The 71,048-nt window shown below is 46.3% G+C and overlaps 4 protein-coding genes and 2 pseudogenes across 5 annotated transcripts; 4 read left to right on the top strand and 2 right to left on the bottom strand.

Moving 5' to 3' along the window:
• Window positions 1-11,675: 11,675 nt before the first annotated feature.
• LOC136479689 (uncharacterized) lies at window positions 11,676-12,608 on the bottom strand. Its single transcript, XM_066477465.1, has 2 exons — window positions 12,132-12,608; window positions 11,676-11,696 (listed from the first exon to the last, which is right to left on the bottom strand). Exons 1-2 carry the CDS (start codon window positions 12,606-12,608, stop codon window positions 11,676-11,678), a joined length of 498 nt encoding a protein of 165 aa, XP_066333562.1.
• Window positions 12,609-14,566: 1,958 nt separating this feature from the next.
• LOC136483667 (alpha-L-arabinofuranosidase 1-like) lies at window positions 14,567-26,323 on the top strand (annotated as a pseudogene).
• Window positions 26,324-27,055: 732 nt separating this feature from the next.
• LOC136483663 (probable serine/threonine-protein kinase At1g54610) lies at window positions 27,056-33,034 on the top strand (annotated as a pseudogene).
• Window positions 33,035-33,496: 462 nt separating this feature from the next.
• On the bottom strand, window positions 33,497-34,892 carry LOC136481782 (glucuronoxylan 4-O-methyltransferase 2-like). Its single transcript, XM_066479077.1, has one exon. It carries the CDS (start codon window positions 34,798-34,800, stop codon window positions 33,805-33,807), a length of 996 nt encoding a protein of 331 aa, XP_066335174.1. The 5' UTR covers window positions 34,801-34,892; the 3' UTR covers window positions 33,497-33,804.
• Window positions 34,893-37,152: 2,260 nt separating this feature from the next.
• LOC136483662 (glycine-rich protein 5-like) lies at window positions 37,153-52,503 on the top strand. 2 transcript variants are annotated; one of them, XM_066480789.1, is made up of 3 exons: window positions 37,153-37,395; window positions 49,511-49,676; window positions 52,096-52,503. In XM_066480789.1, the coding sequence occupies exons 1-3, from the start codon at window positions 37,239-37,241 to the stop codon at window positions 52,184-52,186; spliced, it is 414 nt and encodes a 137-aa protein (XP_066336886.1). In that variant the 5' UTR covers window positions 37,153-37,238; the 3' UTR covers window positions 52,187-52,503. The 2 variants fall into 2 exon arrangements, with proteins under 2 accessions (XP_066336886.1, XP_066336885.1); XM_066480788.1 differs by having other exon boundaries at window positions 37,156-37,395; window positions 49,505-49,676.
• A 430-nt stretch (window positions 52,504-52,933) lies between these two features.
• LOC136483661 (chlorophyll a-b binding protein CP26, chloroplastic-like) lies at window positions 52,934-55,061 on the top strand. The gene is made up of 5 exons (XM_066480787.1): window positions 52,934-53,183; window positions 53,412-53,496; window positions 53,898-53,948; window positions 54,099-54,219; window positions 54,501-55,061. Exons 1-5 carry the CDS (start codon window positions 52,985-52,987, stop codon window positions 54,894-54,896), a joined length of 852 nt encoding a protein of 283 aa, XP_066336884.1. The 5' UTR covers window positions 52,934-52,984; the 3' UTR covers window positions 54,897-55,061.
• Window positions 55,062-71,048: the final 15,987 nt, after the last annotated feature.

Below are 71,048 nucleotides of genomic sequence, written 5' to 3'. Positions count from 1 at the left end.
CCCAATCGGACGAAGTGATATTGTTGTAATTAAATAAATAATAAAAGCAATAAGTAATATCAGTAACTTAATGAATCTATCCGAATGACGTCACCCTTAGATAGAGCCGATAACTTGACCTTAATCTAGTTTGAGCAGTGGAGGTCGACCGGATCAATGCAGCCGTACTTGAACTAAACAAGAGTCGATAACTAGCTTATACCAGAGCCGCAGTGGAGGTCGACCGGATAGATGCAGCCGTACGAACAGAACTATAAGCCATGACGGTACTTAGAGACAAGCCGGAGGTCGGCCGGACCGATGCAGCCCTGCTCGCTGAAGAATTCACCGAGATCTACTCTACTCCTACTCCTAAGGGGTGGCCGGAGCCAAAAAAAAAGTAAGTAACTTGTATTTGATTGATTGTGTGTCCTTTATAAGGAGCAGGGCATACATATTTATACCCTGCAGTAATGATCCTGGTGAGCTACGTACATAACTTACCTAACAATAATATCTAAATGAAAGGAAATATTAAAATACATAGACTCTAATTTCGCAGAGTCCTCGCTGATGAAGCTTCTATTCGTGTCCTTATCCCGTTCGGCTCAACCGGCACAGATTCAGTACGTAGACATGCCACCTTGCCGGTCGTATATGGACACAACATCTAATTGGCCATGTATATACACGTATATGATACAAGTCCTTGCTTCTTGCACTGTCGATGTGCATCTGGACGCCATATCCTGAATAGAATAATATTCCCTTTCCTTTGTTGCACATACGTGATGCATCTAGACCTTTCCAAACACATCATCCTGCCAATGATATTTCTTTTGTTGCTTTACGTGATATCTCTATCAGGCCGACTTCAAGATGCTGTACGTCGTCACCGATTTTCTCAAATATTCCATATATTAGCAAATCTTTTAAACTTGGCTGAATATAATAATCAGCCGTGCGTGAGAATATCTCTAATAATTCTCTCAAGTCATGACACGTGCACTTTCCTTGATCCATTTGACTTTTTCCTTATTTCACATGAGGAGATCTTGGACGTCGGGCTTCTCCAAAATTGAATAATATTTTCTGGCCGGCTCCCAAATATCCACTAATTAAGAGATTTTCTTGTTTTTGACATCATCGGCCGATCTCTTCCTTTCCAGGATAAGCTTACCAAATTTTGGTGTAAACACCTACCGAGGTGAGTTCGCCTCGCCGTCCTCTTTCTCCCCATGCCCTCGCTTTGCTCTGTGGTGGTCCGTAGGCCCCAATCTAGCTCCGCTGGCGAGCTTCTCGCCGTTGTTCATGGCCGCCGCCGCCGTCGGCTTCCTTTCCCAGCGACAGCACTCTCTCTCTCCCCTCCGATTTAATCTCAGCCGTCCAATCCGAGATCAACGATCCAGATTAGAACATACCCCTTGGCACCTTAACCGGTCCACCGCAACAGTAGTAGACTAGGTTCACAAGCACAGTTTCCTCTCGGTCTATAGCCGGTTCACAGCCTCCACCCAACCGGTTTCTGCCACGTCGCCGCTGACCTGGTCGCCCCGACCCACGGCCGCACTTTTGCGCTTAGCCCCCTGCAGTTTCGTGTAATCAACCCACCGTCCAGCGTAGTTCAAAATAATTCAATCAATGCCCCTAGTTTTTATGTGTTGACCCCTGTATTTTTCCAAAAACGACGCCAAGTCCACAGAGAAGTTTTAATTCATTTTCTTTTATTTTAAAACTAAAAATGAGTTCAAAATAATTACAAGATTGCCACTGATTTTGTTTTGCTCATATCTTCTCTGTTTTAACTCTGATTTGACCCGTTCAACTTGCGTTAGGTTCGTAATTCCATAATCTACAAGTTCATACTACTGTTAGATATGTTTTAAACTTTTAAAAATCGAGGTTAGATTTAATCTATTATTTTATTAAATGAAATCTTGTTTAATTCATATCTTCTACGTTTTAGCTCTGATTTGACCTATTCAAGCTGCGCTAGATTCATTACAACAAGATCTATGCATTAGTAAAAATATTTATCATATCACTAGCTCTGGAATTTCATAGTTTAAACTCTAACTTGAATAATAATTACGTAACTGGATTTTATAAATAAAATATGATTTGTTTTACTTTAGTTTTATAATTCAAATCTAAATTTGACTTCATTCAATTTATATTATTTATAAAATATCTTTTATATATATGATTTTATATAGTTAAAATAAATGAAGCCTATAGTTTTCTTCTTATATAAAAGTAAATCTTTCGGTAGTTGTATCTTTTGCACCGTAGCTCTGATTTGTGTGCTTTTCACGTCTGTGTGTTCGTAGTAACATGTAGAACATCTTTAAAACATTTTTACTTATTGTTTATTATGTTTGGTGTACTGTTCTAATTTAGTTCTATTGTTTGCTTCGTGTATGATTACATGGATGCTTGTGTGGTGCTTTATGGTTCTGTCCAGTCGGTGAGCTTTGCGTTCGTGATATAAAAGAAGTTGGTGATCCAGAAGAAGTCCTTTGGAGGTTACAATTCAATAGAAGAAGGATCTAAGTTTAAGGCAAGTATAGCATGAGATCTTACTTGTTGTCCTATACACCTTTAATCATTTAATTCATGCTACATGTGTCTACCTTGATTACCACTAAGGATTTCCTAGTACTTTGTACCTTGTGCCTTGATACCTATGGGGTGTTGCATTGGGTAGTATGATGCTAGTGCTCAACTAAAGCTATGATCTTATAACTTGACTAATGGTATATGCAATAAACATTAAAAGATGCTTTTTAGCAATATGGAACAAGGGGGCTAGAGCATTGGGTTGTTTTTATGGTGCTCTAGATTCCTCTCTCTAAGGACTTATCTATAAGTGATCATCCAGGACTTACAGTACAGCTGTGATTGCTATATGACTCAGGCTTTAGCTCAGTATGAGGGCATTTTCTAGCTTGTTAGAGGTTATCTTTATTAGCTTAAAAATGGCTTGCCGAATCAGGTATAGGACAGCCTCTGTCCCTTTGTGTATAGGCTGTGTGTCATTGTGCCATCAGGAATGGGGGGGTTCTATATCTATTTATCGAGTGAATCTAATAGGCCTAGCTTGTTAGACGAGCCTTTGAAAGGCTTCACAGTGAACCCTGCCGACCTTCCTTAGAAGTGGGTCAAGAGATTAGCTACCTCGGCGAAAGGGTAAATCATGACTCACAGTGAAAGTGTACAACCTCTGTAGAGTGTAAAACTGGTATATCAGCCATGCTCACGGTCACGAGTGGCCTTGGAACCCTTACGGAATAGATGATGAATACTGATGATACTGATGATAAAGATGTTCATTAATGGTTAACTATTTATGCTATTCATTATTCATGTTTACCTGATCATGTGTTTACATGGACTTGTGATAAACTTGTTGCTACTCAATTGGTAAAATCATGACTCATTAAAAGCTAATCGCAGTTAAACCAGTGTCAGTCTTTTGAGCCTCATGAACCCCATGTTATATTTGTTGAGTACGACATGTACTTACGCTTGTTTTATTTTTCAAATATTTGAATAAAAATCCCGGATGGGTACTAGATTGCTAGAGTTTAAAGGAATTAGGCTTGTGATCAACCAGTTAGTTGTCCTTGTGGAATTAGAGTCTTCACCTGAAGATCGGAGTTGTTTTTCCATTGTTTGCTGTCTAAGGTTATATCCTTTATACTAAGTACGTTATATATTGAGCATTGTCTTTCGATATTACCCTTATTTGTAGCTATACGTGAGATTTGACTTCCTAGGCTCACATATGGTGTGTATCTGGTTTTGTTCTTAAAACCGGATGTTACATCCACGCACTACTAGAAGAAAGATTTTAGGAGATAGGCTCTATGATTAAAGAGGTGGACATATCTAGGGATCACGTATGTAAATAGTTAGGCTGTCTCCAAAGAAACACATGTCTCTATTAATCATTTACAGAGGCGGTCATCCTTAGACAAGCACCTCTATTAATCATTAATTTATAAAGGTGGCCTTTGTAAATCGATTAACAAATGTGGGAACCTTAATATGCCCACTTTTGAAAATCACTATTAATAGAGGCGGACATTCTAAGAGAGAATCTTTACAAATCAGTTAACATAGCCGGCCTCTAGAAATAGTTGCATAAAAAAATATTTTATAATGTTTCTATATTAGGTTGGATGAAGACAAACTTTATATTCGAATTGTAGCTCTCGATGTGATCTACAACTTTGTAGTTGAGAAGTTTTTATTTGAAGCTGTCTAGAGTCCCAAATTGTAGCTCTTGATGTTTCGATGTTGACATGGTCTATATCAAAGGCGTCATTTTTAATAAAATGTACAACTTTATAGTTGAAAACTTTTTGATTTCAAGTTACTTAGAGTCCCAAACATGTGTTTTATGTTATTATATTTTAAAATTAAAAATTTAGAATTTCTGGACGACCTCGAGTGTTTACATGGTTAAAACCAAAGTTAGTGTGTCAACTAGCAAGTCACTGATACCATGGGATAAAACTCTTTATGTCCCCTTTGTATGGTATCTCTCTTGATCGACTATTGAACTCTTGGATATTTACATATCAATCATGAATACAAATGTTGAGAAGTTGTACATGCCACTATATCACGCTTGTTTGGACTGACCAAAAGGCCACCTGGGCCAAAGTTCAGGTTGTCTTGGCCTAGTCAGTCCAGCTCCCCTCACAACTAAGCTACATAAGTCGAAAGTGTTCGGATTCAGCGACAAAAGTTTAGTCCCTGTCACATCGGACATTCGAATGCTGGAGAACTAAACCTGAGCTAATTATAAAACTAATTGCACAGATAGAGACTAATTTACGAGATGAATCTTTTAAGCCTAATTAATCCATCATTAGCATATGTTTACTGTAGCACCATATTATCAAATCATAGACTAATTAGGCTTAATAGATTCGTCTCGCAAATTAGTTTCAATCTATGCAATTAGTTTTGTAATTAGTCTATGTTTAATTCTAAAAATCAGTGTTCGCCTAAACGGATTAAACGACCGTTTAAACGGCCAGTAAACGGTAAACGGTGGTAAACTGTTTTGTTTAGGGGTAAACAGAAATTAAACGGTTGACCGTTTAAACGGCCAAAAAACGAGAAAAACGGCCTAAACGGAACGGAGATAAACAACATTAAACGGCTAAACAGCTGTTTAAACGGCCGTTTAGGCGAACACGAGGTAAATCTAGTTCAGTTTTGTATTGATAAATTTGTATACTTAAGTTTATTATATTTATAAATGTGTACACTTGATATGTTACATGCATAAATATCTATATTTGGTTCTTTTAACATGCATAAATATATATACATACCAAAATAATTGATTTTTACTCAGAAAAATATGTATAAATGCTATAATACTTGATTTTTTACATGCACATATATAATTATATGTATTTTTTTTAAAGTACAAAACCGTTTAGACCGTTTAACTTCGTTTAAACACCGTGTAAACCGCCTAAACGCTAAACGAAGAGCGACCGTGTAAAGACCGTTTACCGTTTAGGAAAACATTGGTGTCAAACATCAAATGTGACAGAACTAATTGCACAGATGAAGACTAATTTGCGAGACAAATCTATTAAGCCTAATTAGTCCATGATTTGATAATATGGTGCTACAGTAAACATGCGCTAATCATGAATTGATTAGGTTTAATAGATTCGTCTAGCTAATTAGTCTACTCCTATGTAATTAGTTTTATAATCAGCTCATGTTTAGTCCTTCTAGTTAGCATCCGAACATCCGACGATATGACACGGACTAAACTTTAGTCTTATATCCAAACACCCATTGGTGCAATATTTAAGTGGGTTGTGCACAAAGTACTTTATCTTGAAGTCATAGAACTTCTCAATATTTGTATTCATGATAGGTAAATATCCAAAGTGTTGTTGAAAGTACCTAGCTGATTTAGCACTTAGTTTGCATTTAGTTTCATAATCGCTCCACTTTTTGTGACTTTTCGAGAGCTTGGGCTGGAACGTTGTAATAATGGATGGTTAAGTACTAAATCAGTGGCGGATCTGGGATCGTAGCATAGGGTATGTTTCACGAAAATTTTTGTGTGCAATTCGGTAAAACCATATTTTAATTCTGTAAACCAAATACATTAAATAGCATAGGGTAAGCCTTAAATTCAAAGATTAAGCTTGAAATGACGAGAAATCTCACATGCTGCTTGCTGCCTTCTTTGATGGATTCATGCTAATTAGTGGTCTGTTGAAGTTGAACGAACGAACACAAACTGAAATACAAACAAATCACTCATAAATAAATAGATAAAAATATGAGTACACAAGTTTTTTACAAATAAGAAGATCAATATACCTGCAAGTAAGGCCGTCGGAGTCTCCTCGGCCGTCGGGGTCGGGCACTCGACGACGGACCGCGGAGCACGGATGACGACCCGGCGAGTTGCCGACCGGCATTGTGCGTCCTGGCCCGCACCGCCCCGCGCCGACACCCGACGCGCAGATCGCGTGAGCGCGTCTCGCCTAGTCGCCGTCCCGCGCCGAACTGCCGAAGCTCTGCCGTGGACACCGCCGTGCCGTGGCTGGGGACAAACTGACGAAGACGACGACTCAACTTCTCCTTGCTTCCTCGCTTTTTTTTACAAATAAAATTTATATTATGTATACATGACTACTGAACCCCAGGTATGTCATGGCCCACCCGGCATACCCTGTGGGTCCGCCCCTGTGCTAAACTCTCGTAGAGACCGAAATAAAAGAGTTCCATTATTAAAAAAATATGTCTTCATGAATTCAATAATAAACAGTAGCATTGTTTTATACTTTTTTATTTATTCAAAAATAAGCAAAAGAATTTGTATATATGTCGACCATTCGCTTGATCGCTGGGCTGGCTGGCCAGCCCCCTCACATGGCTACTATTTACGCGAACCAGCCAGCAGTACTTCTCTCTCACGTAAACGAACCAGCAACGATACGAACCAGCCAACCGAACAAGCTGCATGTGCGCAGGCATTGTGCTAGTTGACTATAAATTTGAACTTTTACAGAACCACACATGTACAGACCTTTTGCAATGACCGAAGCATGCAAGCATATCCAAATGTGCTTTTAATTTATTATGTTTCCAAATTTTGAATGCGCGCACACAATAAATCCGGGAGTTCTGCATTTTCTTGAGTATTTTTAAGAATATATCTCTTCTTCCCTCAAAATTGAGAAGTGATTTCCTAACCTACACAATCGTGTTGGGCCAAATCTACTACATTCTTTTCTGCTGAGAGCCCATTAGGCCATTACATCAGAGTCCTTTTCTTTTCTTGGGCTGAAACCCATTGCTTCTTCGCCAACCCAGACTTTTCCCTTTTCATTACTCCCAATCATCAACCAAATCGACCAACCCCCAACGTCGTTTTCAATACATCTCTTCTCTCTTGACCTCCATAACAATGGGCCTGTTTGGATTCTCTAACTTGGTTAGAGTTAGAGTTAGTTTCTAACTCTAACTCTAGCCCTCAACTAACTCTAACCCATGTGGTGTTTGGATGTCAAGGTTAGAGAGGTGAGAAAACTGCTTTCCAGTATGGACCCCATGCGGCGGCGCTCCATCCGTCGTCGCGCGAGGCGCGAGGAAGGGGATAAATCGGGCGATGGGATCCGGTGCGGGCTAGAGAGGTGAGAAAACTGCTTTCCAGTATGGACCCCACCAGAAATAACCCCAATTAGCATCTCCTTGGGGAGCTAGTTTTTTTGGATGGGTTAAATGCTTTTAACCCTACTCTAACCCACCTGTTTGGATATTTCAGGGTTATTTGGGCTCCAAATAACTCAAACTAACTCTAACCATGAGATCCAAACAGGGCCAATATCTCTTGCTCTCTTTCAGCCGAGCCAGTGCATCATAAGATCAAGTGGTGGTGGGGCCTGGTGGGTGACGGTGAGTGCACATGGGCCGAAAACAAGCACGCTGACATATGGCACATCATTGTACATGTCATCTATGGATAATGGACCGTGCGTGACCATCCTGGTTGACGTAAATATGCTGTTCGTTCAGTTTTGGCAGTTAGCAAATCATGCATATATTGCTCCCAACGACTATATGGACAATAATCCTTAAACCCTCTAAACTACCTAGTACCATACATAGTTGTTAACTTAAAGATTGATGAAAATGAAATATTATATATAGCCCAATGGTTGGAACTTAATGATTGAAATAGTTATGGTGTTCAGCCCCCCATATGTGCTATAGAGGTCTTTTTTTTAACTTATTACTAAAAAATTGATAGGGACGCCGGTCTTAGTGGAATTTAATTAGAGTTTCATGAGCATTAAATAAGTTAACATGGCATACGTCACTACAGGATTCTGGTTCTTTGCCGAGTGCAGGCCGCACTCGGCAAAGGCTTTGCCGAGTGCCGCACTCGGCAAAGAGCACTCGGCAAAGAATTCTTTGCCGAGTGCCACCTGTCGGGCACTCGGCAAAGCCTTTGCCGAGTGCCATGTCAGCACTCGACAAAGTTAACGTCCACCGTCATCTGCCGGTTTTTTTGCCGAGTGCTGACGTGGCAGGCACTCGGCAAAGAGTTTTTAATTTTTTTTAAAAAAAATAATAATATTTGCCGAGTGCCGCTCTGATAGGCACTCGGCAAAGTAATTTTTTTTGGAAACAATCTTTGTCGAGTGCTGACACTCAGCAAACTTATGGTCACTTTGCCGAGTGCCGTGTCAGCACTCGGCAAAGCTGTTGTGCTGGGAAAAACTTCCCCAGCTTTGCCGAGTGTTTGCACTCGGCAAATCTGGGTATTTTTTTTTTAGTTTTTTTCACATTTCATCCATGCAATATCACATATATTCAACACAAATTCATACAATATCACATATATCACATTCCATCCATACAATTCAACACAAATCCATCCACAAGTTCATCCGTAACAAATCCATCCATCCATCACAAGTACATCCATACAAATCCATCACTAGTCCAACATAAGTCCAACATAACCCTCACAGAAGCCAATCCATCACTAGTCCAACATAACCATCACAAGTCCAAAAGCGAAATGAGAGGTACCTACTGCGTCCCTTGGTCCCCATGGCCCCCAGAGTGTGAAGAGCTCCCAGATGGCCACGAAGGCCACCCTTGCTGCGGAGGGCCACCCTGGAACGTCCACCCGGGCAGCGGAAGATGGCCGCCTATCCACCCGGAGTACCCGTGCTGCGTAGATGGAGGAATGCCACCTGGCCACGTGTACTGTGGAGTCGGGCCAACCGTGCCAACCGGCCACCCATGCTGTGGAGAAGGGCCACCTGGAGTCGTCGGGTTCGAACCCGCCGACTGTGCCTGCACAAAGGAGAAGCGATCTCATTAGTACCTGCAGGATGGCCGCACAAGCTAAAGCAATAAAGGAGACGATGTCTATATTGTGGCTCAACAGGCCAGGCAAGTTTATTATCTCCCATGGGCGTGCTCAACAGTACCATGATCAACATGTCTAGCCTTAACGTTGTCCTTTGACTTTTCCTTTATGTCCATGAGTGTTGCCCAGAGTGCCTCGGCGACATTCTTTTCTGTGTGCATTACATCGATGTTGTGTGGAAGAAGGTCCTTGAAGTAGGGGAGCCTAGTCAAGCCCGATATATGAGTCCACATGTGTTCGGTACCATATCCAATAAAACCACCCTTGACTTCATCAATTTGGAGAGCCTCTATCTCGGCAAGGACCTCGGCACCGCCCATAATCTGAGGAATGGGGTCGGTGACTTCAACACCTTTCGTGAAGTGCTTGATGTCTCTTCTGAATTCATGGTTGTCAGGCAGGAATTGACGATATTTGTCGAACGAAGAATACTTGCCACCCTTGTTCAGCCAGGTGAACATCACAGCTGCCTTGCATGTTGGGCAAGGGAACTTCCCGTGAACACACCACGCGCTGAATATGCCATACGCCAGGAAGTCATGCATTGAATACTGGTACCACACATGCATTGTGAAGTTCTTTGTAGCTCGGTCGTATGTCAGTACCCCCTTTTCCCAAGCATCTTGCAATTCATCCCACACTGGCTGCATGAACACACCCATATTGTTGCCCGGGTGTCCAGGTATTATCAGCGACAAGAACACGTTCCTGGGTTCAAAAATGACGCCAGGGGGAAGATTGAGGGGGGTCACGAAAACGGGCCAACAAGTGTACGGGGCCGCCATCATTCCAAACGGATTGAACCCATCTGTTGCCAGCGCTACACGTATATTCCGAGACTCCATAGCTTTGCCAGGATGCATGTCATCGAAGTGCTTCCATGCGTCACCATCCGATGGGTGTATCATCTTGTTAGGACTGTATCTTTTGCCATTTTTGTGCCATGTCATTTGTTTCGCGGACTCCTCTGTCATGTATAGCCGTTGGATCCTCGGTAGGAAAGGAAGGTACCGTAGGACCTTCTCGGGGATCTTAGACTGTTTCTTCTTGCCATCACTACCGTCTACCTCCACAAACCTAGAGGCTTTGCACTTTGGACAGTGTGTTGCTTTCTCGTGGTCTCCCCTAAATTGGACGCACCCGTTCGGACAAGCATGGATCGGCTCATACGGCATCTTAAGTGCACGAAGGAGTCTCTGTGACTCGTACGTGTTCTTCGGCAGGATGTGACCCTCCGGAAGCAGTTTGCCCAAAACTGTCAACATGGCATCGAAGCCGTCTCGACTCAGGCTCAATTGCGACTTCAACGCTATTAGGCGTGAAATGGCATCCAGTTGCGAAACCATTGTCTTCTCGTGAAGGGGCTTCTGTGCCGAATCCAGCATGGCTAAGAACGCCTTTGCGGTTTCCTCTGGATCCTCCTCCTCGTCCAATCCTTCAACGAACCGTGCATCGTGAAAGTCTGCCATCATGTCTGCCATCCCGGCATCTCCATCATACTCCTCGAGGCGTGGTCTCACCACCTCCTCTCTAATACGATCACCTTCACCATGGTAGATCCAGCGGGTATAGTTTGCAACGAATCCGTGCTTGTAAAGATCTCTCACCATCTGACTCTTTCGTTTTCTTTTCGTGTTCTTACATTTGCTGCAGGGACACGGCATCCGACTCGACCCTTTAGCAGCCCTACCAAATGCATGCTCCAGGAAACGACCGGTCCCCCTAACCCATTCATGGCTCTTACTTGCGTAGCCCGTGTACATCCACTCACGGTTATCCATCCTCTGTCATACACATATGTAAGCAAGTAATAAAACCAGCAATTGCATCTACACGGCGTTCCTACCATCTAATAGGTGAAGGATAGGTCCTAATCCCACCCGAGGATGCGTAGATAAGGTTAGCTTCCATGCTCCGCTCCTATCCGAGACGGAATTTCGGCAGCACCTCCCCGCTGTTCTCCCGATACACGTCCTGCAAAGGAGAGTGTGTATCCGGAGAACAACGGGGAGGTGCTGCCGAAACTCTGACTCGGACGGGAGCAGAACATGGAAGCTAACCCATCTACGCATCCATGGGCTGTCCAAAAAATGTGGACAATCTGAAAGAGATACGGTGGGAACCATATCTCTTTCGGACGGGAGACGCCTAACTGGGTGACGAGATCTACGACCAAGGTACGGGTACAGGGGTTATACCTAGGGTGGCGGTGCTGTGGTGAGGCGACGCTGTGCAGGCAGACCGGCACGGCGCGGGGCTACTCCGGATCCGCTCTTCTCTGCAAAACAAGAAAATACTGTCATTTCCAAAAAAAAAATCGGCAGAACCTCCCCTGCACGGTGAGGTTCCCAAAAACTGCAAAAAATCATCGGCACGATGGCCGGCAACCACACAAACATCCACAAGTACACATTTAACACCACAAGCATACATCACAACCATATACTTTAATTATGAAGCCATAAAACCTCCTCCACCTCCAACTCTACATCCACCTCCATCACCACTACCACCACAACCCCACCACCACTTCCACCTCCACAAACACCTCCATTTACTCCACCACAACCACACCACCACCTCCACCACCATCACCACCACAACACAACACAACACAACACAACACAACACAACACAACACAACACACGGCTACACTACTACGAGAAAGGAAAAAGGAGAAAAGAGAGTGTACCTAGGACGGCGTGGACGGACTGGTGGGCCGCCGAGCGAGGTGTGGTCGACGACATGCGAGGATGGCTGGGCGTCGGGGATGGGTTGGTTGGCGGCACTTCCTCCTCCTCCTCCTTTTCCTCCTCCTCCTCTCCTTCTCCTTCTCCTTCTCCTTCTTCCCCCTCTTCCTTCCTCCTTCCTCTCCTTCCTCCTCTTCTTCGACCGGCCAGGGTCAGGGCCGGGGGCGGCGGCGCGGCGGGGCCGGACCGGGGTGGCGACGCGACGGCGCGGCGGCGCCGGGACGGGGCCGAGGCGGCGCGCCGGGGCAGGTGTGGCGGCGCGGCGCGGCGGGGGCAGGGTCGGGCGGCGCGGCGTCGGGACAGGGCCGGGCGGCGGGCGCGGCCGAGGCGCGGTGTGGCGGCGGTGTGGCGGGGCCGGACCGGGGCGGCGCCGGGACGGGGCCGAGGGCGGCACGCCGGGGCAGGGCCGGGGCGAGGCGGAGTACTGGTTTGTGAACATCGTACGTGCAACGTGCTCGAAACTTTTTCAAATTTTTACCACAGCATACGCATACGATATCATGACATCTCGACAAGTTTCACGATTTTCGGAATTCGTTTGTATTTTTTAGAATTAAAAAACCACCCGCACGAAAGATGGTGGCGTTGCCCCGTGCGCACGTTGATCGAAATTTTGGGTCAGTTCATGGATTTGGCCTAACTTTACACTCAAAAACAAGAATATCATTTTTTGAATCATTCAAATCGAATATTCGATGCACCCGCAGTTCAAACCTACATTTTCCGGAAAAATTCAACAAATCGAAATAAAGTGAAAAATATAGCAAAATATACTAAAAATGTGCCAAATTTGAACATGTTGATCATGGTACTGTAGGAATGCTTCACAAAAAAACTGGCGGCCAAAACCAAAAAAAATATTTTTTGCCGAGTGCTAGGGCTGGCACTCGGCAAAGAGGTCGTTTGCCGAGTGCCGGCCACATGGCACTCGGCAAAATCCAGCCGGCCTGGTGGCCCCAGAGCCTACCACGTGGCAGCTCTTTGCCGAGTGCCGAACGGCAGGCACTCGGCAAAGGTGACGGCCATGGATGCCGTTTGCCCCCTGGCACTCTTTGCCGAGTGCCCATGTTTGCCGAGAGCCCGGCACTCGGCAAAGAAATTCTTTGCCGAGTGCCTGAGTTTTACGAGAGTCAGGCAGGCAAAGCGTCCTTTGCCCAGTTTCCTGTAGTGCGTGAGCTTTATGAAGATGAAACTTATTTATATTGTTTTCAACACGTAGGAATATTGAAAATTAGTACACAAAACTTCCTTTGAAACTGACCTTAAGAAGATCGAGAGCGAGGACTCCTAAAAGGTACGGTGGTCCTCATGAGTCAGTGACAACCAGGAGTGATATACAGCGACACACGCTAGAATACTTCAACATAGATCACACAGTTGAGTGCAGCATGCTTGCATGCGAAGGCAAGAAACATTGCTTGCTGAAGCAAGGCACACATGCACGTACGTCGTCATCTGTAGTGGCCATCCTGCTGTATCCATCGAGCGGCAGTATGCACCGAGTCTGGGGTATCCACCCATTTTTTTTCCAGGATGATAGGTTGAGTTTTACCCCTTATCGAAGAGAATGAAATTGCAGTTTTACCCTTAACCAAATATATTTATTAAATAATAAAAATCCAAATCTAGCACCAACTATTTTAGTACCATGCTTACCTTTTTGAAGTTCTGAGTATTTTCACATTTGATGGCTTTTTTTCATTTGAAACGTTTATGGGACTAAATATATGTCTTATTTTTCTGATTTTTATATTTATTTTTTTGTAAATTTTTCTAACAAATAGACACATCATATACCAAAGCTACAGTTCTCGATGAGATGTAAAACTTCATTGTTGAAAACTTTTCATTCAAGATCATTTGGTGGCCAAATATTCATTCAATACTTGGTCACAACAAGTGGTATGTGGCATGGTGGTAGAAAGGGCTTGCCCAATACAAGGGGTCATGAGTTTGAATTTTAAGAAACACACGTATTTATATTTTGTGTGAAAAATTGTATGACTAATTAGGACTGATTTTCAATTTCGAGAAATGGAAAAATATTTCTATGGGCAGACCACGTTACCGACTGCTACCTGAAAACTGTTTCTGTTGTATGAAAGTATTTTCTTTTCCCAAACATCATTTGCACTTGACTAAATAGTCAGTGGTGTGAACGTGTCCACACGACTTATTCAGTAATTCTCTGCATGGCTTCTTCACACTCCACGGCTAGCTTGCTGTGAAACTGTGAAGTGTGATCATTCACGTAAATGCAAGAGATGACTGCGACATGAATCACCTATTTATAGCTTGCTGCGATAGTTGATGTTGTGTTGCCTCATGGTAAGGAGCTTATAAAAAGACCCCCATCTCTCCTGGCCTAGCTACTTGCTCTGTGTTGTTGAAGTCCTACTTGGTTGTTCAGGCAAGTTTGAGGTGCCATGTCTCACTCAGTACTTAGCTTGTAGTACTACTTTAATTGCAATCTTCCACCCAACTCAGCTGATATCTCTTAGCAGCTTCAGTTCTTCCCATATTTATTCAATAGACGTACTGACAGAAATAGACTTCGCAGGTTGAAGCACATGGGTTCCAAGGAAGGACTCCCCCGTACCGTCGTCCACTTCTTGCTCCTAATTGTCTGCATAGCCAGCAAATGTCTAGCAGCATCAGGTCTGAATTCAACGCAGATGGTAACCCTCAAAGTCGATGCCTCACCAAAGCTTGCTCGAAAGATCCCTGATACATTCCTTGGGGTGTTTTTTGAGGTGATGCTGTTTCTTGCTATACACCAAGTTTTATTGCTTATAATCGGATCAATCCAAGTATACATGATCCCTAGCTGTGTTCTTGGCTTCTTGCAATAACTAGCCAGGTTATACTGCAGGAGATGGGCCACGGAGGATGTCAAGGGCGTCGAACCCTCGACGCGCAGGGCCTCGGCTGCGAAGCTCGTAGCCTTCGGCCGTCTTCTCCGGTGAGGTTATGCCCCTCTACCGCAGGCTTGAGATTAGATGGAAGATAAGATAACAATCTTGCTTAATTTCTTCAAGTCCGGTTACAATAATATATAGCCTTGCGGCTGCCAACAAAAGGAAAACAAACTCCTAATCTTAAGGTAACAAATAGATGCTAATAATAATAAGGGAACTAATCCTGATAACTTTCCAACTGAGGCCTCCTAGCCACGACGTGCCTGATCGGCCTCGCTGGGCGCGTTCCGCGCCTGGGACGCGCGCTCGGCCGCCCTGCGTATGTCGTGGGCGCGCCTGCGCCGGGCGTACACCCGCCCGCACATGACATCTCTCCCCGCCTCGAAGTCCAGCTCGTCCTCGAGCTGAAACGAAGGAAACCGAGTGCGGAAATCGTCGAGGTCTTCCCAGGAGGCTGCAGCGGGGTCGTGACCCTCCCATTCGACGAGGACTTGGCGAACTCCACGAGCCAGGCGGCCCTGTGTCACCCGCGATGGCGCAGGCACGACGGCACCGTTGGAGAGGGGCGGCAACGCCGGTGGAGCAGGTGGCGGCGACCCCACAAACTTCTTGAGGACGCCCACGTGGAACACATCGTGGAGACGGGCATCCGGGGGTAGCTCCAGGCGCACGGCCGCCTCATTGATGACCTCGGTGACCTTATACGGGCCAACGAAGCGCGGCTTCAGCTTGCCACGCACCGCACGGGGCATGGACACAGCAGCACGCTGCCGGAGACGCAGCAGCGCCCAGTCCCCAACGGTGAAGATGACGCGACGATGATGCTGATCGTAGACGCGCTTCTGGACCGCCTGGGCCTGCTCCAGACGGACACGAATGTCGTCCAGGAAGGCGGCCCTCTCCTCCATCTCTTGAGCGACGGCCGCGACCCGAGCTTCGCCCTGCTCGTAGGACCGAATGGTCGGCGGGTCCCGGCCGTAAACCACACGGAATGGGGTCTCATGCAGGGATGACTGAAAGGCGGTGTTGTAGGTGTACTCCGCCCACGGCAGCCACCGGATCCACTGGCGGGGGCGATCGCCGGTGAAACATCGCAGGTACATGACGATGACCCGATTGGCGGCCTCCGTCTGGCCGTCCGTCTGTGGGTGGAAGGCTGAGGACATGTAGAGCTTTGTCCCGGTGAGCCGCATGAGCTCCTGCCAGAACGCCGATGTGAAGACTGGGTCGCGGTCCGACGTGATGGACTGCGGCACCCCGTGGAGGCGGACGATGTCGGCGAAGAAGGCGTTGGCGACGGACTCAGCAGTGTAGGGATGTGCCAAAGGAATAAAATGGCAGTACTTGCTGAAGCGATCCACCACGGAGAGGATGACCGTCTTGCCCTGGACCTTGGGAAGCGCCTCGATGAAGTCGATGCCAAGGTCGGCCCAGACCGCTGATGGCACCGGCAGCGGCTGCAGCAGGCCGGCCGGCTGCAGGTGGTCAGCCTTGTACTGCTGGCAGGTGACGCAGGCCTTGACGAATTCCTGCACCAAAGCACGCATGTTGGGAAAATGAAAGTCGCGTCGGAGCCGATGGAGGGTGCGGTGGATCCCCTCGTGACCGTCATTGTGGACGGCGGCCACAATCTCCTGCAGCAGCGGCGACGCCGGCGGGATGTACAGGCGCCCGGCGTGGGCGACCATGCCATCCACCAGCGCCCACGGCGCAGAACGGGCGGCCGACCGCAGCTCGGCGTGCATGGCGACCAAGGCCGGATCCGTGGCCTGGGCGTGACGGAGGCGGTCGACGAAGTCAAAGCGAGGAGCGGAGATGGCCATCAGCGACCCGTCCTCCTGATCGCGCCGCGAGAGAGCGTCGGCGACGACGTTGGTGGCGCCCGACCGGTACTCCACCGAGAAATCGAACCCGAGGAGCTTGCCGACCCAATGATGCTGTGGGATCGTAGCGAGGCGCTGGTCGAGGAGGTACTTGAGGCTGTAGTGATCTATCTTGACTATGAAGCGCCGCCCCCAAAGGTACGGCCGCCAGTGCCGGACCGCCTGGACCAGCCCGATCAGTTCGCGCTCGTACGCGGCGAGCGAGGAGTGGCGGGGCGCCACCGGCCGGCTGAAGAACACGACGGGGTGGCCCTCCTGGACCAGCACGGCGCCGAACCCGGACGTAGAGGCATCGCACTCGACGATGAAGAGCTTGTCGAAGTCGGGCATGGCGAGCACGGGCGCCGTCGTCACAGCGGCCTTGAGAGCCGCGAACGCCGCTGCAGTGGAGTCGTCCCACGAGAAGCCTTCCTTCTTGAGCAGGCCCGTCAGCGGTGCCGCAATCGTCCCATAATTGTGGACGAACTTGCGGTAGTATCCGGCGAGGCCGAGGAAGCCGCGCACCGCTCGGGGGGAGCGAGGAGTGGGCCAGTCGACGATCGCCTGGACCTTCGCCGGGTCCATGTCCACCCTAGCCGCCGAGATGATGTGGCCTAGGTAGGCAACGCTGGGCGCCCTGAAGGAGCACTTGGACCGCTTGACGAACAACTGGTGGCGGCGGAGTGTATCGAGGACGGTCCGGAGGTGTCGCAGATGGTCCGCCCACGTCGTGCTGTAAATCAAAATATCGTCAAAAAATACCAGAACGAAGCGGCGGAGGAACGGCCGGAGCACATCATTCATCAGGGCTTGAAAGGTCGCCGGGGCGTTGCACAGGCCGAACGCCATGACCAGGAACTCGTACAAGCCGTCATGGGTGCGGAACGCCGTCTTGTGGATGTCCTCTGGGCGCATGCGGACTTGGTGATAGCCCGAGCGCAGGTCCAGCTTGGTGAAGAACTGAGCCCCGTGGAGCTCGTCGAGGAGCTCGTCGACCACCGGGATGGGAAAGGCATCCTTGACTGTCCGCGCGTTCAGCGCCCTGTAGTCGACGCAGAAACGCCACGACCCGTCCGGTTTCTTGACGAGGAGGATGGGCGACGAGAACGGGGAGTCGCTCCGGCGGACGATGCCCTGCTCCATCATGGCGGCGCACTGGCGTTCCAGTTCATCCTTGTGGGCCGTCGGGTACCGGTAGGGTCGGACGGCCACCGGCTGCGCGTCCGGCTTGAGCATGATGCGATGGTCGTGCGCGCGCACAGGGGGCAGACCGGTCGGGTCGGCGAAGACCCCCCCGTACGCGAGCAGCAGCGCCTCGAGGAGGGAGTCGGTGTCGAGTGTCGCGCGCAGTGCCGGAGACGACGGTGGGGCGACGCTGGTCCAGGAGAAGGTGCGGCCACGGCGCTGAAACGACAGGCGCTGGCGGCTGAGGTCCCAGACGACGGCCCCGAGCGCGCCGAGCCAGTGTGTGCCGAGGACGATGTCGTACCCTGCCAACGGCATGACGAAGAGGTCGGCCGAGAACGACTCGCCGTCGACGAGCAGGGGCGCGGCGCGGAGGACGCCCTCGCACGCGACGCGCTCCCCGTTGGCGACCAGCGCCGTAAGGCGGGGGCGCTGGTGGAGGGGCAGGCCAGAGCGCCTCGCTGCGTCTTCCGCGATGTAGTTGTGCGTGCTGCCCGAGTCAAGGAGAGCCACGAGCCTCAGGGGCCCCAGGCCCACCGTGATCTGCATGGTGCCCGCCATCGGCACCCCGGCCAGCGCCTGCAGGGAGAAACAGGGTGCCTCGGCGTTGTCCACGACGGCGGCGTCCTCGCCCTCGGCCTCCAGTTCGACCCCTTCGACGAAGAAGATGCGCCTGCAGAAGCGGTTATGGCCACGGGTGTACCTCTCATTGCAGTTGAAGCACAAACCGAGGCGACGGCGGTCGGCCATCTCCTCCTGCGTAAGACAGCGCTGGGAGCCCTCGGGTCGGCCCGGCTGCGCAGCCGCCGACGGTGCAGGGAGAGCCAGGAGGGGCGGCGGGCCCAGCAGGACGGCTCTGGCCGCGGCCGGTGGAGGCGGTGGTGGCCCGCGCGCGCCTGCTCTCGGGGGAGGAAGCGCCGGTCAGTCCAGCTCCATCAACTCGACCTGGCGGGCGAGGCTGATAGCGGCGACGAGGGTGTCCGGATGGTGGATGCGGACGGCGTTGCTGAGCGGAGGCCCGAGGCCGCCGGTGAAGAGTTGGACTCGCTGCGCCTCGTCGAGCCGGCCAGCGCGAGGGATCAGGGCCTGGAACTGGTTGGCATACTCCTCCACGGCGCCGGAGCGGCGGCACTGCGCCAACTCGAACATGGGGGCCGAGCGCAGGGGGGGGGGACCGAAGCGCAGGTCCAGGAGATCCTTGAAATTCCCCCAGGACGGCGTGCCTTCGTCCTCCTGCAGCTGGATGAACCATAGCTGTGCGGCGTCGTCCAAGTGGTAGGCCGCCATGCGCACGCGCTCCTCCGGCATGGTGCGATGTTGCCGGAAGTACGCCTCGCACTTGTGGAGGAACGGCATGGGGTCGGACGTGCCATCATAGTGGGGAAAATCCCACTTCTTGTGCTTCGGATGGAACTCGAGATCGCGCTGATTGTCGGCGCGACGGTTGTCGGTGCTCTCAGCCGTGGGCGCCTTTTCCTTGAGTGAGGCGACATCGGCCTCCAGGGTGGAGATCTTGGCGGACACCTTCTTCATCTCGTTGAAGAGATCGGTCAGGGTAGGCTCGGCCATGGGCGGCGACTGACTGGGCGCGGTGGGTGGGTTGTGGGTGGGCGGCGGCTGGTTGCGGGAGGGTGCTGGCGCGGCGGACTGTGAACGCGAAGAGGATGAGCGGCTGACCACTGATACCAGGCTGTCAAGGGCGTCAAACCCTCGACGCGCAGGGCCTCGGCTGCGAAGCTCGTAGCCTTCGGCCGTCTTCTCCGGTGAGGTTATGCCCCTCTACCGCAGGCTTGAGATTAGATGGAAGATAAGATAACAATCTTGCTTAATTTCTTCAAGTCCGGTTACAATAATATATAGCCTTGCGGCTGCCAACAAAAGGAAAACAAACTCCTAATCTTAAGGTAACAAATAGATGCTAATAATAATAAGGGAACTAATCCTGATAACTTTCCAACTGAGGCCTCCTAGCCACGACGTGCCTGATCGGCCTCGCTGGGCGCGTTCCGCGCCTGGGACGCACGCTCGGCCGCCCTGCGTATGTCGCGGGCGCGCCTGCGCCGGGCGTACACCCGCCCGCACATGACAGAGGAGCTGGTGGAATATGGGCAGAACTTGTTAGTAACAGAGGTAATTTAGCTATATATCAATGATTGAAGCAGAACTGTCAGATCAATCATGTATATTTGGGCTTCAGAAGTCCATTGTACAGCTATGCTCAGAATTTGAGGTTTACCATAACCAGCTTCTGGATTTATTGCTTCAGGTTTCGAAGCAGGAGGCCCCAATACTCCCTCAAACATTGACCCCTGGCTCATCGTTGGCGACGACTCCTCCATTTTTGTAGAGACTGATCGTTCGTCATGTTTCAGTCGAAACATAGTTGCTTTAAGGATGGAGGTCCTCTGCAATGACTGCCCATCTGGTGGTGTTGGCATTTACAACCCAGGATTCTGGGGCATGGTAGTGTTTTCCCCTAAAAACACCTCAGTGCTCTAATGTTTTATTTGGTTTTCTCACGAATATTCAGTATATTTTGATTTTCTGTTCCATACTTTTTTTGTTATCATCAATAATGCTAACGTTTGTACTTCCAGAACATAGAAGATGGGAAGGCATACAATCTAGTTATGTACGTTAAGTCGCCAAAAACTACATGCTTGACAGTTTCACTAACAAGCTCTGATGGATTGCAAAGTCTGGCTTCAGTTAACATAATGTTCGTATCTTTTTCTCATGTTTGGACCAAAAGAGGATCTTTGATTTCACGCTCTCTTAAAATATTGGTTATGCAGAGTTGCAGGGAAGTCGAAGTGGATAAAGGTGGAGAAGAAATTGGTTGCTGAAGGAACTAACAGAACCTCAAGGCTTCAAATAACATCTAAGAAGAAAGGAGTTGTGTGGTTTGACCAAGTATCACTCATGCCCGCAGACACATACAAGGTCTATTATGTTTTTGTTGGATCTTAATACTGTAACTCTGAAAAAACATAAACCAGACAAAATAGGAAGTGTAAATTTTTAATAATAACACATATAGATGAATATTGTACTAATTAAACCTGTAAATATGATGCAGTGGCCAACTAGTTCTGCCTGGCACAAGAAAAATATGGTCCCCTGTAACACAAAAGGGATTTGCTTCATGCTCTATTCAGTACTACTAATAATTCAGTCATGTGCCATTAAATCTTGGACCAGAGTGACCTTGGTGTGTTCAATATATATGTTAGGACTTACTTTCGGAAAACAAACATATGTTAGGACTTGCTTCATCTTCATAGCAACAAATTCTGTTTTCTTCCTATTTATCTGAGTATTTAACAGCCAATTTCTCTACATGTACAGGGGCACGGTTTTCGTAACGGACTCGTATCCATGCTTTTGGATTTAAAACCACGATTCTTAAGATTTCCTGGTATGCTTGTTTTTTTATAGGATTCTTGATGACTGGACATGTGTGATGTATTGTTATATGCTCAGATGTCTTTGAAACAATTTACACATTGCATGCAAATATTGTAGGGGGGTTGCTTTGTGGAAGGTGGTTGGCTAAGAAATGCATTCAGGTGGAGACAATCCATTGGTCCGTGGGAAGAGAGGCCAGGGCACTTCGGAGACTGTTGGCAGTACTGGACCGATGATGGTCTTGGATATTTTGAATTTCTTCAGGTACAATATTGCACTGTTTCAACTTTCAACCTCTCTTTTTTTCTCACATCATCACCTAATTATTACATTTGAAATCCATACAAAAGCTTTCTGAGGACATAGGTGCTGCCCCAATCTGGGTATTCAACAATGGTAATGCTTTTTAGGTTTGTCAGATCATAGACACCATTACTCTTTTAAGCTGATGCAAAGTTCAATCTTAAACTCAGGAATCAGCTACAACGATGAAGTTAATACTGCTACTATTACCCCCTTTGTGAAGGTATGGCTCAAGCTCGCTAGTTCTTTGTTGAGCATAGTAAACTTTTAAGGACCAGTCTGCATGAATGATGCCAAAATTCTTCCCATCTTAATTGTTACTGAAATATATGTCGTGGTGGCTTGTTCCTTCACTCTCATGTTTGTATTTACCAAGCTTCTACACGATTTAGTACCTAGCTTCAGTATTTTGGAACTGTTTATCTTTGCACAGGATATATTGGACAGCCTAGAATATGCTAGGGGCAGTGCAAATTCAACATGGGGCTCTGTTAGAGCTAAAATGGGGCACCCTAAACCACATTTCCAGTCAAGTATGTTGCAATTGGAAATGAAGATTGTGAGAGAAAGTTTTACAAAGGTAAATTGATGGAGTACTTTTTTATTGCATCTATTTTAAAATATAAGTTGAATTACAGAGAAGGTAACATAGTTGGGTGATGCTATCAATACAAAAGCAATTAACAAACAATTGATCAACCAACTTCTCTCTATGCTATAAATCTAATTATTTTGATTGGGCTTAACCGCTCTGTGAATTTTTCAGCTCCACTCCACAAACTCCATAGTGTAGCAACCAACTCCATGTGTAGCAGCTAGGGTTAGGCGAGGTGGCGGCTAGGGTTCCAGGACTAGGGGTGCTCATATCACACGAAGAAAAGAATGGTAAAGAGAGGAGGGTGCAAGACTGCAGGATAGAACATGAAGCGATACGGGGAAGACTTGTGTAAGGCGTTGTGGTGGTGGGTAATTACCCGGTACCACGTAGCACCATGACAAGATTTGAAACTAATGTTTTTGGAGTAGCATTGAGGAACTAAAAAATGTGGATTTAACCTCTAGATTCACTTTTTTCATGAAGTTAGAGTTCGTGGAGCTGGGGTCTTCAGCTTAGATATGTGGGAGCGGAGTTGAAATTCCGTGGACCTATTCCTGATAGGCCCTTATTCTGCAAGACTAGAAACATAAGAAAATGGTTTTGTTATATTTCATAAAAGAGTCTACTATTTTTTATGCTGCCAGTGCTTACCAATTGTACTCCATCCGTGCTCAAAAGTGAAGTCGTTTTGGATAAGGCTTGGGTCAAACACTAGGAATATAAATCATGAATAACTTCTAAGTTGTTGAGTTTGGATATGTGAAAACCATATGAATAGAGTTGTCTTGAAAAATACTTTCATAAAAATATACATATATCACTTTTTGATAGATATTTTTATAAAAATAAGAAGTCAAATTTATACTTTGGAGACCGTGTCATTGTCCAAAACAATTTTATTTTTTAGTATGGAGGGAGTACTTATTAAATTATTATAATATATTCAAATACCAAAATTTAATTTAAATCATTGTTATTTCCTCAAATTAGCATATACTCCCTTCATCATCAAACTAAAGGAATTGAAGCATTCTAAATTTGTTTCAAATTACAAGGTATTCTAGGTGAATTAAATCCCAAAAGTCTAAATCGCATGCTTACCGGTCATTAGTGTCTACCATCAGGTTTAAAATATGATAAACACTCTATAGTCAAGGGAGGGTTACATGTGTTATTTGCGTTAGCCCATAATCTGTTCTAGAATTTTTAGGGTACAATATATTTGATGACAGATGGAGTAGTAAATGTCACTTCTCTCGCTTCCTTTATCTATGTTTTCTATCTAAAACATTTGCAAGCTAGCTTTAGGGCCTCTTTAGATCTGTCCTCTAAACTTTAGAGCTAAAATCTTCAAATAAGTGCTCTAAAATTAGTTCTCAACTTTAGCTCACCTCATATTAGAGCTTTAGATCTCAAAAGTGAGCTAAAGTGCTCTATAGTTTTTAGAGCTCTATAGGAGGATGGGATCCAAACAGGCCTTAGTCATAGTAATATATGGTTGTGTCCTTGAAAATATAAATTTAAAAGTTGTAAAAACAGAAAAAAAAAATAATAGGCACAAGTGCAATGTAAATATTAGAATGACAAATTGTGAAGTCTTGAGGTGGTTTTCCCAAGGCAAAGCTAATAAATGTCAACCTTAATACCATTGGTGTAGATTCGACCAAGGTCACTCCTTACAAGGTTGGTCATAGAGTCAATATTTTGGTTAACATTCCCATGTTTCAACGACAGTTCCTAGTACCTGTCCTACCTTCTATATGGGGGGGGGGGGGGGGGGGGGGGGGGGGGGGGGGGGGAGTGGAAAAAAAACTGATCGTAACTCCCAATGGTAGTGCACAAATTCAAAATAAATCATGTAGTTTTGCAGACGAATCGTACTTCTAGTTACAAGATATTCTCTACTGCTATTGGACAGGTAATTACCTCAAGTTTTACAATGCAATAAGAGAGGCCTATCCAGACATTCAGTTGATTTCGAACTGTGATGGCTCATCTGTACCACTTGATCATCCTGCTGATATATATGACTTCCATGTAAATTTCTTTCTGCCCTATCTTTTTCTCTTATTTCCCAGTATATATTATGTGATTGATCATTATTCATCGTCAAGGTCAACTTGCTTTCTCTTAGATTCCAACCATACCTCTGTTTAGGTCTATGCCGACGCCAAGACTCTATTTTCCATGAAGAACACATTTGACAAGTCAACCCGCAGTGGACCCAAGGTAAATCCCAAATTTAGTGCCTTCCAATCCACTTCATTTTTGGGAGCAATTGAGATGAAATAGTGCTCCCTTTGTGACTACATATGACGATCTTAAGTTAATTGATCAACTTGTTTGGGTTACTAAAAGAATTTTCATCCATCACATTTAGATAAATTGGGGACTACATATTGGGATGCAAGCGGGTTGATCCGCAAACTCACATATAGGCTTAATATATTGCGGGTTGCTGTTTGCACTCCTAACTACGTATGTCTTAAGTAGTGATTAGATTACTGCAATGTTTAATGTTACTTTCATGTCTACAAACAACTAAAATTTGGTTTATTTTGATCTTATTAAGAAGTGATTGCTGTGATGTTTGATGTTACTCATGTCTGGAAACAACTAGAAACTTGGTTTATTTTTATTTTCTTGCTTATTTGCGAAACCCATATCATATTCATGGGTAGATTGTAAATATTTTCCTAAACATGATATTGGTGCAGGCTTTTGTCAGCGAGTATGCAGTTTGGAAAACTGACGCAGGTAGAGGAACTCTTCTTGCTTCATTAGCAGAAGCTGCTTTCCTTACTGGACTGGAGAAGAACAGGTGGCATATCTCTCTCTTCAAACATGCTACAGTATTTAACAAGATTTTTATATGTGGGTTACTCGGTGACCACACCTGAATCTTGTTGTATCTGGTCATATATTTCCCTGACCTGATGGAATTAGACCCGTTCTTGTTCCAGTGACAAATCATTTTTTATTGTGAGGATAAGATGATCTTTTTTGGGTTCTTTGCCTTGCCAATGTGTTTTATCCTTGGCAGTGATGCTGTTGAGATGGCTTGTCATGCTCCACTATTCGTAAATGACGATATTGAGAAAAAGTTAGTATTAATGGCTTTATGCTTTCATTGTTGTTTCCTTTTGTTCTTGTTGATCTGGCATTCAGTAATTGTGTTTGAAAAAAAAAAAAAAAAAAAAAACAGGTGGAACCCAGACGTCATTGTCTTCAACACCTGGCATCATTACGGGACTCCTAGTTTCTGGATGCAGAAGATTTTCCGCGAGTCTAGTGGTGCTATGGTTCATCCAACCACAATCAGTTCCGGCAGCTCTGCAAATTCTCTAGCAGCGTCTGCAATTACCTGGAAGGATTCAGAGAATCGTTCGTTCCTAAGAGTAAAGGCAAGTAAAATTTCTTGCTTTCATCCTAACCTATATCTGCAGGATTCGGACTTGTACTAATTCCGAAAGCTCTTGTGCACTGCAGATTGTAAACTTCGAATCTGATGCTGCTAGAGTCACAATCTCCACAACTGGACTTGAATCTAGCATTGATGTGCTGCGATCGACCGCCACTGTTCTCACATCAACCAATGTGATGGATGAAAATTCTTTCAGTAATCCAAACAAGGTGACCTACAATTTTGGCTTATCCATAAAATTACCTATTAGAGACTGGTTCGCTGTTGGTTTTGGTCTCCTTGCCCTGCTCACTGTATCCAGATCCCTCTGTTATACAATTGTGCAGGTCGTGCCTGTCAAGAGCCAGCTATTCGAAGCAGGAGCGCAGATGCAAAGTCACGCTGGCTCCTCACTCATTCACATCCTTCGATCTTGCTCTCTCTCCGTCCAAATTTGTCACGTTGGCTGATGTCTGAGCAGTGATACCCAAATGTCAGTAATTGAGGAGATGTCAGTATAGTGCTAAAGAATTGTGTACTGTTAAAAATGACACTGCAATTCATGTTTTTATCTATTTGAAGATGCCATTAGAATTCCTACTTTTCATTGTTCAAACTAGGTACCACAAGGCAGTGTATAATTTTAGGAAAAAGATTGGAACTGGGTTTTCCTAATTTTAGGAGGCCATTTCTATGAATTTACAAAGATTAGATCAGATATCAAGATTTTTAATTGCATATTTTCATTAAAAAAAATTGGATATTTAAAAAAAAACTCTACAATTAATTTTCTTTTTGATAAAGTCTAATTAGTTTCTTCAACTTTCAATTTAGTTAGATTTAGCTCCCTCATTACTACGTGGTGCCATTTAGATTGGCCAACTGTCAACTGTCCAAGGAGCAAATTCAAATGGTTTCAAAAGTTGGAGTAGGTAAAAAACCGGTTTTTGTAGTCATGAGGACAAATCAGACCTTGACAAAAGTTGTGGAGGTCAAATGAAGATTTTCCAAAAAAAAAAAACGTTTTCCAGCCTTTCCGTGTTTGGCCGGCCCACTCATAGCTCATTTTATTTGCCATGTTGGGCCGTTCATCGTGCCTAACGTTGTGGCTCAGCACGGCCCGGTGTTCGTCCGGTGCCAGCTCGGCCCTTTTTGGCCTCGTGGCGTGCCCTGAGCCCGTGACAGCCGCACTTGGGCCGCAACAAAAAGCTAAGCGTCGCCACCGCCTGCAGCCCACCACCGGAGGTCACTCAGGGAAGACGAGCTGTCGCCGGAGGCCGGAGCTCCCCGGAGGACCTGGAAGATGATCTGCTGCAGCTTGGATTACCGTCCCCGTCAAGTGGCCTATCGCACCCGCGACATCGAATGGCTGCACTGCCGCCTGCCGGTGAAGAAGATCATCGCCGCCGTCGCGGATTAGTGACGGCCATAGCAGAGGGTATTCATCCATGGAGGCTTGTCCTTAAAGAAGCGCCATGGAGCTCGTAACCTCAAGGTCCGACGCCGATGCTGTGGAGGTCAGGGCTTGGGTAATGTAGTTTCCCCCGTTCTTTTTCCAATGTCTTCCCCCTCCTAGAATGCTTGATGATAGTTTGGTTGACTTATTATTAATATATATCTATAAAAGGAACAGAGAAAACCAGAAATAGCGATGCAATCTAAATTTAGCCCTCGAGAAATCCTCACCTCCTCTCATTTTTTCCCTGCTTGCTCCAAGTGTTGTGCGGATAATTTATTTTCCCTCTTTTTTTAGATTGTGATTTATTTTCCCTCTTGAAATTATCTGTACTTTTCTTTGTTAGACTAGAAAAGGGAGAAAAGCTAAAGAAATCTTGAAACAAGAAAGCATATCATGGAGCAGTTAACTCTGATCCAACTTCTGTTTTGCATATTACTTTTCCCACCTTTCTCTCCTCCATTTGACGATTAGAATGGAGAAAGGGGAAGGTGGGGAACATTGTTCAATTTTTGCTGCCAATATATTTTCTTGAAAGGAGAAGAAGAGCAAGGAATCAAGTTCTGAGGTAAATCCTAATTGTCTTGTTAGGAAATTGCAGTTTTCTGTTATCGCTATTAGCCCATTTCCCTTCCTTGCCTCTTTAGCTTGGGATTCCAGTCTAATGCTTATGGATATCGATTGGTCCTGTTTTGGGTTTTCTACACCTCGTGTTACATGTTTTTGGCTGCAGTGGAGAACTTCAATTGTATTGATCATGGTGAAGAAAATTATTTTCCCCTTTATGTAGCCCCAATGATGCCTTTGAGTAAATATAGGGAATCACAGGAATTGTCTGTTCCAGACACAGGCCCTAGAAGGTGATATTTTTTTCTTCATCATTGCCTGAATTCCTAAGAATCTTTTTCTGAATTCTGGGTTGTGGAGATAGAACTGTACAATTTGTGGGTGGCAGATAGACATCAGTCATTGTTAACATTCAATCTATACATCTAAATTTTAGTCAGTTCTCTGAATGACAATTTAATGTATGATTGGAGTTTCTTGTAATTAGGTTTCCCCCCTCTGAAATTCCAAGGAAATACCAGTCTGGACTCCATAGAATTGCATAAAGACCTCATTAATAGTTACTAGTTTGGAACTTTGAATAAGAATTTCATCAAGGCTATTGTTGGACCAAGAGTGCCTGGCTTCATGCACTAATTTTTGTGGTAATGAAGATATTCGCCAAGAATCAGCTGCAAAGGTTAATACACATCCGATGCATTCAGTCAAGTGGAAGGGCATAAACGTGCTTCTAAGTCACCTTTGTCCTAAGTGTTCTAAAAAACATGATGGCACAACTTCAGGAAGCGAAACCACTGGATGCACATGTTGGCAATGGTTCTTCACACCATCTACTAGTAATGATTCTGCAACTGTAGCAACTGCCAATGGTGGAAATACTGAAGTGCTCACTTCTCAGCCAGAAGAAAATGGTTTTGCTCCTAGTTACAAGTTGGACAATGCAGAGACGTCAGTTTCAGCTGTTGGCCACCATAGGAAACCAAGCATGCACCATAGACTGAAAATATGGATCAGCAGTGGGCATAATGGCATAATAGGAAAATATGGGAATAAGTTGGAATTGGGTGTCCCCCATGTAGCTAGGCCATTATCAGATGAACATGCGAAACCTGGATGGCCAGATTGGCTCATAAATGTGGCACCAGAGGCAGTACAAGGTTGGTACCCTCGGCGACCAGATTCATTTGAGAAATTAGACAAGGTAAATTGTTAATATGGTGATACAAGTTGCTTAATCTGGTACTAGTTTTCAATGTTATTACTTCTTGGAGCTAACCTTTTCTGTTGTCCTTTTATTTTAACTATTTAACTTCTTTCCAATTGCAGGTTGGACAAGGAACTTATAGCAGTGTCTACAAAGCCCGAGACCTTAAAACTGGCAAGTTTGTCGCACTCAAAAAGGTGCGTTTTGTCAATGTGGAGCCTGAGAGCGTGCGCTTTATGGCTAGAGAGATTCTTATTCTACGGAAACTCAATCATCCAAACATCATCAAGTTGCAAGGGATCATAACATCTTCTGTTTCACAAAGCCTGTATCTTGTATTTGAGTACATGGAACATGATCTTGTTGGTCTTGCTGCGACTCCAGGCCTTAAGTTTACTGAGCCACAGGTGATTGTCATACTATCCTGGTTCATTTGTAAAGGTGACATGAACTTAAATATTTTCACACGAATCCAGGTCAAATGTTTATTTCAGCAATTACTCAGTGGCCTTGATCATTGCCACAGCAATGGAGTCCTGCATCGGGACCTAAAGAGTTCCAACCTCTTGATTGATAATGATGGTGTTCTGAAGATTGCGGACTTTGGTCTAGCAACCTCATTTGATCCTGACAATCAGCAACCACTGACTAGCCGTGTTGCAACATTGTGGTACAGACCACCTGAACTTCTTCTCGGTGCTACCAAGTATGGCCCTTCTGTGGATTTGTGGAGTACAGGGTGCATTTTTGCAGAACTGCTTGCTGGCAGGCCAATCTTGCCTGGAAGAACTGAGGTACAGGCAACTGTCACAATTTTTATGATACAGGATAGGCTATACCAGTATCTTAGTTTACACAATTTTACCTTATGCTCGTTTAGTCTGTATTGTGATTTCGTCAAACAATGTTATGGTAGGTGGAGCAACTTCACAAAATTTTCAAGCTCTGTGGATCACCTTCTGGTGACTATTGGAGTAAACTGGAAGTACCACAGACTGGGATGTTCAAGCCCAGCTGCCAGTATAGTGGGTGCATTGCTGAGACATTTAAAGATTTTCCACAATCAGCTCTAGTTCTTCTAGATAACTTGCTTGCACTACAACCAGATGCTCGTGGAACAGCTGCTGAGGCTCTCCGAAGTGATGTAAGTTCTAAACACCTTTTACTCGTCACTGTTGACCTTTTTGTTGGTTTGGAATATGACATGCAACAGCTTCTGAAGTCTTGTTTGTTATTTCAGTAGTTCAAATTTAATGATACGAAAGCACTTAAAGTTATGGCCTTAATTGCAGTAGAGCAACAAATAGGGCTCTAAAGGACACTAGTATTTGGACAGTTATCCTCCTACCACCAATGAGGCTCAGTTGACAATTTCAAACCAGATGCTACCTTCCCCAGTAAAAAATATATTTCCCTTTCTATATATGCCTAACTGTAGTGAAAGTTGGATAGTTTTCGTGAGTTTTTAATGACTACTGCTGAAATAAGAAACTCTATTTCTGCATCAATTAGGAACTAGTTCAAAGTATGAAGATAAATCATATTTTTCTCGAACACGCAGGAGAGCTGCGTATCGTTATATTAAGAAGAAAAAAAGGGTAAAAAAACCCTTACTATGAATGAAATTAGTCAATACCTTTCCCCTAAAAGATTAATTAATGCTAACTAGTGTGCCTGGTCACTGAGCTGAAATTGCCCTGTGCTTGACTACCAGTCGAAACATGTTATCATGTGAAGTGCAAGTACTTGGGTCGCTTCCAGGGGAAATTTACAGTGGTTTCTTTCTGTGATTTTCTATCTAGTTCAGAGGTAGTTTCTCAAAACCTAGTCTGGGTCCATACAAATTGATCAGCTGTCTGATATTCAAAGACATCCTTTTGGAGATTTTTGTACTGTGGCACCTAATGCATGGATCCAAAATCTGTAGTTTTTCAGGAAAAAACCACTTGCTTGCAGCCCCTCAAGCCTACCAAAGTATCCCCCAAGTAAAGAGTATGATGCTAGACTTCGAAGGGAAGAAGCAATGAGGTACCATTTTTCCTAATATTTTCTTATTGGCTTCAGGGTGTGCGAGGTTGCAATCAAGAAGAATTATTGGTTATGTTGATGTATTGTCTTCTTGTCTCAACAGGAAAAGAAAGGCAGCTGAGAGTGTAAGTGGATTTCGATCTGTCGAAACAGATGGAAATCATTTCGCAAGCGAGAAAACAAAGGTTGCTATGATTAGACCTGAATCTGCTGATGCAAGGAATGAAGTACTTGGTTCTCAGAACAGCAACCTGGGCTCGAAGGGCCCAGTTGTGGTAAGTAGAGTACTTCTTAAATACTGATTTTACATACTGTTGTACTCAACGAAAGAATTGTGGTTGGTACCATCATATTTTCCACTTACTATTTCTCAAAGTATTTTGTTCTGCTCTGTTGACACGGATATACAATTTCTTTTTTTGTAATTCTTGGGATTGGTTAGTTCCAGATTCAATGGATACAGAGGTTTTATGTTCTGCAATGATGTGAATCCTATGCTACCGATTGCGGATTGCGCTTGTTTATGTAATATTTTGCAATTGTTGTATAAGCTGAGATGCATAGAGTTTGCGTGGACATTGCACATATTGACTTATTTTTCTATTGGAGCAAGTTTGCTGCTTTGACATTTTTTTCCTCTTGAACAGGGCAGGAGAACTTTTGACATTACATCAGAGTATTTTTGGTGTTTTTCTTTGTCTACCATTAACAACTTGTTTGCTATACTTCTATCTGATCAGAGGTACGAGGGCAAAAGCAGAATATATCAGCATTCAGGTTCAATGATTACAGCAAAAGGAAACATGGAGCGGATGCTCAAGGAGCATGAAAAGAATATCCAAGAAGCAGTGCGCAAAGCGCGCCTCAACAAGAGCAGAGAGTTGTGAAGCAGGTTGCTGAGGATAAACTGTTGACCATACTGTCATTTCCATGTTTTGACTCATGCTGCCCTAAGACCAGATCAAAAGATTAAGTCGCTTTTGCGTTGATTCAATCCTAGAATTTTGGGAGATCAACCACCTTAGCTGGATTGGCATGGAGTTCAACTGCAGGTTGTGCCCAGCAGCTTCTGAACATCACCCACTTATTGTTGTGCCCTCTGCTGCAGCGTCTTTCTTCTTCCCTGAAGCTTCGAAGCACATATCAGTGGTAGCCTGGTAGGAGAGGCCGATGGCCAATGGTGTGCTGTTCTCAGCTAGGCTTACACCCCCCAAGGCCCCAAGCACATGATCCTCTAGATCATTTGAAAAATTGGCACAGAAAGGCCTTCGACAGCCGCTATTCTGCTGTACAGACAGATTCGTAGCAACTTATATCTCTGGGTTCCCAAGGATCCTGGTGCAGCAGTCATATATTAATGCGTAGAGGTCTAGAGGAGAGAGAAGAGAAGTGGGCTATAAACTTACAATCAGCTTATGCACAAGAATCAAGAAGTTCTGTGAGACAGACAAGTGGGACAAGTGGGCTATAAGTGGGCTGATAGATTGGTTGTAATTTTCCATACAGCCAGCAGCCGGCTGTATCATTAGCGTTGCTCTTATATCTCTGGATTCCCAAGGATCCTAGTACAGCAGTCATATATTAATGTAATAAGTTATTATGCCTCTCACAGGGTAAGTGCTCCCTTTACCACACTCCAGGTGTTTGTAAATTGGTCCGGTTTTCTGACCTTGCAATATGAACAGCGTGTTCATTATTCAAGCAATTGTCCATGATTTTGGGCTCCACAAGAAGCAAAACTTGGAACTACCATTTCGGCTGCAAAATTGAGCTTCCATTTCCCACAAATCTTTTCATTTTTGAAAATACTATGAATCAAACCCTGATCTGGTAACAAATCAAATGAAGAAGCAATGGTTTCAAGTTCCGTGTTCTACAAAATGTTGAGAAGTCATTATTGTGAGATCACAAGACATTTTCTACAGCATTTCTCCAATGAAACCTAAACAAAAGATGTCCGTATATCTGACTTTACTAATTGTTTCATTATGTCAGACAGTTTCTTCCCTTGGAAGTTATGTTCTTTTTCAATCGTTAGTTACAACATCCAAGTTGCGGGTGTGATCCTGTTGTATATATTTATGTGTATTCTCGATTTGTGGGTGCAGAAGGAACAAAATATAAATCTGACTGTTGTAGTAAGAGAAAAAGTAAATTGGAAAAAATGAGCTAACGGGTTGATGCTTGTTGTAGATGTCAAATGTGGTGCTTATACGGTGAAAATGATTTCTTGTGAAAATTTGTTCTTGGCCTGTTCAAATAGGCAGAGTCACCTCTATCACCAATTCCACCTCTTTTCATAATATTTGCCACAAATCCTTTCATTTCACGTAAATACTCTGAATCGAAACACTGAAATGATGACGACTCCATAGAGTTCAGAAAGAAAAAAGCGTCTACACAAATGACGAAATAAAGCTCAGTAGGCTTTTATGGAATGTTCATTTCGTCATCCTGGAGTTCATATATAACTCCAGATCCCATTCCCGCCAAGGATTATACACAGACACCGACAAAAAAAGCAAAACAAAAAAAACACGAAATCACACACACACCAATCACAGCGTCAAATGCTGTTTCGCCAGAACAGAAAAAAAATTCTGAACTTCAGATTAAATTTATGAATGCTTATTCGATCTAACTCCTGTAACAGTAGCATATATTAATTAGGAGTATATCATTATTAGCATATTAATGACTATCTCAAGGGCAAAATGGCATGGCGTCCTTGTCCCTGTGGCTCGGAATGGAGAAGTGCCGGAGCCTGCCAGCTTCCTCCTTGAGGTACGCCTCGCAAAGGAACGCCCTGGTGAAGCTCTCCTCGGCCGTGCCATCCACGCCGTGGACCAGCACGTCCGTCTCTCCCGTCCCCGGGCGCCGCGCCCTCGCCGCCACCGCGGCCGTGTATATCGCGCCCGGCACCGGCGCGTCCACCATGATCACGTCCCACTCCGCCTCGTAGAACGCTGCCGGCAGCCCGCGCGGCGCCAGCGCGCACGGCGACTTCTCCAGGTGGTCCGGGTCGAGAGGTTTCGTCGGGGAGGCAACGGCGCAGTCGGAGGAGTTGCGGAGGGCCAGGAGGTCTTCGTCGGACAGCGTCGTCATGGTGGCTTCTTGTTGGAAGGCGACGGGGTGGGCCTGGAGGTCGATGCCGGCCGGGTGCGCGGCGCGGGCGGAGGCGATCCGGTCGGCGTCCGCCTCGAGGAAGAGCGTGCGGCCGCCGTGGTTGAGCGCCGCCCAGAGCGCGCTGTCGGGTCCCAGCCCGAACACCAGGAGGCCGCACGGTGCGCGCCGCGCAAGCACGCGCGCGGCCGCGCCGGCCTCGGCCTCCGTCTGGCGCGGCGTCTCGTTCGACGTCGCGTACTGGACCAGCGCCTCCGCGACGGATGCCGGCACCTTGGCGCACTCTTGGTGGTGCTGCTCCTGCTGGTCATCAGCGTGGTGGGCGACGACGGCCGCGGGCGGCGTGGAGGCAGCGACAGGGGCAGCGGTGGTGGTGGCGGCGCCGGCGCCTGCTCTGGCGCCGCGCGACGCGGCGGAGTGGAGGGTGCGGAGGGTGAAGAGGAGGAGGAAAGCGGAGGTGGCGGCGGCAGCGAGCAGGACGACGCGGCGCGGGGTGACAGTGTGCTTGAGCTTGGCCTTGGCGGAGATGAGGTGGGTCTTGAGCTTGGCCTTCCGCGCGTGCATGGGGCTCGTCATCGTGCTCAGGAGCACACTGCACACTCCCTACTCTGAGCGAGAGGATGTGTTTTGCTTTTTTTAGCCTTTTTGGCCTTTCGAGTGCCAACAGTTGTGCGTTGGGACGGCAATACTTTGGTTTAGACTTGCATTGGTTGATGCTTCAAGATTCAGCAAAACGTCGTAACATCAGCAGCTGGTCTGTGAGGTGTGTGATGAGGACTAGGCGCCTAATGTTTGGTGCGGCCGCGTGGGTTAGTTAGATCTTCACCTGGAAATACAAGCAGCAGCTCCCCCAAGATATACCATCTCATGTATCCTTAAAATGCTCATAGAAGATGATCTTCTATCGCTAGTACACAGAACGGTTACTTTTTTTTTCGACACTACTTCAGCGGTACTTTTTAGCGAAGGAATATTATTTTTTTCTAGTAGGAAATCAGCATCAGCATCAGCATCAGCCAAATTTCAGCAAAACGAACATGGCCGGCGCTTTTGCTGGCTGCTAGTGTAAAATCAGCAAACTTCAAAAAAAAAAATTACCAGCCGCCAGTGTGAAATCAGCAAACTTTATTAATGCTATCTAAAAACCACCACTATAAATATTTACACTCATAATTTTCTTAAGAAAACCGCATTGTAAATGATTTCTCAGATTGTAGATCAGGCTCAAAAAATAGCAAAAAAAGTTATATTTTCGCAAGAGACACAACATATGCGGTTCCTAGGATTGAACTCAACACCTCAAACCTCACGTCATACACCCATTAGTATTCACTCCAACATATTTTGAAATGGATATTTGAAGCCTTAAACGGATTAATAAAAAGACTACAAAGTTGTAGATCTCGTTGAGATCTACAACTTGCTTTTGATCATTTTCTCATTTGAGGTCATTTAAGAAATTCAAAAAAAATATTAATCTTAAAGCACAATTTTCGAGCTAAATGAAAAGGTTATCAACTACAAAGTTGTACATCTTTTCGAATGCTAATTTTTTTTCAGACCATTTTTTTTCATTCGAGATCATTTTAAAAAGTCAAAAAAATATATTTATAATGATGCTAGGTTAAGGAAACTGTCATTACTGGTGGTAGACTAAAAAAACAGTCAGTAAAAATAAATCTACAGTTTGGTGTTGTGCACTTGGAAACTATTCTTTTTTAGTTTGGCTTCGTTTTCTATTTGAAACAAGAGTGTTTTATTCATAACGTATAATATAACTAGAAATAAAATATAATAAGTCTAGAAGATTGAAAAAAAAAGACTATATAACTAATCTGAACTTTGATGTTGGTCTACTTAACTCACGGACCAACAAATTCAGGTATTCAATCTGATCTATCCAAAACCATTTACTAAGCCATAAATGGTTTTCATTGGAGGTTTCGATGCTGAGCATCTATAGGCCCCACATGTCAACGCCACTGCAACACGGGTCCACCTGTTAGCTACCATATCCTTCAACCTTCTATCATCCTCTTCAACGTATCCCTCTACGTGACCGGCCGTCGCACGCTCTCGTCAACAAGGTCACACGAGGTCAAGTGCCACGGTCACCACATGGACCACGTGGAACAGTGTAATTAATTAGGATTTTCGTGTGTCATGGCGTATTTCAAAAAACCCTCTAAAACTCTTATATGCCTTTAATCCAACCCAAAGCTCGCTCATTTTACGAATCACGAATCCAATAGTTTTTTTCCTTTCATGCACTGGCATGTGGGTCCTAGATGTGCACAGAGGTAAAAACTCCACTGTGCTTAGTGGCCGGCCAAATTGTTGTTTTTAGGTGAGACGGTAGAATACCTTATTTTTTAGGTTAGAAGGTGAAGTAGACCACATAAGATACGAATAATATCACTGAGAAGTAAATAGTAGCACAAGAGAAATGAGCAATATCATAGGAGGAATCGGGTGCTTTATTCTCATCATGACATAATTTCGTATTTTGGGCGGATCTTGTCCTGGTTTCAATGACTTTGATTTCTTTTGTGTCTTACGTACTTTGCATGTCTTCTAAGGCCTTCAATATGTACACTTCTATATTCGTGGTGGTTGAACCTTTGATCTTCATCATAGCCTATACCAAGGTCTCTTGTATCCTTAAGACTAAGCATTTGTATACTATAGCAAACCTTGTTAGTACCATTAGTTATGTTGTCACTCAACTATCAATGATCCATGTTTCTTACTAATATCATTTTAGATACACATTAAATGTACAAACAAATTATTTATGCAAATTTTATATCCTATATTTGTATATAATTTGACTATACACGTTAATCAAAATTATTAGTAAAAAATGACCCGGGGGGTGGGGTCCAGAGAGACAGATCCTCTCCAGTCCAGTTCAGTTGGCCAGTTCGACACGAAGCACACGGCAAAACCGGAACAGAAAGCCTTGGAAGGGCCGAGGCGGAAGCAGAACAAGCTGAGAAGGGGAGAAGATTCGGATGGGGGCGAAGAAGCAGGGAGGAGGCGGCGGAGGAGACCAGAAGGGGCTCCTGTGTAGACTGCCGAAGGTCACCTCTAAGGAGCTCGGCAAGATAGGCCCCGCCCTCGGAATCGGCATCGGCTGCGGCGCCGGCGCAGGCGTCGGATTCTTCGGCGGTAAAACCCCCGTCCTTCCCATCTCTTCTTGTAAATAGTAGCATTTCTTTGGTTTCTGGTCAGTTCTTGTCTAGAGGAACCGTCCGCATTGCTCTCTTCTCTTCACGCCCCGATTGATTCGGTCGATTAGGGTACCCTAAATGAGATTGAGCTTCGGTAGATTGGTGCGTACTTTATTTACCATCCCTTTTGTTGGTTGCCGGGACGCTTGGCTATTCTATAATCTCTCTTCTTAGTGATTTGTTCTTGAGGCTATGTAGTTTTGGCCATAGGTCATCATCACTCTGGTTACCACTTACCAGGTCGGGGGTTTTAGTGAGGATATATGGCTTCCCCCAAGTCGCAGTTGTTCAGAGGGTTATTTTGATCGAAGCCATTACAGTTTTCTAAGTTTTGGGGATTTGCCATTACAATTCATCTAATAGGAAATTTGCCATTATAATTGTTGAACTCGCTGACAAATGCCATTATGGACGTATCTGGCGTCCTTGGGCCCACCTGCAGGTGATGTATCTATGTTGTATTCTCGTATAGACCAAATTGCCCTAGGGACAGAAGGATAAGGCCCGATTCGTATCCGCTCGATTCATCGTTTCAGCGATACGCGTCCGCGGCTTCCGGAACAGCAACCTTGATTCATGTCTCGACGGCGGCGGCTTTGGAGACCGGCGTGGGCGCAGGCTGCCGGTCGCTGCAGGCGAGTGGTCGCGGGTGGTCCGTCACTGCGGTGGCGCGGCGGGCGGTTGCTGCGGAGGCAGTCGCGGGCGGGCCGTCACTGCGGTGGCGCGGCAGGCAGTAGCTGATGAGGCAGTCGCGGCGTTTGCAGCTGGCGGATGCGGGTGCTGGTGTCCCAGTCGTCGTTGCAGGCGCTGGTGGCGCAGCCAGCTTGGAGAGCCGCCGCCGCCGAGAACGAATCGAGGCTGGTAGGGTACGCCGCGCTGAATCGGTCTCTATGTCCGGGATGGCCTTATCCTTCTGTCCCCAGGGGCAATTTGGTCTCTACGGAAATACAGTCGGTGTACGGCACCTGTGGGTGTGCCCAAGGACGCCAGATACGTCTATAATGGCAATTATCAGCGAGTTCAACAATTATAATGGCAAATTTCCTATTAGATGAATTGTAATGGCAGATCTTCAAAATGTGAAAATTGTAATGGCTTTGATCAAAATAACCCTTGTTCAAACAGATTTGTTTCCTCGGAACCTGCGGATTGTTTTTGAGGATTTCCTGATCTGGCGTTGCTTAATTTATTCCTGAGAGATTTTATCTTTTTTCTGAATCAGTAGTGATTCTGATTTTTTTCTTTAAATGGTTTATTAGTAGATTGATTACAGGTGGTATACTATCAGGATTGCAGGACTTGGCCTTTTTCATGTAATATAGGTTTACTCAAGGGTTTATCAGTTACAGATTGTTGCGATTGGTGCATGATCACAGTCCTAAATAAGGAATCTTATCAGAAGATATTTCACTATTTTTTTGCAACATTCACTGGTTCAGTTAAAACGTCTTATCCTAAGGTTGGGAACTTAACAGTGTAGGCATTATTCCTAACATATGTTTTTGCTAAGTGTTGGCACCAAGGCAGTGTTCTGAAAAACTTGGGCACTATCTGGCAGTCGGGTGACACTGGAAGTAGTCAGATGCTCATAGAACAATTATTAAATATCTGAAATGATGTGCATTTCACTGCTTAATCCTTGAGGGCATTAGGATAATTATTCCTGCCTAACAAGCTGTGGTTAATTTCCTGATTATTTGTGGACTAAATGTTGTGTCACTTCCAAACAAAAAACAAACGTATAACTCCTGGACTTTGGGTTTCCTACTTAATTTTTTGATTTATGTGTATTCAGAAACTGTGTACTCCCTCTATCCTAAAATAATTGCACATCTCGCTTTTCGACGAGTTAAACTTTTTAAACTTTGATTACAACAACAACAACGCTTTTCAGTCCCATGCAAGTTGGGGTAGGCTAGAGTTGAAACCCACCAAGAGCCCCAAGCACGGTTCAGGCACTTCAATAGCTGTTTTTCAAGCACTCCTATTCAAACATAGATCAGTAGGTATATCCCAAACTTTCAAATATCTTTTTATTGCCTCTCCCATGTCAATTTCGGTCTTCCTCTATCTCTCCTCATATTATTAGCTTGACTTAGGACTCCACAATGCACTGGTGCCTCTGGTAGTCACCTTTGGACATGGCCAAACCACTTCAACCGATGTTGGACAAGCTTTTCTTCAATTGGTGCTACCTCTAGGCGATCACGTATATCATCGTTCTGAACTCGATCCATTCTTGTGTGACCACAAATCCATCACAACATACGCATTTCTGCAACACTCAGTTGTTGAACATGTCGAACATTTGTAGGCCAACATTCTGCTCCATACAACATAGCCGGTCTAATCGCCGTTATATAAAACTTGTCTTTTAGCTTTTGTGGTATCCTTTTGTCACAGAGAATGCCAGAAGCTTGTAGCCACTTGATCCACTCTGCTTTGATTATATGGCTAACGTCCGCATCAATATCTCCATCCCTCTGTAGCATCAATCTCAGATACCGAAAGGTATCCTTCTTAGGCACTACTTGACCTTCCAAACTCACATCACCCTCCTCCCACCAAAGTCGCATCTCATGTATTCGGTTTTAGTTCTGCTCAATCTAAAACTTTTAGACTCAAGGGTCTGTCTCCATAACTTTAGTTTCCTATTTACTCCCACCTGGCTTTCGTCCACTAACACTACATCATCAGCGAATAACATACACCAAGGGATATCCCCTTGTATGTTTCTGGTAACCTCATCCATTACCCAGGCAAAGAGATACGGGCTTAAGGCTTACCCTTGATGAAGTCCAATTTTAATCGGGAAGTAATATGTGTTATTATCGTTTGTTCGAACACTAGTCACAACATTGTTGTACATGTCCTTGATAAGGGTCACGTACTTTGATGGGACTTTATGTTTGTCCAAAGCCCACCACATAACATTTCATGGTATCTTGTCATAAGCCTTCTACAAGTCAATGAAAACCATGTGGAGGTCCTTCTTCTGCTCTAAAAACCGCTCCATAACCTGTCTTATTAAGAAGATTGCTTCTGTGGTTGACATTCCGGGCATGAAACCAAATTGGTTTGTTGATATCTGCGTCGTTCCTCGCAGGCGCTGCTCGATGACTCTCTCCCATAACTTCATAGTGTGGCTCATCAACTTAATTCCCCGATAATTAGTACAACTTTGGATATCTCCCTTGTTCTTGCAGATTGGTACTAATATGCTTTTCTCCACCCTTTTGGCATCTTATTCGATCGAAAGATATTATTGAACATCTTGGTTAGCTATACTATAGCTATATCCCCGAGACATCTCCACACCTTGATTGGGATACCATCAGGGCCCATTGCTTTGTCCCCTTTCATCCTTTTCAAGGCTTCTCTGACCTCTGATTCTTGAATCCTCCGCACAAAGCGTTTGTTAGTGTGATCAAATGAGTTGTCCAGCTGAACGGGTGTGTTCTCGTTCTCACCATTGAACAATTTATTAAAATACTCTTGCCATCTATGCCTGATCTCATCTTCCTTCACCAAGAGCTGCTCCCTCTCATTCTTTATGCACTTGACTTGGTTGAAGTCCCTTATTTTCCTATCGCGAGCCCTAGCCATCCTATAAATGTCCTTCTCTCCTTCATTTGTACTCAAACGTTGGTAAAGGTCCTCATAGGCCCGTCCCTTTGCCTCACTCATTGCTCGTTTTGTTGTCTTCTTTGCCACTTTTTATTTCTCTATGTTGTCTATACACCTATCATGATACAAGCGCTTATATCACTCCTTCTTTTCCTTAATAGCCTTTTACATATCTTCATTCCACCACCAAGTGTCTTTCGAGTCGCATCAGCTCCCTTTGGTCACTCCAAGCACCTCTGAAGCAACCTTCCGAACGCATGTTGTCATCTTCTCCCATATGCTGTTTGCATCGCCTTCATCCTTCCAAGGGCCCTCTTCAATGACCTTTTCCTTAAAGACCTTTGATGCATCCCCCTTCTAATTTCCACCACTTCGTTCTAGCAACCCTAGCTTGTTTGTTCCCACGAGCTTGCACCAGAAAGCGGAAGTCAGCCACCACCAGCTTGTGTTGAGCGACCACACATTCTCCAGGTATCACCTTACAGTCCACGCATGTTCGTTTATCTCTCCTTGTAAGGGCAAAGTCGATTTGATTAGAGTACTGGCCGCTACTAAAGGTCACTAAATGGGACTGTCTCTTACGAAAGAAAGTGTTAACTATCATCAGATCAAAAGCTATGGCGAAGTCGAAGACTTCCTCTCCCTCCTGGTTCCTACTATCATATCCGAAACCCCCATGAACCGCCTCGAAACCTGCACTTGATGTACCTACATGGCCATTAAGATCACCTTCTATAAAGAGCTTCTCGCTACTAGGGACAGTTCTAACCAAGCGATCTAAGTCTTCCCATAAAAGCCGCTTAGCACCCTCATCATGGCCTACTTGGGGGGCATACGCACTAATTACGTTTAAGACCATATCACTAATGACAAGTTTAACCAAGATGATCCTATCTCCTTGCCTTCTCACCTCCACCACACCATCCTTGAGGCTCTTATCAATCAAAACTCCTACTCCATTTTTATTTGAAGTTATCCCTGTGTACCAGAGCTTGAAGCCGGTATTGTCCACCTCCTTCGCCTTCTGCCCTTTCCATTTAGTCTCTTGGACGCATAAGATATTTACACGCCTCCTAACCGCTGTGTCCACTAACTCTCTTAACTTACCCATAAGGGACCCTACATTCCAGCTATCTAAATGGATCCTAGTTGGTTCGAATAGCTTCCTTACCCTTCACACCCACCGAGTAGGTGTGAAGACCCTTGCTCATTTTGCACCACACCCGGGCGCCGATGTGGCGCGCCACTAAGGATGCGACGACCCGATCCTTGCTCACTTGACACCGTGTCCAGATCGCGACACGGCGTGTCACGGGGGTGACGACCCGGCCCTTGCTCATTTAACACCATACCCGGGTTCCGACATGGCGCGTCGCTAAGAGGGTTACGCCCCAACGGGGTGCTTTTGGGTTTCATCTCCATAAAAGTGGCTAAGTTTTTACATTGGCTCGCCGCGCCTTACACAACCCTCCTCCTTTACCAGGGCTTGGGACCTGTTATGCTGGGACACCAAAGGCGCCCCACCATAGGCGGAGTTTTTTTAAACTTTGATTAGATTTTTAGAAAATATGATCCACATTTGTATCTCCTAATATGTTTGGTATGAAACTATATTCCAATATTAATCTAATGATACCTATTAAGCATCACAAATAATTTTTTTTTGGTATATCTTTGGTCAAACTTAAAAAGTTTGATCCTTGAAAAGCGAGATGTGTAGTTATTTTGGGACAGAGGGAGTAAGCATGTATGCTCTTACAACATCAAAATTTTCCATCTCAGACCATTTGATGTTTGAACTGAAACACATTATTACCAAGTTATACATGTGCATGGTTGTCAGCAGAAAAATATCAATTCCTAATGCCAGTGGCATAGTGATTGTTGATATTGTTAGCATTCTGAAAATTGAGTGGATGAATTAATACCTGCCACTTCAGAATTGAAAAAAAAAATGATACACTATCTGACGGATGCGGATCTCATGTCCACTTTAGCCAACTAAATAAATGGAAGATCCGGTTCTATATTTTAGGGGATAAAAGACCTAGGGGAGGGGCTGAGGGAGTGGGTGTATTGACTATATCCTGTGGTGTAAACCATACTTAGGAAAGCCCCACATGGCACCAGGTGAGTGTACATCTAAATATCTAGAAGACTCTGAAGGATACAATGACCTTGTTGTAGTTGAACTTTGAGGCTGAAAAGCTCACTTGGCTTAAGCACAGGGTGAAATTCTGAATGATAAAATATGGTACGGAGAATCATGAACTCCAGACTCCAGAGACATACATGTATGAAATGATTTTTACTTATCAACTGGTTCTTGTTGCTCACACCTAACATTAGAGCATATATATGCATAATTTTTATTTTCAAAGCTTAATATTGTTAGTCGCTGAATTCTCACTCTTGGTAGTAGGAGAATTCTTACTCTCATCGAGAGAGGATGACACTAGGAGTTGGGGCAATTTTCTTGTCTATTTCTCACACAAGCTCACACAAATGCCATACCACCCTGAGGGGTTGGGGTTACATATTTATAGGCTGCTAGCCAGCCAAGCATATGCCACGATGCTAGTCTAAGATGCTAATATGCTGTTCTAGCTAAGATGCTGCCCTCTAGTCTAAGATGCTGTCATCTAAGATGCTGTCCTCTAGTCTAAGATGCTGTCCTAAAAACAGAAAAACAGCCACAAGGACCATGTGAGCATCACAGCCCCACAAAGACCAGCCACACATGAGACTTATCCATCATTCTCCCCCTAAGTCTTGTGCGTCGTCTTGTGGGAGAGTTGAACCATCCCGGTCCTGGAGCAGAACTCAAGGAACTTGATTCTCCCAAGGGGCTTGGTGAGCAGGTCCGCAAGCTGGTCCTTGGTGTTGATGTAGCTCGCCTTGATGCTCCCTTCCTCCAAACAGCCTCGGATGAAGTGGTACCTCACCCGGATATACTTGCTGCGTTCGTGGAACACGGGGTTCTTTGCCAGGGCCAAAGCGGACTTGCTGTCCACCCTGAGCTCCACCGCTCTAGTGTCTCTGCCGAGGAGATCACCAAGCAGTCGAGCGAGCCAGAGCGCCTGAGTCGAAGCGGTGGAGGCCGCTATGTACTCGGCCTCGCAGCTGGACAGGGCCACCACCTGCTGCTTGACCGACTGCCAGCTAACGAGGCACTTGCCGAGGAAGAAGAGGATCCCGCTCGTGCTCTTGCTGGTGTCGATGTCGCCGGCGTGGTCGCTGTCGCTGTACCCGACGAAGTGTGCTGCCCCAGGACACCTCGGGTAGTAGAGGCCGTGGTCGAGAGTCCCCGCAACGTAGCGGATGATCCTCTTCACAGCCTGCTGGTGCTCCGTCGTCGGTCGCTGCATGAACCGACTAACGTAGCCGACGGAGAATGCCAAGTCCGGCCGTGTGTGGGCGAGGGTAGCGAAGGCTCCCCACAAGACGCCGGTACTGCGTAGCGTCCACCTCCTCTGTCGTGCTGTCGCGGCTCAGCTTCAGCCTCTCCTCCATCGGAGTGAGAGCTGGGTTGCAGTCGGTGAGCCCAGCTAGCTCAACAACGCGCTTGGCGTAGGCGGTCTGTCGAAGCGTGATCCCAGAGTCATCCTGGTGCACCTCGATTCCCAGGTAGAAGGAGAGAGGCCCCATGTCACTCATCTGGAAAGTGGTCTTCATCTCTTCCTTGAATGCCGCCACCTCCGCATCCTTGGTGCCGGTGATCACCAAGTCGTCGACGTAGACACCCACCAGCAGGGCATTTCCTCCATTGCCCCGTCGGTAGATGGCCGCCTCGTGCGGGCTTTGCTCGAAGCCCATCCCCTTTAGCGTGGAATCCAGCTTGGCATTCCACGCCCTTGGTGCCTGCCGCAAGCCATAGAGGGCCTTGCGCAGGCGGAGCACCTTGCCCTCCTTGCCGGGGATCGCAAATCCCAGCGGCTGGTGCACGTAGACCTCCTCCTTCAAGTCGCCGTTAAGGAACGCCGACTTGACGTCCATGTGATGGACACGCCAGCCCTCCTAGGCAGCTAGCGCAAGGAGGAGTCGCACGGACTCCATCCGTGCCACGGGAGCAAAGGCGTCGTCGAAGTCGACCCCCTCCTGCTGCACGAAACCTCGTGCCACCAAGCGAGCCTTGTGCTTGACGATGGCACCGGCTTCATCCCTCTTCAGCTTGTACACCCACTTAAGGGTGATCGCGCGATGACCACGAGGAAGGTCAGCAAGCTCCCAGGTGCGGTTCTTCTCAACCGCATCCATCTCCAACTGCATCGCGGCGCGCCATGCCGCGTGTCTCTCGGCCTCTGCAAACGACCGAGGCTCGCCGTCGTCACATGCAAGGTGCAACTACGCCTCCAGGTCGTGAGGCACCGGTCCCGGCACCGGCTGGTCGCCGACAAGGTTCTCCATCGTACGGTACCGCAACGGCTCGCCGTCGTGGTACGCGTCGACGCGCTCCTCGTCGTGAGAGAGCGGAGTAGCGAGCTCAACCGGGCCGTGCTCGACACGAGCTGGTGGTGGAGTAGACGTGCCCGGAGTGGTGCCTGTCGGTGCTGGAGTGCGTGGCGTTGCCGGCTGTGATGGAGCCGGCGAAGAACTCATCGCAGCCGAGGTCCTGGCTGGAGAGCGTGGTGCTGTCGGAGTAGCAGGCGCCGGGGTCGGTGGAGGCTCGGGGACTGGGGTAGATGCGCTCACCGAAGAAGAGCCGCCTACTCCCCCAGCTCCCTCGAAGTGGACGTACTCGACAGAGAAGTCGTCGTACGTCGGAGCCGAGCCGTCGTCCACCGCCTTGTCCCACGCCCATCCTCGCCCTTCGTCGAACACAACGTCGCGCGCCGTGCGCACACGCTGTGTCTTCGGGTCGAGGATGCGGTAGGCCTTCGAGCCCTCCGCGTAGCCGATGAACACTCCCGGAGTGCTCCTGTCGTCGAGCTTGCTGATGTGGCCAAGCTCCTTGGCAAACGCGAGGCAGCCGAAGACCCGCAAGTGGGAGACCGCCGGCTTGCGCCCATGCCAAGCCTCGTACGGCGTCCTGCCGTTGAGCGCCTTGGTAGGCGAGCGGTTGAGGATGTAGACGGCCGTCACCACCGCCTCTCCCCAGAAGACAGCCGGCATCCCCCTCTGCTTGAGGAGGGCCCGAGCCATCCCCACAACCGTCTGGTTGCGTCGCTCGACGACGCCGTTCTGCTGCGGGCTGTACGGCGCGGAGTAGTGGCGCTGAATGCCCTCGTCAGCGCAGTACGACGCGAATTCAGCCGCCGTGAATTCGCCGCCGTTGTCGGTGCGCAGCACGCGCAGCTTGCGGCCGCACTCCGCCTCCGCAGCAGCCTGCGCGCGCCTGATGGCGTCCGCAGCCTCTCCCTTGCTGCCGAGGACCATCACCCACATGTAGCGGGAGAGGTCGTCGACGAGCAGCAGGAAGTAGCGTCGTCCTCCCGGTGTGGCCGGTGTCACCGGGCCACACAAGTCTCCGTGCACAAGCTCGAGCCTCTCCTTGGCTCGAAAGCTAGCCCGCTGTGGAAAGGGGAGTCGCCTCTGCTTCGTCAACACGCAGACGTCGCAGAACTGCTCCACATGGTCGAGGCACGGCAGGCCTCGCACCATCTCCGTGGCACTGAGCCGCTTCAGGGCCTCAAAGTGAAGGTGCCCGAAACGCTCGTGCCACTGCCACGCCTCGTCGTCCCGACGAGCAGCGAGACAGAGGGGTTGTGCCACCTGCACGTTAAGGACGTAGAGTCGATTTGCGCTTCTGGATACCTTGGCAAGAAGGCGACGATGACGATCCCAAATCCTCATGACTCCGTCCTCAACCACCACGCGCGAACCGTTCTCATCCAGCTGTCCCAAGCTGATGATGGAGTTCCTCAACGCGGGGATGTAGTAGACTCTGGTGAGCAGCCTGTGCTCACCAGACACGGCGGTGAAGATGATGGAGCCGACGCCCTTGATCTCCACGCCGGAGGCATCCCCAAACTTGACGGAGCCTCGGACGCTAGAGTCAAGCTCGGTGAAGAACTCCCGTCGACCGGTCATGTGATGGGTGGCGCCGGTGTCGAGGCACCACCCGTCAGTCTTGTCGTTGCCGGAGCTGTCGCCGAGGAGGGCGTGTGCTTTTGGCTCGTCAAGGTGGAGGAGAGCCGCTGCGGCCGGTGCCGCTGGAGGTAGCTCGATGCTGGCATGTGTCATGAACAGAGCCGGCTCCTCCTCCGCCTGTGCGACGTGGGCCTGGCCGCGTCGTGGCTGTCGACAGTCTTTGGCCCAATGGCCAAGCTGGCCGCAGTTGCGGCAGGCGTCGTCTCGTGCCGGCTTGTGCCTACCGGCGGCGCCGCCCTGGGCGCCTCCGCGGGCATCACCCTCGGCACGTCCTCGCGCCCCGGCCTGGGCGTCTCTGCGCGCCTTGCGTGGCTTGCCACGCTTGCGGCCGCCTGTCGCGGAAGAAGGCTCCCCCTTCCTCCGGTCACCTTGGCTGGCAAGCCACTGCTCCCGAGTGAGAAGGAGCTTCCCGCCAGTGGTGATGGGCCCCGAGAGGGACTGTGGCTCATCGCTGTCGACGACCTTGAGGCGACCTATCGCCTCCTCGATCGACATCGTGGAGAGATCCAGCAGAGACTCGATCGAGCGAGCCATCTGCTTGTACTTCTCGGGGACGCAGCGGAAGAGCTTTTCGACAGCTCTCTCCTCGCCGTAAGTGTCGTCGCCGAACTGCACCATCTTCTGCAACAGAGTGTTGAGACGGAGAGCAAAGTCATCAACGTCCTCACCTGGCTTGAAGGCCAGGTTCTCCCACTCCTTGCGAAGTGCCTGCAGTGTGGACTTGCGGGCGCGGTCGCTGCTGATGCGTGCCGCAGCGATGGCGTCCCAAGCCTCCTTGGCAGTCTGCTTGCTGGTAAGCGAGAACTGCATCTCGGGCGGGACTGCAGCGATGAGAGCATCCAGCGCCCGTCGATCTAGGTCGTTGTCGACGTCGCCGTACCGGACTGCCTCCCACATGTGCCGCACCTGGAGCTTTACCCTCATCACCGCAACCCACTCGACGTAGTTGGTCTTGGTGAGGGTAGGCCACCCACCGCCGGGACCGACGTCCCTGACAACAGCCTGGAGCCCGTGGTAACCACGGTACCGATCCGGGGAGAGAGAGCCACGCTGCCTGTGAAGGCCGCGCTCTCCATCGACCCGTCCGCCACCGTTGCCGTGCGCGCCTCCTCCAGGAGCGCCGCCGCCGTGCACGCCTCCTCCAGGAGCGCCACCGGCGCGTCCGCGCCTGTCTGGGCTGCCGCCGCGCTCGTGGGCGTGCGCGGCTGCCCCAGGAGCGCCACCGCCGTGCGCACCTCCTCCAGGAGCGCCGCCAGCGCGTCCGCGCCTGTCTGGGCTGCCGCCACGCTCGTGGACGTGCGCGGCTGTCCACTGCGCCGCCCGTGCTCGCGCTGCCTCCCTCTCTAGCAGCTCGAGGTCCGCGTCGGCGGTGTCGTCAGCGGAAATGGAGCTACCGATGCTGCCGCGCAAAGCCTCGACCTCCGCCGCCGCCGCACGCGCTGCATTCGCCGCCTCCGCTCTGGCTGCTGCTAGCTCCGCCGCTGCTAGCCTCGACGCCCTTGCCGCCGCCGCAGCGGTCTCTGCCGCCGCTCGCTCGCGTTCCTCTGCCGCGGCAAGTTCGGCCTCCTGCCGACGCCGCGTGCTCGAGGCGACCGAGCGCTGAGACTGCCCTGCGGACATGACGCGCTACCGGGGGGCTGCTGCGTGGGGAGAGAGCTGCTTCAGACGAGCTGGGAGAGGAGTGAACAGGAGCGGCCGAAGGAGCTGCTGCTGCGAACAGCTGGGGCTGTTGTGGGGCTGGGAGAGAAGATGAGCAAGAGATGCTCAGGCTACAGGATAATACGGCTCTGATACCAGTTGTTAGTCGCTGAATTCTCACTCTTGGTAGTAGGAGAATTCTTACTCTCATCGAGAGAGGATGACACTAGGAGTTGGGGCAATTTTCTTGTCTATTTCTCACACAAGCTCACACAAATGCCATACCAACCTGAGGGGTTGGGGTTACATATTTATAGGCTGCTAGCCAGCCAAGCATATGCCAAGATGCTAGTCTAAGATGCTAATATGCTGTCCTAGCTAAGATGCTGTCCTCTAGTCTAAGATGTTGTCCTCTAAGATGCTGTCCTCTAGTCTAAGATGCTGTCCTAAAAACAGAAAAACAGCCACAAGGACCATGTGAGCATCACAGCCCCATAAAGACCAGCCACACATGAGACTTATCCATCAAATATGTTTCTAGATTGGTGAAACTAGGAGTTATGGAGATTTAGTGGTTGTGTGCCTGTGTTATTATTTTACACTAAGCGTAGAAAAGATGTTTTAAGTAATTTGTTTTTCATCATGAATGTTATATGTCTGCACGCTTATATTTTTTTCCATGATTACTTTAGGTGCAGGATTAGGCTATGGATTTCCTGGACTCACATTAGGCTTTGGAGTTGGAGCTGGATGTGGTGTAGGAATTGGCTTTGGTTATGGGTTGGGCAAAGGAATTGCATATGATGAAAACAAAAGATACTCCAATGTTGGCAAAATGTTCCAGGAAGCTCCACATCTTCCTACGTAAGTTTATTGTGGACACAAGAAAAGAATTTGGCAAATTTGTTTTCACAGGTGTTTTGATTCATGGTGTTTCCTTGTGCATTGTAGGTAGCTTTATCTACATACGGCATGAGTCCTAAGTTTGCAATAATAAATTTTTTACCTGATTTATTTGTGTGGTGGCTAGTTTCAATCTTTCCACATCAACAATAGCCTTATTGAATTAATGAAGTCTTTTTAGTCTTTATAATGCTTTGTTATTGTTGATTAGTGTTAAGGATGACCTTGTAATAATACTCACAAATCATGCGCCATAGTGCCAGTAATTCATTTCAACTCTATATGGTCTGCTCACTACCAAAAAGAAAAAGGAAAACTCTCCAGTTTAATTTGAAATTAATGTTGCGTGGTCAGAAACTCAAATCAGCACGTGCTGTCAATACATTTGATTTCAAATATATTATGGTGCCATGAAGCATGATATGCTAAACTGCTGTTTTTCCCTCTGAATATGGTGTGCAATCTAGAAGTCAAGGTGGAAATTGCAAACTTTTTTAATGGCACATATGGCATTAACTTTTATAATGGCAATTGCAAATATTTTTAATGGCAAACAGGGAAAACTTTTCCCTCTGTACCATTATAAAAGTTTGCAATTCCATATGTGCCATTAAAAAAGTTGAGTGGACACAGTGCCACTGGTCCGAACTTTTTTGCCCTCCATGCCATTCCGTCCATATTTGCCTCTAACGGTGTCAAACAGATGAATGAAATGACCATTTTGCCCTCAAGTCAGTTAGAGTTCTAATTTTCTTTCGTTTCCTCCTGCGCCACTCAAGTCAGTTGGAATCAGCATGACATCGAATCAAATCGTCAAAACCGAAACTGAAGATTGCTCTGCACTCGTCCTGTTCTTGGCTGGCATTGAACAGCCACCATAGCAATCAACATTCAACAGGGACCTCTGCACTTTTCCTGTTCAATTCTGTCAATGACTTGGCCATCATGAAGTTTATTCCCATCCTGATCCACGACATGGAACACTGCAGAAAGGCAAAGCAAAGTCACACACCCACCACAGATCACACATCAGGATTGGAGAAAAAAAGGAGGATAGAAAGATCACAACCCAAGCAAAAGCCAGACTTTGCATCACCCCACAAAGGCACCATCTTTCTCTCATCTATCTTCTTAAACTTTCCAAAGACAGTAGGGAAGGAGGCCGAGGCACGGCACTCACCATCCATGAACCACCCTCTGTCGGAGGAAATGTAGGCCTGATTGATGGTCAGCTTCAGATCGGTCAGCATCTGAACCACCTCCAGCAAGGTCCCATACTTGTTGGTGCTGTCCACCTGCAGCCAGAAATCGAGCAACCTCGCTCACCGGTCCTGCATGCGCAACGGCGCCATCGTGCCTGCCTGTGATGCGCGGGGGCCCAGCGTGCAGACTGCAGAGATAGGGGAGAGAGAAGGTGTGGTGGAGCGGAGGGGCATAGAGTTGAGAATGAGTGGCCTATTCAAGCAGGGGCATTCTAGACATTTTCACTGGCTGGCCCCACATGTCAGGGCTGTCAAACCATGAAAACCCAACGGAACATGGATGGAATGGCGTGGAGGGCAAAAAAAATCGGACCAGTGAAACCTGTGTCCGCTCAACTTTTTTAATGGCACACATGGAATTGCAAACTTTTATAATGGCACACAGGAAAAGACTCAAATTTAATAATGAACATTTTGAAAGCCCATATAATCTTACTGTTATCTTCTCCTGCAGCTGCTTGTTGGCAGCCTTTCATTCTTGCACAAGAGGACAGAAAGGAGGAATGGTTCGCCTTCATGGCTAGGCCAAAAATTTAGGAGCTTGTGTGACAATGCTGCTTCATAGTATCTGCTTATCCTGAGGTCTCTTTGCCAAGAACTCATGCTGTGGTGGGCAATATGTATGTGCAGTTGCTGTACATAACACATGCCTTCGCAGGTCACCTGCCTATCCCAATAAATTGCAAGAGCAAGCAACAGATGTTAACTACAAAAGTACCCAAGATATAACTGACACCTGTAATTTAGTAGGGTTAGTATGGATTTATATTGCAATAACCTCCTTAATCCACATTCTGGTGTCATGGTAATATTATATTATTCTGTGTCTTGAAGAAACGCTACTGAACTATCAGCATTCTCTTTAAAAATTTTGAACAGACTAAGCGCCAATTAGATGATTGTCTCCACTGAGAAGATGGTTCTAATTCTCCGATTAGAAGAAATACTGTAGTCAGTAGCCATAAATAGTAAAATAGCATGAGATTTATTTGGTCTCCCAGCTTATTACCTTTTCCAGGGTGTGTCATGTCTTGGACAAAACTTCACCAATTTGCTAATAAAAGAACATTCTTATCGTTGTGTGAAGTTGCTCATCATTTCTCACTCCTCTTTTCCAGGGACACTGTCGTTGGTTTATTTGACGAGCTGGTTATAAACACCAAGAAGTTTGTGACAGCAACATCAAAAGGAATTGAAAAATGGCGTTGAGCTGCACCGCTGCATTGTCATCTCTATTAGTCATCTTGAACTTTTTTTTTTGAGACGAATCTTGAACTTTGTCAACGGAGATTGCTTGCAAGTAGCAATTATCTTGAACAGGCAGTAAGACTTAGCCCTAGAGTGCAGCCTGTTGCATCTCATGACTTTCTATTGCTCATCAGCTAGTAGCTTTGTATTTAGGTAGGATCCTGAGACAATACATATGATTTCTGGTCGATGTTTATTAGTTACAGCGCACTGTATTGTGGGTTGCTCATCACTTCTGTTAAATTGGAGGAAATTTGATGCTATGAGCTTCAGATGAACTCTGTTTCGTGCTTGTGCGTGTGTTCTTCACCCTTCTGGTATCAGTGTGTGGCCTGCAATTGTTGTCTTGGCTGGCTGGCTCGCTCTCTCCCTCTGGTTCGTTACTCTGGGTCTCTATCTATCCTGTTTGGACCTATCTGCTGTTTGGACCATTTAGCCCCAACTGACAAACAAGTTCACAAGAGGCCCTGAAGCTGCCACATCAGCACCCTCTAAAGTTGTCACATCAGCACTCTCTAAAGTTGCCACATCAACACCCTCATCTGCCAAGTAAGCACAGCCTGCCCAATCCCATGCAAGCAACAGATAGCCCTCATGGGCACACAGCCAATGGTAGCTCCCATGGCCAAATCTCTGCTGGGCCCACAGCATCCTCCGATCCTCATTTTCATCCATTTAAACTAGCTCACCTTTTCCTCCACAAACACCCATCAGCCATCCCCTCCTCCAAATCTTTCTCTGAATTGTGGGTCTCCAGCAATGGCGGCGCTCGCTCCATCGAAGATTCTGGGCACCCAGCTCAACTTCGCCGGCTCCTCCCGCTACGCCACCGCAGCACCCACCGCGGGGGCTCAGAAGATTGTCTCCCTCTTCAGCAAGAAGCCTTCCCAGAAGCCGAAGCCCGTTCCAGTATCGTCCTCTTCTCCAGACATCAGCGACGAGCTCGCCAAGTGGTATGGTGAGTAAACCTGGCCCCAACTGCTAGGAATGCACAAACTTCTTAGGCTTCAAATTTGCTTCAGGGTTCCCTTTTGTTCGGCGTTTGATAGAGCTTTGCCATGAAATCTTCAGAAGCTTCTTCTGTAGTAATTGTCTCTTGTTTTATGTTTGAGATATAGAACTTTGCCCATGAAAATCTTCAGAAGGTTCTTGTATAGTAATTGTCTCTTGTTCTATGTCCCATTAGGTCCTGACAGGAGGATCTTCCTGCCGGATGGGCTCTTGGACCGCTCGGAGGTGCCGGAGTACCTCACCGGAGAGGTCCCTGGAGAGTAAGTCACATGACTCCAATTTCGCCTTCTATAAGGGTTTTTGTTTGTTTCAGAAAATTTTGATTTCAGGTTAGTACTACAAGTCAGTTTAAACAAAAGTAGAAATTTCATAGACCAGAACAAAAGAAGTTTTTTCTTGAAAAAAAGTATTTTGTGGTCAATATCAGATTTTTCACCAAAATGGCGCAACATTGCTGTTTGTAGAATTCGTTCTGAAAGTACACAAGTTTCTCAAGCTCTTAAGCCAGCATTTGAAATTTGAACTAATCTTTGTTACACTTTTAAACAACAATCTTCAGCGATTAAGGCCGTCCTTTCCTCTACTTTTCTTGAAATGAAATGCTGCAGAAAATCGACGTTAACGTATCTGAACTGAACTTTTTTGCTCTTCCAACTTACAGCTATGGCTACGACCCTTTTGGCCTGGGCAAGAAACCAGAGAACTTCGCCAAGTGAGTCTCAGATCTCTATCCCAAACATATAATTTCACAGCCTGACCATTGAGATTCTAGTCTCACTCACGTACAATATATACAAGCAAAGAATTGGATTATAGTCTCCACTATTCAGCAAAATCTTATCCTACCATCAACGCCATGCAGGTACCAGGCCTACGAGCTGATCCATGCCAGATGGGCCATGCTCGGTGCCGCTGGCGCTGTCATCCCAGAGGCCTGCAACAAGTTCGGCGCTAACTGCGGCCCTGAGGCCGTCTGGTTCAAGGTCCTGATCACCACCTCTCAGAATCATCATACTACTTCAGTAGCATTTTTTTTTTCTTTCTCAGATTCAGATATATACCGTTCCCAAAAGAAAAGATTCAGATATATACCGGAGAATTGCATGTCATTGCATTTATTTAAGAACAAAATAGAACACAACATAGTTTTACAAAGATTTCACATTTTAGTTGGTAGATACAACAAAGTAGCAATATCAGAATCTGAAAGTCTGAACTGAAAGCTAATGGATGGTGTCTGTCACTGTCACCTGAATGCATGCAGACCGGCGCCCTGCTCCTGGACGGCAACACCCTCAACTACTTCGGCAACAGCATCCCCATCAACCTGGTGGTGGCCGTGATCGCGGAGGTCGTCCTCGTCGGCGGCGCCGAGTACTACCGGATCATCAACGGACTGGACTTTGAGGACAAGCTGCACCCCGGTGGGCCCTTCGACCCGCTGGGCCTGGCCAGCGACCCCGACCAGGCCGCGATCCTCAAGGTGAAGGAGATCAAGAACGGCCGGCTCGCCATGTTCTCCATGTTCGCCTTCTTCATCCAGGCCTACGTCACCGGCGAAGGCCCCGTCGAGAACCTCGCCAAGCACCTCAGCGACCCCTTCGGCAACAACCTGCTCACCGTCATCTCCGGCGCCGCCGAGAGGACGCCCAGCCTGTGAGGACGGACGCCACGAAGAGAGCAAATGCCAAGTCATGCGCTGCTGCTGCCGTCTTTGATTTTACCGGGAAGAAAGCTGTATGTGAGGGTCTGAACGAAGTGAAGAATGTGCCATGCCCATGCGTGTAAATTATCAAGAATGGGAAGAATCCTTTTCATTCTGATCTCTGATATGACTGCTGGTTCAATTTGTGGCTGAGATGTGCTACTTAAGTTTTTGGAAGTTAATTAGTTCGTGCACTACTGAGATATGCTACTTAAGTCAATTTGTGCCTGACAGCCTGAGAATGAGATATGCTACCAAGTCCCCTCATTTAAGATTCCATTTTTTTTAAAACAAACCGGGCAGGAGAGCTTCGGATTATCATATATTAGTAAAAAGTAGAAAGCTCGGACTGGACTTTAAGATTCCAAATTGGAACTCTTGAAATATGCACTCTGTGAATGGAGAGTATTTGGAAGTTAATTAGTAGTTCGTTTTGAAACACGGCGAAGAAATCCACTTCGGGCTGGGCTAGGTTCGGACCAGGCCAACAAAAGCAGTTATTACTGGGCCTACATTCTGTACCCAGACCAACCCATTGGCAAGGGCAGGCTGGGCCGCCCTCTCTTTTTTTTGTTTTTTTTAAAAAAAAACGGACCAGATTTGCTCAAGTCTAAACAAGACTGACACTTTTTGTTGCAATGAGAGGGGCTTCACAGCGGAGCATTGGACATCAATTCAATTTGTACCCACCAAATAGTGTCTTTGATTTTTTGCTCAAAAAAGAATATTGTTGTTTTAGATATGAATGATTGATGAAATGTGTTTAAGGTTTAAATGAATTGACATGTTGTTTTTAAGTATTGGTTCTGATCTTAGAGATTTTTAATTGGCACATATCCTTTTCTCCTCATGATGAAGAGACTAGGATCTATTATTTCCTCTGCATGCATATAAGCTAACACTAGTATAGGACTCGGCATCAGTCCCGGTTGGAAAAACCCCCATTAGTCCCGTTTTTTCAACCGGGATTGCGAATCTGGGACTAAAGAGGGGGGGGGGGGGGGGGGGGTCTTTAGTCCCAGTTCTGGCAACCGAGACCGAAAGTGGACCTTTTGTCCCGATTGCTACTACCAACCGGGACTAAATGGCCCCTAGGCATTGCACCGAGGCTGGCAGCTAGTCCCAGTTCTGGCAACCGAGACCGAAAGTGGACTTTTTGTCCCGATTGCTACTACCAACCGGGACTAAATGGCCCCCAGGCATTGCACCGGGGCTGGCACCTATAGTCCTAGTTGGTGCTCCCAACCGGTACTAAAGATTCTTTTTTTCCATTTAATTCCTTTTCATTTTATGGTTTCTTTTCAATTCAATTTTTTTTTTGTTTCGATTAGATTTTCATATACGAATTCTACGCTGCTAATATATGTCCACGTATAAGGTTATGTTCGAGCATTATACATAAATAACACACTAAAATGTATGAAACTACACATATACAAATATTTCAAGAGGTTGTACATGCATGGAATATGTACATAATAAAGTCACAAAGACCTTGTACTGATCATGTCCTTGGAATTTCAATCAACCCTAATTATCTTCAATCGTATGGCTACTAGGTATTAATTCTTTAGGGCCATAGTGGTACGCGCCTTTGGCATCTATGACCTCATCCACAAGAAATCCTGCTAATGCCTCTTGAATTGCTTTGATCTGGTCACATCACATAACCTTTCGCTTCCTCCATTCAATCTTCAACACAATAGTAATAAATAAATGGGACAATTGGCCACGGGACATGCCAAATGAGCACCGACGGCTGGTGGACACCCCAAATCCGCAAAGTTGCTGCTGGACACTGTGTTTCCACTTTGAATTGCCAGAAGACACCGCGCCCCGGTTTCAGCCAAGAAAGGTGATGATTTGCCCAAATTGCCCTTGGCCCAATTGGTCAGCCCATTCCATCCGCCGCGACGCGGTCCTCGTCAGCGAGCCAAACAGCCTCCCAGACGAACCCACCCTCGCTGCCGCCGGCCGTCGAGCGCACGCCGTTGCCCCGCTGCTGCGCCCTTCCTCCGTACGACCGCACCATGCCTCCCTATCGGCGCATCGCAGCTCCCACGCCTCTCCTCCCCGGTCGCCGCCGCCGGTGCTAGCCCGTCGCGGTGAGGACGCGGTCGCAGCCGCCAGTGCCTGTGGCCGCCGGACCACCTCCAGCCGAGCCGAGCAGCTCTGTGGGAGCACGCTGGCCGCTCCCAAACTGGCCGCGCCACGCGCCGCCGTTGAGCTGGCCACGCATGGCGGCGCTCGCGAGCAGCAGCTCCGCCGTGGCCTCGCGGGCGCACGCGAGCAGCCGCTCCGCCATGGCCTTGCCGACGTGCGCGACCAGCCGGTCCGTCGCGGCCCTCACGGGCACACGCGCGAGTAGCAGCTCCGCCGCGTCCTCGCGGGCGCACAAGCAGCAGCTCCGCCGTGGTCTCGCGGGCAGGCACGCGAGCAGCAGCTCCGCCGTGGCCTCGTCGGCACGGGCGAGCAGCCGGTCCGCACGGCCTCATGGGTACGCGTGCGAGCTGCGGCTCCGCCATGGCCTTGCCAGCGCGCGCGAGCAGCAGCTCCGCTGCGGCTCCGCCATGGCCTCATGGGCGCATGTGTGCGCCACCGCGGCCGGGAAGCCTCCTCCGGCCGGGAACAGCGGGCTCCGGCGCCTCCTTTGCCCCAAATTCATGACGCGTCCGCGCGGAGCTCGCCTTGCTGCCGGCGCCCTCTCCTCCGTTTCTCCTTCAACGGCAGGAGGCCAGCGGTCGGCACAGAGAAAGAAAGGGGGAGGAAGAAGAATGGGCTGACCAGTTGGGCCAAGGGCAATTTGGGCAAATCATCACCTTTCTTGGCTGAAACTGGGGCGCGGTGTCTCCTGGCAATTCAAAGTGGAAACACAGTGTCCAGCAGCAACTTTGCGGATTTGGGGTGTCCACCAGCCGTCGGTGCTCATTTGGTATGTCCCGTGGCCAATTGTCCCTAAATAAATTGTGTATATTTTTTACGTACTTTGAGGATCTCTTCACATGTTCTCCTTGAGTACTCCATCATGAACTCGCATACGTAGTATCCACATAAGCTGTTCCCCAAAAAAAATTCATCATCAACCAAGGAAGCATGGTAATAATGAATTGAACTAAATAAAGATGCGGTGACCTAGCTAGTACTTACTTGGTATTGAACTACATTCAGAGGCACTTTCCACTGACCTAGCTACCTTTTCTTCAGCTTCCCCCATTGCAGTATCATCAAAGGCACCGTATTCAGCAAAACCACGAATAATCATGTTGTCATCATCTCCTTCTTCTTCTTTATCTTCTTCCATTATAACACCTCTTTCTCCGTGCTTAGTCCAACAAATATAGTTTGGCATGAAACCTGACATAAACAGGTGTTCGTAATTTTTTCTTGAGCAAGAATAATCCTTCTCATTCTTACATCGAACACATGGGCAGCGCATGAAACCATTCTGCATGTTTGCCTTGGCCACATTTAAGAAATCATGCACGTCCCTCATGAACTCTAGAGAGCGGCAGTCAGTGTTGTACATCCATTGCCGGTTCATCTGCATTACATGACGTACACCATATCAAAAACTTGTAATAACCCATATTATACAACATGCATGGTTGTAGTTACTTAAAAGATCCAAAATATCCATCAATTAACATGATTAATTAATATCTTATACCACAACTATTTCACGTACTCTCGAACATTAATTTATTAAAGCCTTGATACAATGTAGATAATCCCAAATAGCACTAAACAAACTAAACCTACAATGCACTTCAGTAGAATAAGGATTTCGCAAACAATTACAACTAAAATAGATAGATCATTCTTCTACTGGTTCACTGCCTTATCATACACAGGTGCACTCTCATCAGCCGCCTTAGTCTCCTTTGCAAGAGATTTTTGGACGTGCTCAACATACTCTTCCTCCCAGTACCAACCGTCACATGATCCAGTGCCATCCCACCAAAATTACAACAACAAATCAAGAACTTTAATCAAAATCATCATGAAAATAGCTACAAACCATAGCAAAAAATGATAAAAAATTACCCACTTTGTGATCCGGACACGTATAGAAGATGCGCCCTTGGTTGGGACCCTTCTTCTTCACCCTGTACCCCCTCACAATCTTCTGCCCACACTTGCCGCACTCAATAAGAGGGAGGTCCGGCCTCAGTCGCTTAGGGACCCCATGCGATGCCGAGGACCTAGAAGCAGTCACCATCTATGACTCTCTATACTCATTTTCATCAACTACTATAAGTTTCTCATATTGTGAACCATGAAATTAAATGAGCTATATACTAAAAAAACATTTTATTTCTCAATTTACTAAACCATGCATGAAATGTGGCAATGAAAGGTGCATACTAGTTTTGATGAGCTACTATAAGATTCCTTCATCTACATATGCAAACTATCAAGTGGTTTTGAGCTCAAATGCCATATAAATAAAAAATATCCACCATTATTCCCAATCTAGAAAACCAAAAATTTCTCTATTTCTGGACCATGAAATGAGGCAATGAAAGGTGCATACTAGTTTTGATGAACTTCTATAAGCTTGCTTCATCTTCATCTTCAAACTATCAAGTGATTTCGAGCTCAAATGGTATATAAATAAAAAAAATCCACCATCATTCCCAATTAAAAACCACAAATGCCTCTATTTTTAGACCAAGAAATGAGCCATGCTAGTGATGAAACATGAGAGGATGAAGTTGGTAACCTTTAGAACCGAAGAATGGATAGAGGAATGAAGTCTTCACCAATCCCGCAAGCATGAACTCCTTCCATGAGCAAGAACAGAGAGCAGGCAAAGAGCTTGAAATGGCTCGGGCTAGGGGAAGAAGGAGAAACTATATAGCCCGGGACATGTAGTCCCGGTTTATGGTATAAAACCAGACTACAGGTGAGTTCTAGTCCCGGTTGGAGCCACCAACCGGGATTAAAGGATTAGTCACGGCTGGTAGCTCCAACCGGGACTGGAGGGTGACCTTTAGTCCCGGTTTGAACCACGAACCGAGACTAAAGGTCCCCTCCTGCTCCCCTCCTGCAAAAGTTGCGCCTCTAGCTGTTGGGAAGGGGACTTTAGTCCTAGTTAGTTGCTCCAACCAGGACTAATCGTATCTTTAGTCCCGGACCAAAAAATAGCCGGGACTAAAGCCTAGAACCAAAAGTCTATTCTCTACTAGTGTAACAAGCAAATCATGGCTGTGATGAGCAATAATTTATTGATATGCAAAGGGACATTTGTTTTTCTTTATATATGATTGATAGTAGGGTAATCTCAAACACCTAATAAGAATTAAAATTGGAGGTTTACTTTATTGGATTTTGTCTCTCCATTCTTCGTGAGCCACTCCAAAATCTAAGATGAGTTATTTTCCTCTCTTTTTCCCCAAATAGTCGATGGTCTTACAACTATAGGTTTTGTTGAGTGTCATTTGCCTGTATTTAAACTCATTGACTTTATGTCTTGGAATATTTAAACTCATTAACTTTGCTATGCCAAATTTGTTGTCTTTTCGTAGCCAAAAAGACACTACTATAGAAAAACTTAACCGAGGCGTTTGGCAAAGGGGCTCGGAGGCGGACGAGCTTTTGAACTGCCTCGGTTAATGCCTGGGATTAACCGAGACAGTCGTTTTTATTAACCAAGGCGGTCATAATTAACCGCCTCGCAAAATTGATTTACCAAGGTGGTTCCTAAAATCTATTAATGGGCCTCCAAAAATGCCTCCATTTTTGGAGGCGGGCCTCCCTTAATGTACCTAAGCCCACTCATAGTCCATCTCTCCCCATCATGGCCCAACAGCGGGGTCACAGTATATATATATATATCAGATGAAACCCTAGCCCATCTCCAATCCCTCACTCATCTCTCTCACACAATGCCTCCCCTCCCTCACCCGAGCGGATCTCGAGTGCCATCTCCGCCATTCCCTCCGTCTCCCGTGCCTCCCTCCCTCTCCCTCTCCCTCACCTGAGCGAATCTGGAGGCTGGGGGGATGAGCTCGCAGGCGCTGCGGCCTCGTAGGCATGGTGTCCTGGCTACGCAGCCTCGCGGGCACGGCTACCCGACGGCGCGGCGTGGTAGACCGGCCTCGCCCCTCCTACTCTGCGACAGTGCCCCTCCTCCCCCATGCCCTCCTCCTCTGCAACGATGCCCCTTCTCCCCCATGCAGCCGATCTATTTATGGAGCGGCCGGATCTAGCCGCCTATGCTCTCCTAGCGGCGGATCTGGTTCTAGAGGCGTGGATCTAGCGGTGGTGCGACCGGATCTAGTAGCGGAGGTGCAGCGCAGGGTCGACCCTTCTCCGGCGGTGGCGGGTGCTGAAATCCGGCAAGCGGCAATGGCGGCACGCACATCCAGTGGGTGGCGGCGGCGGCCCGTGGATGGGCTCGCTGGGCTTGTCCACGGGGTTTTATTTTTTTATTTGATTAACCGAGGCGAGCGACCAACCGCCTCCGTTAAGGCCGGATCAATTGTGACCTTTCCATGGAGGCAGATGGGATGCCCGCCTCGGTTAAGTTTTCTGTAGCAGTGAGAAGTAGTCTCTCATGCATTTTCTTATGGCCTGTTTGGAACTGCTCTGCTCCAATTTTTCTAGTTCTACTCCACCAACTCCACCGTAGGGCAAACTCCACTTTGGAATTACCAGAGTAGGTGGACCTGTATTAGCATGTAGCTCTGCTCTGCTTATAGGGATGGGAGGTTTTGGTGATAATGGCCAATATTGCCTTTGAAGTTGTATGTTGTATCTTATTATTTTAAAAATCATTTGCAACACTATGTTAACAATTTTTTTTAAAATAAACTCTTTCATATTAGCAACTTATTAGGAAGTGAAATTTCCATGGCGCCTTCTAATCCGACAAAACAATTTTGCACTAGAGTTCAGAAACCAATGCTCACCGAAGCAGGAAAAAGAGAATCTAAAGAACAAATAAATAATATTCTATCTAAAAATCAATTTGAACTCATCAGTGCTCCTCTGTGCTGTGAGCATGAAGGTCTAGGAGGCCCTTGGGCAACTAGTGCTAGGCCATGGCCACCTACAGCCACCTCTGAGAGAGGTTGTAGCCAGCCGTGGCAGTGGCCTGGCCAGCTGTAGCCTGGTCATCAGTGGCAGCAGCATGGCTGCTCGTCCCTAGGCACTGGCCGTCCTCCGCGAGGAACTAGCCACCCACCGCTGGCACTAGCCGCCCAACCCTAGTGAAAGCTCTAGTTTGGTTTTAGATAATTGATGAAACCCTAAGTGCTAACCTAGTTTATCAAAGTGATTATGAGATAGGTAGCACTACTCCAAGTGATGAAGCAATGGCGAAGATCATGACGATGGTGATGATCAAATGCTTAAACTTGGAAAAGAAGAAAGAGAAAAGCAAAAGGCTCAAGGCAAAGGTAAAAATTGTAGGAACCATTTTGTTTTAGTGATTGAGACACTTAGCGAGTGTGATCACATTTAGGATCGATAGCCGTACTATTAAGAGGGGTGAAACTCGTATCGAAATGCGGTTATCAAAGTGCCACTAGATGCTCTAACTCATTGCATATGCATTTAGGATCTAGTGGAGTGCTAACACCCTTGAAAATGTTTATGAAAATATGCTAACACATGTGCACAAGGTGATACACTTGGTGGTTGGCACATTTGAGCAAGGGTTAGAAACTTCACTGGTGGAGTGTCCGCCCGTAGAGTGCAGACAGTCCGACGGTGCCACTTGTGCTCTTTACAGAAAAGACGAAGGTCACTGAAAGTGACCGGACGCTGGTCTCAGTTGGACCGGTGCATCCGGTCAGTGGCAGCAGAGGGCGCATGTTTCGGTCTTCGACCAGACGCTAGCGCTAAAAGTGACTGGACGCTGGCAGGGTGTGTCTGGTCAGTGCTCACATACGCTGACGTGGGGCGCATAGAGGAAACATTGAGTGACCGGATGCAGGGTGTGTCCGGTCGAGCATGACCGGACGCGTCCGGTCGTGAAATCTCGTGTTTGGAACCTTACTAGAAACGACCGGACACTGGGGTCCAGCGTCTGGTCACTTTCTAACTGACGCGTCCGGTAATCACTTGACCATTGAGATCAGACGATCAGCGTTTGAAGCCGATGACATGTGGCAAGCATCGGGCGACCAGACACTGGGGTCATGCGTCCGGTCGATCAGACCGGAGCGTTCGGTCACCCCACGTTGAGCCCAGTGAAGGGGTATAACGGCTCTATTTCGTGGGGGTTCTATTTAAGCCCCATGGCCGGCTCAAGCTCATTGTCTTGGCCATTTGCATTGACATGGCAACCTTGTGAGCTTAGCCAAAGCCCTCCCACTCATCTCCATCATTGATTCATCATCTTTGTGAGATTGAGAGAGAATCCAAGTGCATTGTGTGAGTGATTGCATCTAGAGGCACTTGGTATTCGTGTTTTGCTGTGGATTTCGCTTGTTGCTCTTGGTGGTTGCCACCACCTAGACGGCTTGGTGCAGCGGTGGAGGATTGGCATGAGTTGGTGATTGTTCATAGCCATCTCCGGTGATTGTAAGGGGATTTGTACCTTCCCCGGCGGAGTGCCAAAAGGTAACTCTAGTGGATTGCTCGTGTCATTGAGTTACCTCACTTGTGGGTAGGTTCTTGCGATGTCCAATCGTCTGGACGAGGTTTGTGCAATACCTCTTAGCCGCCGAACCACCAAGTGTTGGTCGACACAACAAGGACATAGCGTGTTGGCAAGCACGTGAACCTCGGGAGAAAATCGGTTGTCTCTTGCCATTTGGCATTCTCTCGGTGATTGATCTCATCTTCATCTTGTGATTGGTTCATCCCTCTACACGGCGGTATAATCACCCTACTCAGTCATTTATATTCTTGCAAACTAGTTATGGCAAGCTCTTTAGTGTAATTAGAATTGAGAGCTTGCTTTGTTATTTTAAGTTCATCTAGTGGAGCTCTTTAGAGTAGCAAGATTGAGAGCTCTTAGTGAGTAGTAACTTTGCAAGTTGTGTGTCTAGGAATCATTGCAACTAGAATTGTTGGATAGGTGGCTTGCAACCCTTGTAGAGCTAGAGCAAGTTTGCATTTTGCTATTTGTCATACTAATCAAATTGCTCTAGTTGATTTGTAGATTTTTAAATAGGCTATTCACCTCCCTCTAGCCATATTAGGACTTTTCAAGTGGTATGAGAGCCGTGGTCACCATTTGATTAAAGGCTTAACAACCTTGGTGTCAAATTATGGCTCAAGTTGTGTTCAACCATGTGGGGGGCAAACCACCGTTCTTTGATGTCACATGCTATGATTATTGGAAGAGAAAGATGAGGATGTATCTTGGTTCAATTAATGATCAAGTATGGGAAGTGACTGAGAATGACTATGCTATCATTGATCCTGATGATCCCACCAATCAAGATAAGATCAACAAGCAATGCAATACAATGGCTCTCAACACCATATACAATGCCATTGATTCCAAGGTGTTTGAGCAAATCAAGGATTGTGAAAGAGCAAATGAGGTGTGGAAGAGATTGGAGGAAACATATGAGGGCACACTGGCGGTGAAGAGTGCCAAATTGTATATCCTCAAGGATAAATTGACAAGCTTCAAGATGAAGGAAGATGAGAGCATTCCGGAGATGTTCCATTGTTTGCAAGTGATTGCCAATGATTTGAAGGCATCGGGAGAGAAGATCAAGGATGATGATGTCTCTCATCGTTTCTTGATGTGCCTACCTCCAAGATTTGAGATGTTGAGATTGCTCATCATAAGAGGAGGATTGAAGGAGATTACCCCCAACCAAGTGCTAGGTGATGTCATGACCCAAGAGACATACCGTGTGGAAAGGGAGGGGGATGACAAGGATGACAAGAAGGAAGAAGAAGACAAGAAGAAGAAGAGTATAGCATTCAAGGCTAGCTCATCATCATCCAAGAATAAGGGCAAGTCCAAGAAAGAATCAAGTGATGATGATGATCTTAGTGATATTGATGATGAAGCTATGGCCCTCTTTGTTCGCAAGATGGGAAAATTCATGAAGAAGAAGGGCTATGGTGCAAGAAAGAGGAGATCACACCAAAAGCAAAGAATATGTGAGAAGATGCTACAATTGCAAGAGCCCCGATCATGTTGTAGCAAATTGTCCCTACAATAGTGACAATGATGAGGATGAGAAGAAGAAGAAGCTAAAAAGGATAAGAAAGAAAAGGAGAAGAAGGAGAAGAGATTGACCTTCTAAAAGAAGAAGAAAGGTGGAGGCTATGTGGTCACATGGGATAGTGATGGCTCTTTGGATAGTGATAGCTCTAGTGATGATGACAAGAAGTCTATCAAGAGAGCACTAGCAAGCATCGCCATCAACAACAAGCTCTCCATCTTTGACACTCCATCGACATGCCTCATGACAAAGCCTACCAAGGTAAAATATGATGTGAGTGATGATGATGAATATGAAAGTGATACTTGTAGGAATGATGATAATGATGATGATGAGGAGTACACCAAGGAAGAACTCTTGGACATGTGTGAGCAAGTGCATGCTTGCAATGAGATGAAGAGAAAGGAGTGCAAAGAATTACGCAAGAAGGTAAAATTTCTTGAGCAATCCTTTGATGAGCTCAATGCCACACATAAGAGGCTAATGGAAGCCCATGAGAAGCTTGACAAAGCTCACTCTAAGCTTGAAAAGGCTCACTTCTCTCTCATTGAGCAAGTCAAAGTGGAGGAAGCCAAGAAGGAGCAAGTGATCGTATCATGTGATGTGGGACTAACTTGTGATCTTATTGATGAATCTTTTTATAAGCCCATTGTAGTTGCTCCCACTAACTCTTCTTGTAGCACTACCACTTTCACTTCACCTTTGAGTGATGGTCTCTCTTGTGATGCCTCATTAATGGTGGAAAATGAGACCCTCAAGAAGGAGGTGAATGAGCTCACTCGTGCCTTAGGCAATGCCTATGGTGGGATGCCCGCTTGCTAAAGTGCTTGGGTAGCCAAAGGTTTTCTCTCAACAAAGAAGGATTAGGCTATACCCCCAAGAAAGGCAAGGCAGCCTTTGTCACTCCCAAAGTTAGCTTTGTGAAGGGCAATGGTCGGTTTTGCAAAAGATGCAAGCAAGTTGGGCATATAGAGCAATATTGCAAGATTAATAAGAACAAGCTACCTAGTGTATCCTCAATTAAACTTGATTCTTGTTACATGCTTTTTAAGGGTGCCAATGGTGTGAAGGCTAAGTTCATTGGTACACCAATTGTGGGCCCAAAGAAGAAGACCATTTGGGTACCAAAGACCTTGGTAACTAACCTACAAGGACCCAAGCAAGTTTGGGTACCTAAAAAGAATTGATTCTTTTTTTTGTAGGTCAATTATAAAGCCGGAGGAAGGCATTGGGTACTTGATAGTGGGTGCACACAACACATGACCGGTGATCCAAGAATGTTCAATTCAATCAATAAAAACAAGAGCAATGGGATTGATAGTATCACATTTGATGACAATGGCAAAGGCAAGGTCAAAGGGCTTGGTAAGATTGCAATATCCAATGACTTGAGCATTTCCAATGTGCTACTAGTAGAGAGCTTGAACATCAACCTTTTATCGGTAGCTTAATTGTGTGATCTTGGTTTCAAGTGCATATTTGGTGTGGATGATGTAGAGATTATAAGTGTAGATGGATCTAACTTGATATTCAAAGGATTTAAGTATGAAAATCTATACTTGGTTGATTTCAATGCTAGAGAAGCTCAATTGACAACATATTTGATCACTAAGTCTAGCATGGATTGGTTATGGTATAGAAGGCTTGGTCATGTTGGAATGAAACAATTGAACAAGTTGATTAAGTATGACTTAGTTAGAGGCTTGAAAGATGTCATATTTGAGAAGGATAAGCTATGTAGTGCATGTCAAGCTGGAAAGCAAGTTGGTAACACACATCCTAAGAAAAGCATGATGAGCACATCTAAGGCATTTGAGTTGATGCACATGGACTTGTTTGGACCAACCACATACACAAGCATTGGTGGAAACAAATATGGATTTGTGATTGTGGATGATTTCACTAGATACACATGGGTATTCTTTCTAGTGGATAGGAGTGATGTGTTTGCAATATTCAAATCATTTGTCAAGGGCATTCACAATAAATTTGAAACAACCATTAAGAAAGTTAGAAGTGACAATGGTAGTGAATTCAAGAACACTAGAATTGATGAGTTGTGTGATGAATTTGGAATAAGACATCAATTCTCGACCAAGTACACTCCACAATCAAATGGCCTAGTTGAAAGAAAGAATATAACTTTGATTCATAAGGCAAGATCAATGTTGAGTGAGTACAATGTGAGTCATTCATTTTAGGCCGAAGCAATCAACATAGCTTGCTATTATAGCAACCGACTCTATTGTCACCCCATAATGGAGAAGACACCTTATGAGCTTTTGAATAGAAGAAAGCCCAACATAGCATACTTTCAGGTTTTTGGTTGTAAATGCTACATATTGAAGAAAGGCACTAGATTGAACAAGTTTGAAAAGAAATGTGATGAAGGTTTCTTGCTTGGTTACTCCACTACTAGCAAGGCTTATAGAGTTTGGAATTTGGCCAGTGGTACTCTTGATGAGGTTCATGATGTGGAGTTTGATGAAACAAATGGTTCCTAAGAGGAAGATGAGAATCTAGATGATGTAAGAGGCACTCAATTGGTCAATGCAATGAAGAACATGGATATTGGTGATATAAGGCCTAGAGAGGTGATTGATGTTGAAGATGACAAGAATCAAGTGCTCTCTAACTCAAATGTGCAAGCTAGTGGTTCTCATGATCAAGTTCAAGCAAGAACTAGTGATGACAAAGTGCAAGATCAACAACAAGTGGCTAGTTCATTATCTCAACCAAGTGGTCTATCAAATGCAAGCAATCAAGTGCAAGTGCTTCAATCAACCAATGTTGTAAGAGATCATCCCTTGGACACTATCATTGGTGATATTTCAAGAGGTGTGCAAACTAGATCAAGATTGGCTTCATTTTGTGAGCATTTCTCATTTGTGTCATCCATTGAACCTAAGAAGATAGATGAAGCTTTGAAGGATGTTGATTGGGTCAATGCTATGCATGAGGAGCTAAACAACTTCACAAGAAACCAAGTATGAGAGTTAGTTGAGAGGCCTAAGGATCATAATGTGATTGGAACCAAGTGGGTCTTTCGGAATAAGCAAGATCAAGATGGAATAGTAATAAGGAACAAAGCAAGATTAGTGGCTCAAGGTTACACTCAAGTTGAAGATCTTGACTTTGGAGAAACATATGCCCCGGTTGCAAGATTGGAAGCAATTAGGATCTTGTTAGCATATGCTTGTGCCCACAACATCAAGTTGTACCAAATGGATGTGAAGAGTGCATTTCTAAACGGGTACATCAATGAGCTTGTGTATGTTGAGTAACCTCCCGGTTTTGAAGATGAGAAGAAACTCAACCATGTTTACAAGTTGAGAAAGGCTTTGTATGGATTAAAACAAGCACCTAGAGCATGGTATGAGAGATTGAGGGATTTCCTACTCTCTAAGGCATTCAAAATGGGAAAGGTTGACACCACTCTCTTCACCAAGAAGCTTGGAAATAACTTGTTTGTAATGCAAATCTATGTTGATAAATCATATTTGGGTCAACAAATCAAGATTTTTGTGAAGAGTTTGGCAAGATGATGGCAAGTGAGTTTGAGATGTCCATGATTGGAGAGCTTAGTTACTTCCTTGGTCTTCAAATCAAGCAAATGAAGAATGGCACATTTGTGAGTCAAGGCAAGTATATCAAGGACATGCTAAAGAAGTTTGGAATGGATGATGCTAAAGCTATTAGTACACCAATGGGGACAAGTGGAAGCTTGGATAGTGATGCTAGTGGCAACATGATGGATCAAAAGATGTATCGGTCTATGATTGGAAGCCTACTCTATGTGACCGCATCAAGGCCGGATGTGATGTTTAGTGTATGCATGTGTGCTAGATTTCAAGCCTCACCAAGATAAAGTCATTTGAAGGCAACAAAGAGAATATTGAGGTACTTAAAGCATACACAAAATGTTGGATTATGGTATCCCAAAGGAGCAAGATTTGAGTTGATTGGATATTCAGACTCTGATTATGCGGGATGCAAAGTTGAGAGAAAGAGCACATCGGGCACATGTCAACTATTGGGAAGATCACTTGTGTCTTGGTCATCAAAGAAGCAAAATAGTGTAGCACTTTCAACCGCCGAAGCGAAGTACATTTCAGCCGGTAGTTGTTGTGCTCAATTACTTTGGATGAAGGTTACTTTGAGTGACTTTGGAATTGAATTCAAGCAAGTGCTATTGCTATGTGACAATGAGAGTGCCGTAAAGCTCACCAACAACCCGGTGCAACATTCAAGAACAAAGCATATTGATGTCCGCCATCATTTCATAAGAGATCACCAACAAAAAGTGGACATTTGCATTGAGAGTGGGCACCGAAGATCAACTTGCTGATATCTTCACCAAGCCACTTGATGAGAAGAGCTTTGCAAGGTAAGGAATGAATTGAACATACTTGACTTCTCCAATATGTGTTGATTCACCCCCAATTATATGACACGCCTCTCCTTCAAGCAATCCAAGGTAAAAGTTGATTGGCATGGCATACATCCTTGCTAAGGGCAAGATTAGTGCATCTAGACATATTTCACATTTAAATAGGCTCATTCATGAAAATCAAATGAATTTGATGCTTGTATGGTACCACTATTGCTTGTATGTTTGAAATGATCTAGTGGTAGCATATGACATGTTTGTGGGCTTGTAAACCTAGTGTTTGATCTATAAAATGAGCTATAAGTGTTTAACTCAACATGGTACAAGATAACCCTTATTTGGAGGTGTAAAGAAGCTTGTCCTTGGATCAAACCGAGTTAAATAACTTTTGCAAGTAATCTAGATTGAACCAATTTGGGAAAATGATCCTCACTTCACATGGTTTCACCCCAACCTATCTAAAATTTGAGCCCTCTTTTTGTGCTAATTGTTGACAAAGGGGGAGAGAAATGCACAAAGATAGATAGGGGGAGCAAACAAATGAAATGACATTGTAAGGGGATCAATCAAAATTGCACACAAGTAGGGGGAGCAAGCTCACAAACTTGTATGATGCATTTGAATGTGCATTTCATATATTTGCTTGCATGGTACAAGTTCTTAATTTCAATATCCATGCTTGTGTGGTGTATGCTAGTTGTAGGTTTAAATGTTGAAATGAAAAACTAGAATGCATAGGCTAAAGTAACTAGACCTATGTTCATTCTATTGAAACTAGACCCTTGCTTGTAATATTGATCTCATAGGGTATTCTAGTTTTTGTGTATGTCTAGTTACTAATGATGCTAAGGATGGTATATTGGTGCACTCCGATTGGTATCATGCTTCAAAGGTCCATCTCTTATACCTTAGCATCATTTGGTAGAAATTGACTCCTATATTTCCTATCTAAGCATATGTGCAAGCTACAATCCAAACTCTTAGCACATATGTAGAGGGAGCAATTGCTACCATTTGGAGTTCATGAAACTTGTCCATATTCTTTTACACATGGTAAATATGCTTGGGCAAGCAACGTGGATTCAATTAAATCTCAATTCATATCTTTGTGTAAGGGTTGTCATCAATTACCAAAAAGGGGGAGATTGAAAGCTCTAGTTTGGTTTTGGTTAATTGATGAAACCCTAAGTGCTAACCTAGTTTATCAAAGTGATTATGAGATAGGTAGCACTACTCCAAGTGATGAAGCAATGGCGAAGATCATGACGATGGTGATGGCATGGTGATGATCAAATGCTTAAACTTAGAAAAGAAGAAAGAGAAAAACAAAAGGCTCAAGGCAAAGGTAAAAATTGTAGGAGCCATTTTGTTTTAGTGATCGAGACACTTAGCGAGTGTGATCACAATTAGGATCGATAGCCGTACTATTAAGAGGGGTGAAACTTGTATTGAAATGCGGTTACCAAAGTGCCACTAGATGCTCTAACTTATTGCATATGCATTTAGGATCTAGTGGAGTGCTAACACCCTTGAAAATGTTTGTGAAAATATGCTAACACATGTGCACAAGGTGAT

This window comes from Miscanthus floridulus, chromosome 9, assembly GCF_019320115.1.
Source record: "Miscanthus floridulus cultivar M001 chromosome 9, ASM1932011v1, whole genome shotgun sequence".
NCBI lineage: Eukaryota > Viridiplantae > Streptophyta > Magnoliopsida > Poales > Poaceae > Miscanthus > Miscanthus floridulus.
The sequence above is the reverse complement of the archived record's forward strand: the minus strand, read 5'-3'. Positions and strand labels throughout refer to the sequence as shown.

Excerpts from the sequence above, each read along its gene's own strand:
- LOC136483661 (XM_066480787.1), top strand. The coding sequence starts at position 52,985 with ATGGCGGCGCTCGCTCCATCGAAGATTCTGGGCACCCAGCTCAACTTC. Across the intron at positions 53,949-54,098 it reads AAACCAGAGAACTTCGCCAA|GTACCAGGCCTACGAGCTGA; the intron begins GTGAGTCTCAGA and ends AACGCCATGCAG. Across the intron at positions 54,220-54,500 it reads CTGAGGCCGTCTGGTTCAAG|ACCGGCGCCCTGCTCCTGGA; the intron begins GTCCTGATCACC and ends GAATGCATGCAG.
- LOC136481782 (XM_066479077.1), bottom strand. The coding sequence starts at position 34,800 with ATGACGAGCCCCATGCACGCGCGGAAGGCCAAGCTCAAGACCCACCTC.
- LOC136483662 (XM_066480788.1), top strand. The coding sequence starts at position 37,239 with ATGGGGGCGAAGAAGCAGGGAGGAGGCGGCGGAGGAGACCAGAAGGGG. Across the intron at positions 37,396-49,504 it reads AGGCGTCGGATTCTTCGGCG|GTGCAGGATTAGGCTATGGA; the intron begins GTAAAACCCCCG and ends TGATTACTTTAG. Across the intron at positions 49,677-52,095 it reads GAAGCTCCACATCTTCCTAC|GGACACTGTCGTTGGTTTAT; the intron begins GTAAGTTTATTG and ends CCTCTTTTCCAG.
- LOC136479689 (XM_066477465.1), bottom strand. The coding sequence starts at position 12,608 with ATGTTCACAAACCAGTACTCCGCCTCGCCCCGGCCCTGCCCCGGCGTG. Across the intron at positions 11,697-12,131 it reads CCTCGCTCGGCGGCCCACCA|AGAAGAGCGGATCCGGAGTA; the intron begins GTCCGTCCACGC and ends CTTGTTTTGCAG.